General features: G+C 44.1%; 3 protein-coding genes across 9 annotated transcripts; 1 reads left to right on the plus strand and 2 right to left on the minus strand.

The window, feature by feature from the left end:
• Positions 1 to 423: 423 nt before the first annotated feature.
• Positions 424 to 1,881, minus strand: LOC134522182 (cytochrome b-c1 complex subunit 8). Its single transcript, XM_063349553.1, has 2 exons — positions 1,662 to 1,881; positions 424 to 646 (listed from the first exon to the last, which is right to left on the minus strand). The coding sequence occupies exons 1-2, from the start codon at positions 1,813 to 1,815 to the stop codon at positions 552 to 554; spliced, it is 249 nt and encodes an 82-aa protein (XP_063205623.1). The 5' UTR covers positions 1,816 to 1,881; the 3' UTR covers positions 424 to 551.
• A 2,825-nt stretch (positions 1,882 to 4,706) lies between these two features.
• GDF9 (growth differentiation factor 9) lies at positions 4,707 to 8,029 on the minus strand. Its single transcript, XM_063349562.1, has 2 exons — positions 7,600 to 8,029; positions 4,707 to 5,659 (listed from the first exon to the last, which is right to left on the minus strand). The coding sequence occupies exons 1-2, from the start codon at positions 8,027 to 8,029 to the stop codon at positions 4,707 to 4,709; spliced, it is 1,383 nt and encodes a 460-aa protein (XP_063205632.1).
• Positions 8,030 to 15,690: 7,661 nt separating this feature from the next.
• On the plus strand, positions 15,691 to 56,074 carry SHROOM1 (shroom family member 1). 7 transcript variants are annotated; one of them, XM_063349311.1, is made up of 8 exons: positions 15,691 to 15,976; positions 26,406 to 26,578; positions 43,663 to 46,572; positions 47,659 to 47,729; positions 51,188 to 51,766; positions 52,154 to 52,307; positions 53,534 to 53,806; positions 55,303 to 56,074. In XM_063349311.1, the coding sequence occupies exons 3-8, from the start codon at positions 43,768 to 43,770 to the stop codon at positions 55,555 to 55,557; spliced, it is 4,137 nt and encodes a 1,378-aa protein (XP_063205381.1). In that variant the 5' UTR covers positions 15,691 to 15,976; positions 26,406 to 26,578; positions 43,663 to 43,767; the 3' UTR covers positions 55,558 to 56,074. The 7 variants fall into 7 exon arrangements, with proteins under 7 accessions (XP_063205381.1, XP_063205380.1, XP_063205384.1 ...); XM_063349316.1 differs by lacking the exon at positions 26,406 to 26,578 and having other exon boundaries at positions 15,692 to 15,976; positions 43,663 to 43,861; positions 44,666 to 46,572; XM_063349310.1 differs by lacking the exon at positions 26,406 to 26,578.
• The last annotated feature ends 1,531 nt before the right edge of the window (positions 56,075 to 57,605 follow it).

Below are 57,605 nucleotides of genomic sequence, written 5' to 3' on the forward strand. Positions count from 1 at the left end.
ATTTTACCCATTGCCCCGTGTCTTCTGGATGTGAAGGGATGAGCCTCTGTACAGAGGTCAAAGTCCACATTCAATCCCGAGCCATCAGCCAGCTCATGCCGTTTTGGTCAATACCAAACGAGGTGCCTGTTTGTTTTTCACAGGTATCAAGGTTAAAGAAAAAAGCAGTGGCCACTGCTGGAAAGGTAAAAGGAGCAATGAACCGTTATTTCCAATCACCTCCAGCTGAAGGCACCCCTCGCTACACTAGTTATACTGAGAAACGTTTCAAAGAAACAGGAGCCAAAAAAGGCTGGAAATGCTCTAACAGAAGAGTCTGAGCATACAGAACTTTACCCCGATTATCTCCCTGTACAGAGTGAACCAGACAGAGATTTGCTGCTACTCACCTTAAACATCTCAAGACACAGATTTCACACAAAGTCATGGGACAAAGTTAAAGTTTATTAGACAAGACTTATCTCCCTCTTAATACCCTTGTAGTCATGCGAACAAGCTTAGCAACACCAAGTTGATAATACAGGGTGGTCACAGTCTCCTTATTAAGTCGATTACTGGTCGTTTTCATAGTCAGCAGGGTTCTTCCTCTTCAGCCTCTCAAACTCTTGTGTTCCCCAGGAGTAGAGGAGATAGCCTGCCAGAAAAGCTGGAAAGGAAAGGGGACACTCACAAGTCACACTGCAATCAACACAGAGTGGCTCATACCACCAGGCTTCTGTGCTAGAGACCGCATTACAGAAGGCCACCATTACACAGACAGAATCATCTCAGTTGGAAGGGACCTTTCAGACCATCAAGTCCAACCATCAGCCTAACTCTGACAAAACCCACACTAACCCATGTCCCTCAGCACCACGTCTGCCCATCTTCTAAATACCTCTGGGGATGGTGCCTCAACCACTTCCCTGGGCAGCCTCTTCCAATGCTTGATAACCCTTTCCATGAAGAAACTTTTCCTAATATCCATCCTAAACCTCCCCTGGTGCACCTTGAGGCTGTTTCCTCTTGTCCTGTTGCCTGTTCCTTGGGAGAAGAGACCAACCCCCCCTGGCTGCACCCTCCTTTCAGGGAGATGTAGAGAGCGAGAAGGTCTCCCCTCGACCTCCTTTTCTCCAGGCTGAACACCCCCAGCTCCCTCAGTCGCTCCTCACAAGACTTGAGGGTGCTCCAGATCCCTCGCCAGCTCCGTTGCCCTTCTCTGGACACGCTCCAGCACCTCAAGGTCTTTCTTGTGGTGAGGGGCCCAAACCTGGACGCAGCACTCGAGGTGGGGCCTCCCCAGTGCCCAGTACAGGGGGACGGTCACTGCCCCGGTCCTGCTGGCCACACTCTTGCTGACACAGGCCGGGATACTGGTGGCCGCCTTGGCCACCTGGGCACACTGCTGGCTCATGTTTAGCCGGCTGTCGACCAACACCCCCAGCTCCTACTCCTCCTTTCGGGGAGTTGTAGAGAGCGAGAAGGTCTCCCCTCAGCCTCCTTTTCTCCAGGCTGAACACCCCCAGCTCCCTCAGCCGCTCCTCATCAGACTTGTGCCCCAGACCCCTCACCAGCTCCCTTGCCTTTCTCTGGACAATCCCCCATCCCCAAAATGGAGACGCTGAAGAGGAAAACGGGGGGGTGGGGGGTGTTCGATCCCTGAGGTATCTCCCCATACTCACGGGGCACCACCTTGAAGACCTGGGAGCTGAACCGGCGCCAGACGTTGGGCACCCCGTGCGAGAAGACGTTGGGGAAGGCGCGTTGCTCGAAAGGCGAGAGGCTGTAGGTGATGACATGGCGGACCCGCGCCAGGTTACCGAAGTGAAGGCCCATGGCGGCTCCGTGTCACCTTCCCCACCGGACGCCTCTGCCGCCGTCCGCACCGGAAGCGGAAGCGGCATCACCGCTTCCGGTGCGGACGGCGGCCCGTTGCCTCAGCTGCGCTCCTCAGCGCTGCCGCCGGCTGGTGACGGTGTAAAATCACCGTTTCTGTACTCCAGTTGTAATAATTTAATCGCGGTGACACTTCCCCTGAGTAAGGAGGGGTTCAAAAGGCGAGTGGGTGCCGCTTCGTTACCAAAGCTTGTCCTCGACATCATTAACAGCGAACTAATGTTGAGAGGCCGTATGCACATAACGGACAACGAGGATTCTATCCTTGAATGCGTCAAGGGTGAATTAATGCGAGAACGCCGAATCGAGGAAAGTATGTATTGTTATAATTCTTGAGGAGGCACATCCTGGAACATATGAGCAGATAGACCTTGAAACTGCAACTAAACTACGTGTGGCAAAAAGTTAAGCCAACTTGGCAGAAGAGTGAACATTTTAAGTGTCCTAAGCTGATGTACCTTCATTATAATACTGAAAATCACACCCATAGGTCAAAGATGACTCTCGCCCAGGTGAAGACCATTCCCCTGAGCACACACTAACTCGATTGGGTAACCATATGTAAATTACTAAGCAATCAAATACAGGTACTAATATGATAATGATGTTGTAAGATGTGTATAAAAATTGCGCAGAGTCCCGTTTGGTGTGCTTGATTTGTGGGAAACCAGCGAGCACCCAGCCTTGTACAACTCTGAAATAAATAATCAATGTCTCATCCTGGCATGTGAGATTGGGTATTGCACACCAGGTAACAAATCTGATTTTTCAGACAACAGCTTTGTGAGTGGACGCCTCAAAATCCTCTCATTCATAGCAAAACCAAGCTTATCATCATAGAAGAGGCCAGCATTTTATAGCAATGACAGTTTCCTACCTCAGCAAGAGGTCTTGACTACTGGGATTATTCTTCAAATAAGTATTGCTGCAGACTAAAAATGGTGTAGCAGCATAAATCCGCCCTGGAGAACGTCTCAACCTTTAATCCATTGCTGAGGCTACGTATTTCCAAAACTGCTTGTAGCTGTCCCAAAAATGTATTTCCTTAGCTTGATTTCAGCCCTTTGTCTTTTCCATTTGTGCTAAAGAAAGAATTAATTTTATTATCCTCCTCGGAGGCCCAGTAAAGCTGAATTCCCACTGTTGTAAAGGGATTAGTGGGAGTGACCCTGTATTAAGCAATTTGTTTCAAACCAAGCAAACGTAGCATGGACCAGGGGCTGGGATTTTTTTTTTTGTTTGACATCAAGATATTTACCTTGAGCTTTTAGTACTTACTTCAAACGTACATTCAATTAGAGCCAAAGCGAGCGCTATTTTTAGTTCAACAGCTCCAGGCTAATGCAATCTTCAATTAGGAACTTCATTTTGACAGAAGTTAAATGACTGTTAGCCAGATCCTATTGCTCTTCCCCCGAGTACTTACAGCTTGGAGAGATGTCACACCAGCAGTGCCGAGCTGAGCCATTGTCACAGTCACAGAGTCCCCTCGGGTTCAGCCCTTCCCCTGCCAGGCAGAACTCCCAACACCAGGCTGAGCCCAGGGGCGTTGCACAGGTCAGATCTCAGGGTAGGTGGCTTACTGGAGAAAGTTCAGGCATTTATGTATTGATGCATTAGTGAGTCACGATTTTAAGGGCTACTCCTAATAAGTTTGGCAAATACAGTGCTACTCCACATCCTTTTATTAATAATAATAAAAAAAAAAATTTTAAAATCCCTACCAAAGCTGGGGTTTTTTGTGTCTGAGCCCCATCTAAAGCCCTCTTAGCTTGGGTCTCCAGCCTGAAACTAGCATTTTTGACCAAAAAAACCACTAGAAAAGTCCAGGAGAAAATAAATAAATTGTAGTAAAAATTTGGTTTGAAAGCACATAGAATTAAGGCAGTGTTACCCTACAATCTCACTGAGAGAGGAAATGAGGCTGTGGCCCCACATTTTCAGACTACAAAACCAATTTAACAGCATTTAAATAAACTGATTTTAAAGGCTCCTAAAAGCCTTTTTTTTTTTTTTTCAGCTGACAGCATTGAACGTTTTACAATTCCCAAGCAAGTGGCAGTGTAGTTCCATGTGCCTGATCCTGTGCCCTCACCCTGTGAACAGCTTGTGATTTGTTCTTGGACTAGATCAGACCTTTCTGTTTTTAACAGCTCACCAGTAAGCCGGTGCCAGTTCTTACTCAAATAGTTCAGTTATTTAAATTTTTACAAGTTACCACACAGCTGTCCTTAAATTCTCACCACCCATGGTTGAGAAAGCCCAAAGAGCGCAACAGAAGAAAAGCAAGAAACAACCTTGAAACTTTTTACAGAACCATAAGGAAGAGTTGTCTTCTTGCTTGGGTGAACTGGAAATGTGGTAGGGAAAAAGAATTAAGAACTGAGACAGCAATTTTAACATTAAAGACTCTCCTCTCTTCCTAGAGAGTTGCTGGAGTTGTCACACAAAAGATTTCTTCATAAAGAGGAAAACTAGCAGGCACCGAATGTAAGTGGTATGCATGATAGGCATTTATTTCTTGTTTTAAATCTGTAACAAAACAGCTTAAAATAGACAACTGGTAGTTGAAACCTTTTCCATATTTTAAATGCAAAATTATTCCAATAAAAAGATATTATTTACATTTAATTTCATATTCTAGAAAGGCTGAGTGGCTACAAAAATAAGTGCTATGATGTAAACACCTTCTACTAACTCCATGCTCAATCCCAACTGATTTTATAGCGCTCTTAGAACTACACAAATGCTGTTCAGTTGATTACAGCTACAGATACTTTGAGAATGCAGAAATACCCAAACCCGGAGTAAAACCAATGAGGAGTCACCCACTACCGACAAGTGCACTTGGTAGCTATCATATCTTCGTACTCTTTGTAGACGATGGAGCCATCAGGCTCTATGGTCAGGACGCTCAGTGGGCTGTATTCGGCAGGAACACAGGAGGGCTTTGGAACAGAGGAGTCCAGTGTCTCGTATATTATGTTCTGTACCATTGTGTGGACAGGAGAGCCGTAACGATGCCCGACAACCCGCGGGCAGTCGCCTTTGCAGTACTGAGGGCTGTACCTGTGTGGTGCTATGATCCATCTGTCCCATTTTAGTTGGCTAAAACTTAGACGGAAGTTGTGGAGCTCACACTCGTTTTGAGGGAAAAGAAATTGTTTGAAATATTCGCTCAAATTGTGAGGTGGAGTTGCTGGTGCTTCTTTCAGATTCTCATCTCTTCGGCGTCGAGAGGCCCTTTTACCCTGTGAATTCTCTTTTCCTTTGTCGCCCGTAGGATCAACATGCAGACTGTTCCTTTGCCTGGGCCGCACTAGGTTTTTCCTTCTGTGTCTAAGTGAGTTCCACCTGTGATGAGCTTGCTCACTGGTATCATTCAGATAAAGAAGAAGAGAAGGGGGAACCAGTGCCACATTAATGGGATTTTCCAGTTTAGTGTTCTGTTGTGGATCACCCACCAGACAAGTGAAGTTCACAGCCATATGAATATTCCTCCTGTTAGTAGCAATTAGAGGCTGGAGAAAAGAAGTCACATCAATCTCAACCCACTTGCGTTTTCTAACTTCAAAGTGCAGGCTAAAAGCTACAGAGTGCGAAATGCTGGGACATACTTGGCTAGAAAAATCATGCTCCTTGACAAATAAATGGCACATGCATGTAATGGAAGAAGAAATGGGAACCGATGTGTCAAAGGAATATAGCAAGACAGACTTGAGTAAGTGCTCTAGAGCAGTAACACGATCCAGGTTGAAGAGTAAATCCACCGAGTGAACATCTCCTGAAAAGGGAAACAAAATTCTGTAGAGTTAGTGCATCTTAATTTTCCCCTAGACATAAATACTATCATGTAGTGGATAAGTAGAAAATACTCAGCAGCAGAAGAAACCAATGTAGACGCCCTCCCTTACTTTTATTATATGGAGTTTCTACTTTGGTAAGGGATATAAGATTTAAAAGTTAAGAAATGACAACAAAACCAAGAAACCCCATGATTTTCAGAGGTATTAGGATTCATTTAATTTAAAAAAAAAAAACCAAAAACCAAAACAGTATAGGAGGAAGCTAACAGTAATCTTTTCAGTGTTGATATGGGGAAACAGGAACTAGACACTCCAGATTATACAAGCCATGAAAGGAAATAACTAAAGTTTTAAAGTGAATGCTTTCAGAGCTTTTTAGCATTAGCTCTACTTATTCTTCCTACTTATATATTTTTTTCCTATTTAAATCACTTGACCAGCAGCTGCCAGCAAGTCTGAGTAATGGCAAGGCAGAAATTTATTTATTAGCACTACTTAACAAAAAATTATCATTGTTTCATGAGTGTCATTTTGCTTTTCTTTTATGAAACAGAACCAGAGCTTCCAAGTTATTCTGAATGCACATTTCTGCCACATTCACCTCTACTGTAAGATACACTACTCTTATCTTTGCCCCAATATTAAACATTTTTATGCATTCTTTGAATTTGCTCCAATTTCCATCTTATTTTGAGATTGATGAACCTGTTTCCTGGCCTGTTTTCTAGATGTGGACATAACATATGTTTAATATATTGCTTTTTTTTACTACGCACCACTGTATTTTTTTCTGTGAATTAGAAACTCAAATGCATTAAGTGATGTCTTCAAACTTACATACGCCAAATAACCAGAAATCAGATGGGGGCTCTGTGGATCTTGATGAACTTATCTTTTCTATATTAATGAATTTTTCTACAATCATGAATTTGAATAGCCTCAATAATTGTAGGAAGTTGATTCAGGCTGCTACTTTAATTATTACTACATTTAGGATACATAATCATGAGATTAACTATTAATTGTGAGTATATTTCTGAATCAGAAGATTATATTATGCCAGGAAATTTTAGTCACGAACATTGATTTTAATTTTATTTTTTCCATAGTGAATACTTCTTAACTGATCCTCGATCTCAAAGTTCACTGTGCACGAGTATGATATTTGTGTTTAAGGTTATCTGTCTTTCCAAGTGAAAAAATCCAAGCCAGGAGAACTCAGATCACTTGCCAGCAGTCCCATAAGTAGAATTAAAGGCCAAGGATTTCTAGCTGCTGTTGCTGTGACCAGCCCACATTGAAGAAAACCATGAAAGCACAGTAAGTTACAAGGGCCCCAGCCATCCTAGTTTTTCAGTCCTCTGCCTGATTTACAAGTAGTTCTACTCTTCCCTTTAGGATATTCACACATTTGGGTTGTGTTTTGTCACTAGCAAGCGTACAAAGCAGGGAGAAAAGTGATCTTGCAATGGGATTCTGGCAGTTTGTTACAAGTCTCATTACAGTGCTACGTTTTTATGGCCTTAAAAAAAGCAGAACTGAGATGGGCAGTAGAAGGAAATGTGATGCCATTACATCTAACCATTTTTCTACTTTTCCTACTTAGAAGTGATTGTAGAGTTTTCTCTGACTCACTATAATAAGATGAGTCATCCTGAAACTTCAGTATCGTCTTGAACATAGTACCATTTGCATGGCAGTTCCCAAACTGTGGGGAAGTCTATGTCTAATACCATTCAAGGAGAAGTAGGTTATGAAAAACTCCTACTGTTTAAGAGAAGAACCATCAGGATTAAAATAGCAACAACTCTAAAGAAATAAGATATTTTTATACTATGCTGCAAGCACAGAACACGCAGAAAACCCCTGTTTGACCTTTGCAACAGAGGCCACCCCACACCTACCTTTCCACACCTACCTTTCAGGAGGTCCTTGTGACGGTGCTTGCATTCAGAACATGGAGTGAAGAGTCGAACAGTGTTATAGAGGTGGCTTTTGTTAGCCTTAGGGATTCCCTCCTTGGTAGCAGACATCTTATACAGCCTCTTCATGTACCGAAGGGCTCTGGAGTGTGGCTGTAGCCTGGGGGCCTCACTCTCCCAGTTCTGGTGTCCCCGGTCAGACAGCACCTTGAGAAGGGGAGGCAGGAGGGCATATCCACGTCTCACGCCTTTCGGCAGCCGCAACAATGGATTTAGCTCAATGGCGGTGTCCTCAGGAGCCACCAATAACCCAGGGCTCTTGTCAAAGACCACACGACCCCTGGAGTGGGGGGAACACTGGATACTCAAAGAAAGCCAGTGAAGACAGCAATAGAAACAAACACAAATTCTCCAAGTACTCTCCATGCTCTTTAGGGTTACAGCCAAAAAAAACCAACCTCTCCTAAAATAGTCAAGAAAAAAGAGCACCTAAGCCCCATCCCTTATATATGTCACAGCTGTGGAATGGGAGGGAGGAATCTTTCTGATTAGAAACCAAAGAGAAAGACCTGCAGCTGTCTGCTGAAACCACATGCTTGTCTGCATTTAGGCTAGAGCCTTTGCCCATGAAAAATGCTTATTCTGAGAGTTAACATTTTTCACGTGTCAATTACAAAACAAGAGCGTGTGCCATCCTCCAGAGGGAGCTGGGGAGACAAGTTGGTATTGGCTAGTCTAACTAAATCTGTTTATTTGCAGAAATACATAATGCTAAATATTATTGCTATTAGCAATAATAAGCTAATAAAAAAAAGAAATAAACTGGTTTTCATTTTCTCATATACTTCTCACATTTCGTTTCTGTGTTGACTGTAATACCCGCTTGAGGGAGGTAACTGTGACTCTGGTACCATCAGCTTCGTTTTCATTCCAGCACACAGCACGTATTTTCCTCCAGTCTGAGGTAAGGTATCCAAAAAGCAGAATGCTTTTTCACTTAATATCAGATGTGCGTGGAGTGTGCTCCAAAAGACTCCAAATGGAGTAATATTGATTGCATCAGGAATATTCAGAAACTCTTGTAGCTGAGCGTAACTCAAGGGATGGAGTTTAGTTTTATTTCATTAGGAAAATACAGGGGGGAAAAAATGTGTTTTCATAACAGGTGTTTTTAATTAGAGCTATGCTATCAATAATCTAGTGAAATGTCACCCATAATTTAACTTTCATATCTTAAGGCTTCTGAGTAAGGATTGCTTGTTGGGAGAGTGTTTAATTAACTTACAAAAATGTCAGTCTGGCATTCTTTGATTTGGAGTAGGTTAACTCAGATAACAATCTATAGTATGAAACTATATAACCTTTGCTGCTAAATGTCTTAAAGCTGATTTGATTATGATAAGAGGGGGATACTGTCACTTCTAAGGTCACCTATGCTTAAACTGTTTTGTACAAGGTGATCTGCACTTTGATTTATTTTAAAAATATATCCTTCAGTCAGGTATGCTTGCACCAAACAAGCTCATCTGCTCCCTCCCTTGTGGGTCTGAGTTAGTCCCACTTTACATTCATTTCAAACAAATGTAACTACAGTTTCAGCTGTTTGGTGACAATTTAAGATGCCCTTTAACCCTACCCTCTTCCACAAACCGAATGTGCATTTCTGCTCTCTCCTTTGCACTGATTTTCCTGTTATCAGATCTTATGGTGGGTCCAGTCAGAGAGCTGAAATGGTAGGGAAATAATCCAACAAAAAGTGAATATTTGCTTTACGTTATTGAAACCACTGGGGAAGTTGAGAACAATTAAGCCTATCTTGAATAATTCAGGGCTCGACTGGACGTGAGTGCTACTTCTGGATGCTAAAGGCGTAGGAAATCCTTAAGTGTTATTCTGTACGGTGACTGCCAAAATAATCTTACATATTTTTATACATACACTGCATTGAAGAGTTCATAAAGATGTAGCTTTTGAAAATTTTACTTGAGTGGACTGAAAAGTTGAGGAAACAGGTGAAAGGATATGGAGATTTTTAACTGTAGATTTAAACCTAGCCCTGACCAGATATATCCCCCTCTTTTGCATAGTCTAGTGGCCTGATCGTAAAGCTCATCCACATGTATTTGCTGTCTTGTTAGAAATGTAAGCAGAGAAGTCAAAGTCCAAATACATCCAACTTGAGCCAATATATCTCTGAAGAGGCACCTTCACTGATTGTAACGAGAAGGAGAAATCTAACGCAAACTGCTTGGTGGTGCACTGGCCAAAGCTGGGAGCTGCTGTAGTGATGGCTGGAGGCCACCAACACAACTGTTTCTCATCTCGTGGTCAAGCATAATGCTGATTACCATCCTGTGGTGCTTTGGTGTAGAAGAAGGTTAGATCCTGTTTATTTTCCTTCATCCTGGGGTCCGGCTGTGTGAGATGCTGTGGAGGCTTTCAAAGGGTCTTATGGCTAAGTTTTCCCATTTTTAGTAACTGGTTGGTCTAGACCTGTGGAAATGTTCAGTAGGTCAATTGATTTGACTGTGGTGGGTTGACTACTCAACCCTTTAGAAAATGTGATAATTTTCAGTGCATAAATAGGAGCTGAAGTGCTCAGAGGGGCTATAGGAATGCAGGAATTCTTTTCATTACTGAAGCCTTAGAGTCTTCATATGAATTTATTTATAACTTCAGGCATTTCTTGAGCAGCTTCTAATAAACTGGACTTCCTTTGCTCTGCAGTAGCCTATAATAAAGAGGGAGAAAACTGGAGTTTATGTTGCTGTTGATTACTTCCTCTGAAACACAGTTCCCCTGCACAGATCCCTGATCCAGCCCAGTCCCAGCAATCCCTACGTGCAGAACTGGTGCCCAGTGACTTGCAGGGGAGCCGTGAGCTGGGGGAGGGAATGCAAGAGGAAAGAGAGAGCCCTGTAAGCCATGCTCGCTGCCAAAGCCAGTTTATCCTCCGAACGGTGACTATTTACAGGGCTTCAGGTTTCTCAACGCTTGGACACGTTTGCTGAAGAGTTATAAATTGCAGCTGTATTTGAGGGAAGATTCTGGCATACTTACACTTGTAGGAAGTTGCAAATACATGTGCACAAGCATTTAAGATGTTAAAGACTTATTTAGTAAAACACAGTATCCAAGGAGATTAGTTTCTTAAATCTCTTTAAAATCCAGACCATTATTAGATTGTTTGATAATCTTATGTTTTGTATATCTTGAATATTTATTCTCTCTATTATTAATCATTAGATTGTTGCAGCAGAAACTGTATTTTCCTTTTTTTCCCTGGGAAACACTAAGTGAGTACGTAATCCATACTACCACGAAGTAATAACAATTTTCAAATTCCTATAAAACAGACCTGAAGAATGTGTAGCTTTGCCCTGGAACTAGATAATGACGTTTGTTTGTTTCCACATGGGAGCAAAAGCATTAATCACAGGCATAGCTGTTATGCCCCGATAAACAAAGTGTTTTCATTTTGGCTCACTGAGCTGACTCAGTGGACTTTGAAATATAAGAAGTATCAGGTGCTCTCTGCAAGGCCCATTAATAATGTTGCAGAAACTTAGCTAACTGCTCGCGCACAGGAACAGCTGAGATACGTGTCTGCTATACAGATGTGAGCTCTAGAGATTTCTAACAATTTCAAAAGAAGAAATGTTTCCTGTTACTTCTAATAGCTTTTTCCTGCCATAAACCAAAAAGATCAAACAAATCATTTTAAAGAACCAATGCATATATACATATGTCATCGTTCGACAAGACAGAATCAGAGCTAAAAAACTATGTAACACTGATCTTATGACTAGAGTGTAAAACAGCTGGTTTTTTAATCACTGATGATAGCAGCCTATGCTCAAGTCAGCCCATTTTTATCTCCTGGATGTTAACATCAGCAGTCCCTTAAATTGGTGAGAGCCAGAAGACTGGGCTGCATTTGCCTCTGTTCCTAACCACCTCCTGGTACCTGATCGTTAGAGCAGTCCCCGGAGTCTCTGTAGTCATACCTGCCATTTGAGCTGTTTTTCACACACACAGTGGATGAGATTTTCCCCATTTATCATATCTTTAATTGTCCCATGGAAGACTTATTTCCCTAGCTGAAAGGTCAACCTCCCTGAAAAGCTTGGAAAAGAACTGAAAAGTCCTAGGCATAGACATAAGCTGTGGCAGTGATGGATAGTTTATGAATTCATTTTTTCGTGCAGACTACTTCTCCTATGACCTATGCAGCTTTGCATGTATCTTTTGTTTTCTAAATGTTTTAATTTACCATCACTTTATTATCATTACTTATAGAACCTGGAAATTTCCCTAATGGACCATGAGCCTATTTTCCTGTGTGCTGCATAAATACAGACTGAACTGCCCAGAGAGTTTGTAATCTAAATATAGGACAAGAGAAAGGACTTAGCATACGAACAGTTATCTTCTATTTGTTGGCATCATAGAGAAGCAGAGTTTTAGGGATTTAAGGAAGATTATAAGAGAGCATTGCTGCTGTTTGCATCAGGGGCCGCGTGAAGATCTTGTTTGAAAATTTAACTGGTGAAGAATGGAAGCTGGCCCCATGAGAGGGGGTCGTCAAAGTACACCTACCTTGTCGGGGTGCTCTGAGGATGAATATATTAAACATTATGAAGCATTCAAGCCCTAGGATAATACTAGTTTTGTAAGGACCTGAAATAGATACACACAGCTCGGCACACAGCCACGATCATGACTGTGTCTCAAGTATTGTTTGGTGTCTGCAGGATGCTGCTGTAATAGCCAGCAGCAGTGATGATGGACTTTAGAGAAATGGTGAAACATGGTGGGTTTTCCACAGTAATCAGGTTTTACAATGTCAAATAATTCAAAACTTTCAAGTTACAATTGTCTCAGTTCCTTGGACAAGGGAAAACCCTGCATGAGGAGGATATGCCCAAGAGGGCCTCTTTCTTTGTTTACACGCCCGCCGAGGTCCCCAAAGCACCAGGATGAGGAAAGATCGTTCCCTGGTGGTTGACTCCAGTGAGGAAGGTGAGAAGGGGGAGGAGATGAGCGTTGTGTTGTACCGGGCAGCGAGGAGCGCTCAGAAGAGAAATACTCCTCCTCCACAGGTGTCTCCCGCTTTCTCTGTACCTGAAGACACTGGTCTCTGAACCGCTCCCCATGGAGTGGAGTTGGCTGCTGCAAAGGCAGGGGCTGGCATATTGTTATGTTTTACTCTCCTGCCAAGGGCACAGCAGTGAGTCAGTCAAAAAGAGAAAAAAAACATTGCCTCTGCCTCTGCCTGCTTCACTAAGGCATCCGCGTCTAAAGTACTGGATTCCCACTTTACAAAAACATACATTATAATGGTGCCTAAAGTTAATGTACACTTCCATTATTCACAACGGGTATCGGCGCTTTGTGCTAAAAGATCTAGCTATAGCTGATCCAGTACTCAATTTAGTTCTACATAGAATTTCTAGATTTATGGAAATAAATTCTAGATTTATGGAAGTATCATTTTACTAAACATTTTAATAGCTCGTGCATTCTCTATAATGAATTAGGATGTTCTGACCAAACGTGAAACCTCATCGCTGTTTTATTGTACTATTTATATGTCAATAAAAATAAGTAACTCTTTCAAGTGTTACAAAATACTAGCTGACAGATGAAACAGCTTGGTCTGAGTGTGGAGTTTGATGTACAAAGATACAGCAATAAAAATAAACGTAGTGGCTTCTCAGAGGATGCCGAGGAAGGTGGTGCCAAGCTGGAATGGTGGCACATTTCAGAGCTCCTGCTGCCATCCCTTTGGGCACGTCACCTTGCTGTTACCTTCTGTGGCATTGCTGTACACCCACCGCTGAATAACACTGAGGAGAAGTGACCTTGTGAACACTTTACACAACTAGAAATAATAAATGTTCTTGACAGGGTAATCAGTTGGTTCATTTCCTACATGAGTTTAGTGGCTTTATAGGCAGCAGCGTGAGAAAAGTTTTATTTCGTCCTGTTGTGAAAACAAATGATTAGCAACCAGCAGCCTGTGGCTTCCCTCTGCCACTGAAAATGAGCCTCTTTTTCCCTTTGCTGGGAGACTGCTGGTGGCCATTGGGATATTGGTGTGGTATCTTTGTCAAACCTCTTCAGCTTTACTGACCTGAGGGTACACGCTTCTGGAGTGCTCTCTTAGAGTGCTCTTCTGTATCAAGAGTTTGGTTTATAACTCATTCACACGTTACTGTTCATCATCCATGTGATGACTGGGGAAAAATGTAGATACTCAGTGCTGAAGTATGGCACTCACAATTTTACCTGCTAAGCAAATATCCCATGGAAAACTAGTAGGTTTCTCCTTGGTGTAATCAGATATTCTTTTAAAAAATAATGAGATCTCATTCTCTGAAAAGAAACAACAGCTGCAGAAAAGAGCTACCAAAGGTAGCAGAGAAAGTTCCCGGAGGGGCCCTTCAAGAGAGGGACACCTCTATTTATGTTATTTCTACGCTGTGTAGCATCTAATGGGCGTATAGCAAAAATATCAGAGTTAAAGTTTTGGTATGCACTATCTGCAAAGAGTAAAATCTGTGACATTGACTTTATGTAGATCTTTGAAAAGCCATTCTAGGGAAAGTTTTGTGCATGCTTACAAACACGGCTGCCCATGTGGAACCTGGATGAGGTAGTCTTTTAATGTAGTTAAGTATTTATGGAAATGAAGCTTCTGAATTGTGTAAATAGAACTGCTGTTTGTTTGCACGTGCTGTTTCTGTTACAGGGAGGTGCTATACACGCATCCATAAAATGTGGCTTTCAGGCCAAGTTTCAGAATCCGTTTAACCCAGTCTGAGGCTCCCACTATCAGGGGTGAGTTTTGCCTTTTCCTCCTTGGCTTTTAGCCTTTTTCCGTGTGTTGGTGGAACAGTTTTCACCTGGGCTGTGAGCTGAACGACCAGTTCTATGATTCCCCAGCTGCACGCTCAATATAAAGCTGTGGGGCAGACTGGTATGTGCTCTGTACTAAGAAAGAAGGTTGGAGGTACTGGCCTGCTGCTTTTGAGAGCATCTTGTAGTTAGCTTAATTTGGGTATAATGTGAAATTACACAAATGAGAAAATGTAAATGAGCAGGTAGAAATTAGTTGGGGTTTTTTATTTGTTTGGGTGGTTTTTTCCCCTCCTCTTCATGATTCCTTAATCCTGCCTGTGTGTTTATCTCCTTTCCCTTTTTTCAGAAGGGAGAAGAAAAATATTTGGAACAAATATTTAAAAAAACCTAGGAGATTGGGGTCTTATATTGGATGCTCTTCCTCTTGTATTGGTGTGGAAAACTGAATTTGCTAAGCTTGTTATTATCACTTTCAGCCTTCCTGGTGTATTTTCCTGCCTGGCAAACTCTTGTTTACAAACTGGAGAGCAAAGAAAACCCTGAGGGATAAAAATTGTGAAAAATGGAGAGCCTGCTGCTGTTACCTCAAACCTCACCTCAGACAGCGTACAGGGCAGGTAAGTTGCTGTATAATCAGTGCGATTTCAGGGTGGCTTGTTTGTTTGTTTGTTTTTCAGAAATGTTTTCATTGTTCCTAAATAAAATAACAGTTCTGGCTATTCTTGCAGCATCTCTGCCGTAGGGTTCAGTTGTGGCTGTAAGGTAGGAGTTGGGGAACTGTGTCTTTCTCATTTTATTGAGGTCTTGTTTATTTTCCACTACTATCTGATATGGTGAAGATGCAAGCCTTTATGTGACCCTTAGTGAGAAAAAAGGCTAATTTAGCTTCTTAAAACTGCAGGGAAATAAATTACAGAATTAGATGCTTTTCCAGTCTCTCCATTCTTATGCTTCATACATGGATACGCTCCTGGTGTACGGCTATGTGTTTGGTTTATGGTTGGACTCGGTGACCTTAAGGGTCTTTTCCAGCCTAAATGACTCCGATTCTCTCCTGGAGCTGGTCCTGTGCCTCAGAGCCCTGCGCTGGCGGCGAGCGCTCGCCCGCCGTGGCTCAGAGAAAAGCCTCTCCCCCGCCGGCAGCTTCAGGTTCATTACCCTGACCCCACCTCCGTGCCTCCCCCTGGGCAGGGCAGGGCCCTCCCCGCTACCTTCCCGGGATACAAGTAGCCCCGGCAGCGGCGGGGGCCGGGAGTTTTGCCCGCGGTCTCCCCGCGGGAGGCGGAGCTGGCGCCGCCGGCCCGGGGAGCGCCGCGGGGTCCAGGTAAGCCCGTCCCGGGGGATGGGGGATGCTCGGAGACGGCGTTGTCCCCGCGGACCTGGCAGAGGAAGCTACAGCCCGATGTGACGGACGCTGGCGGTGACGATCCACGTTACAGAAATTACACTGATTGCTTCTAATTACTGTAACTGTGCGCGCCCAGCTGGAGGCGAGGGGCCTTTGAGAAGGTGAATGGGGGTTGCGGAGGTGGAGGGCTTCGGGAATGCTGGGGGGGAGGGAGCCAGCGAAAGTTCGGGGAGCCCTTTGGAAGCCGCACAAAGCGGCGCTTCCACCAGCCTGGGATTGGAACGACGGGGGGAAACGCGTGTGGCCGGCGCAGCCCCCGCCTGCCGTCAGCGGTGCCGGGTGAGCGGGGGGGCGGCGCGTCCCCTCGGTGGGTTGCCGCGGATCGCGGGTGCGGTGGGACAGGCGCGCTGCCGGACGGCATGCTGTTGTCTGCTAAGAACAGAAGAGTTCTTAAAAATTATTTTATCTCAGCTGGTATTATTTCAGTGGTAAAAAGCATTCTGTCAAAGTTTAGAATATGTGGAATTACAGTGCCAAAACAGTTTTGTCATGTAACAGTGTGGCTTATTTGTGCTGTCTTCAGCAGGAGGGTTTTTAATCTTTCTAGAATTTACAGAATCTGAGCTACATAATTATTTCCTGCAAAAATCACAGGGGCAGTAATTGCCTGGACCCTTCTTTTCCTGTTGTGCAAAGACCTGTTAATAGGATTCTTCTCTCAGAAAGAAAAGTCTCCGTAGCAGCATTTAATGTCAAGAATGAAGCAGTGTCAGGTAGAAACTGAACGTATTTCAATGCAGAAGCATATTCTAAAAAATTCCAGACTTAACTCTAGAGTGTTTGGTGTATTGCAAAGTATTCTTGACGTGATGTATTTAAAAAGTAGAAACATCTCCAACTGGTATGCACTGATGTGTGAAAATTAATGAGAAAACAGCAAAATTAAAACTTGAAAAAGAATTCGAGTGCGCATTTAGAAAATAGAAATCCAGGTTGAAAAAATTAGGGGAGAGAAGAAAAGTATTTTCATGTGGTGGGGGGAGGGAATCATATAAGATTTTCCAGCCACTTACAAATGGTGAGAGACTATGCAAATGTATTTATTTATTAATTTGCCTGAGAGGGTTCTGGTATGCTCTGATACTGTCTCTTGTTCGGCCTTATTTAGTGCTAAGGTGCAAGTCCAAACATCCCAAGGGGCACATTCATACTCCCAGAGCTACTCGGGCCTGTCAGGGTCCCACTGGCTGCACGCACACCCCAGGGCAAACTGTGGAAACCACATCCAAGCATCCAGTGACAGAAACTTCAGGATGTGGCTGGAGAGGGGCTGGGGAATGGGCCACCGAGGTCCCCTGCCTGGCCAGCCCCGACACAGCCTCTCCAGCCCTGTCTCTGGCTCAGGGTGAAGGGTGAAGGAGCGTAGCTGGTCCTTCTGCCTGCTACCAGGTGTTTGGTACTTTCAGTTTTAACCCCCTCATTTCCTCATTCTGCCTTTGCCAGAGTTTTTCATCTGGGAATTTGCATTCTGGTTGGTTCCTTTGCCTAGAATTTTGGGCAGCTGGGGACAAAATGAATCCTGTATTTCTAAGAACAAGCTGAGGGAAGAAAAAGATGTCTTCCCTATTTTCAATGCTTCTGACCTGTCACTGAAGAACTCTTGTTTCCCACGCTTTGGAGAAGGGAACTAAACTTTGTTTTGCATGAATTTGCATCAGGGATGTGCTTTTTGTTGTTCCCTCTGAAAATCTTCCCAAGTCTGGCCAATTAACAAGTCTCTGAAAAATGTACATGCTTTGATTTTATATTTTTTTTTTTAGTAACTTAAAATGTCTGAGGATTCTGTCCTCAACATGCTGGAATCTCCAAGAGCTTCCAGCCGTGGCTGGGCTGACTCTGTGCCAGTCCCAAAGCATAAATGAAGATACTGCCTTTGACCTGTGGCTTCAGATGATAAACCAGATTGTCACCACTGTGGCTGGTTCCAGTTGGCCTTGGCCAGTTTGGAGCTAAGAGCTGGCACTGGCTGAGCCCTCTGGGGTGGCTTGACAGGAGACCTGCTGGCACGAAACAGGGAAAATGGATTTGTAAAATAATTGAAGGGTGGGGCAGGCACAGAAGTGGAATAGGAGTGCTGCGAGTGTGTGTTTAACATAATTTTATATGTATAGAATTTTAATACCGAGTAAACAAAAAGCAAAGGAGAGGTGTGGAAAAGGAACTAATTGTAGTTAGTTCTTTGTTTATAATGTTTTCCTAATCTTAGTTATTAAAATGAAGTTTTAATTTCTTTAGAAGTTTTTTGCAAAGGAAAACTTGTGTTAGAAATATCATTGATATCAAATTTGACTATATCTCAAACTTTATGCTTTGAGAAGTTCCCTCTAATTTCTGCTACCTGGGTTTTCATCTTTTTGGTGTTGTGGTATCAGCTCGCTGGGCAGCACAGCAGGTATCATCCAGAATACTGTGGACATCCACACCTCCACTGCTTGCGCTGGAAGCGTTGGCCAAGTGCAAGGCCGTGTGATTTCAGTGTCTTCAGGTGATTCCAGTAGCGGAGCGCTCCCCAGCTCAGGTGCTCGGTGTTCCCTGCCTGTCACCCTGCTGTGTTTCAGCGCAGGTTTTTGCTCTTTTTTTTTTTTCAGTGTACCATTTGCACACTCCAAGGAGCGAGGGCAAATGTAAACTTCCTTTAAACAAGGGATTTATTTATCTCAAGTGTATGCAAAAGATTAATTGCTGTGCATATCTCCTGCGCATTCCTTTGGGTCTGACTTAGGTCTGATTCAAAACAGCAGAATCAATGTAAAGGTGCATTTACTTCAGTTGGCCTTGAAAAAGCTTTTTAAAGGATAACAACAGAACCTAATGTTGTGTCAAATTATGTCTGTCTTTAAAAATGAATAAATTTATTATAATCTGACAAGGGCACTTTCTGGTGACCTGGGAGATCCTTCACTATCAGGAGGAGGATGATTTTTATGGCTTAAGTGTTTTTAGTTTTTGGCATTGAGCAATGCTGAGTGCTAAGGTGTGAGAAGGAGCACCTGACAGTGGGACCTGGAGGTGAAATCGGTCATACCAATACTGAGGATGATGCGCCTGCTGATTCGGGGATTCCCTGTTCCTGTGGTTGTACAATGCATGTCAAGCCAGAATGGGAACCAGACGTTTAGAAAATTATGCCCAAATACAGTCTGTGCATCATCACAGATGACACAGAACTTATATTGACACAGAACTTATATTATCATTGGCATGACTAGATGGATAGATGAGGGGAGGGCGGTAGATGTGGTCTACCTTGACTTAAGCAAGGCGTTTGACACGGTCTCCCACAGCATCCTCATAGGGAAGCTTAGGAAGTGTGGGTTAGATGAATGGACAGTGGGGTGGATAGAAAACTGGTTGAAAGATAGAGCTCAGAGGGTTGTGATTAGGGGCACAGAGTCTAGTTGGAGACCAGTGACGAGTGGTGTTCCCCAGGGGTCAGTACTGGGTCCAGTCCTGTTCAATATATTCATCAATGACCTGGATGAGGGGATAGAGTGCACCCTCAGCAAGTTTGCTGATGACACCAAGCTGGGTGGGGTGGCTGACACACCGGAAGGCTGTGCCGCCATACAGAGAGACCTGGACAGGTTGGAGATCTGGGCAGAGAGAAACCTTATGAAGTTCAACAAGGGCAAGTGTAGGGTGCTGCACCTGGGGAGGAACAACCCCATGCACCAGTACAGGTTGGGTGCTGACCTGCTGGAGAGCAGCTCTGTGGAAAGAGACCTGGGAGTCCTGGTGGACAACAGGATGACCATGAGTCAGCAATGTGCCCTTGTGGCCAAGAAGGCCAATGGCATCCTGGGGTGCATCAAGAGGAGCGTGGCCAGCAGGTCAAGGGAGGTCATCCTCCCCCTCTGCTCTGCCTTGGTGAGACCGCACCTGGAGTACTGTGTCCAGTTCTGGGCTCCCCGGTTCAAGAGGGACAGGGAACTGCTGGAAAGGGTGCAGCGGAGGGCTACGAGGATGATTAGGGGACTGGAACACCTCTCTTATGAGGAAAGGCTGAGGGATTTGGGTCTCTTCAGTCTGGAAAAAAGACGTCTGAGGGGTGACCTTATCAACGCTTATAAATACTTAAAGGGTGGGTGTCAGGACGATGGGGCGAGGCTCTTTTCAGTGGTGCCCGGGGACAGGACAAGAGGCAATGGGCACAAACTGGAACATAGGAAGTTCCACCTAAACATGAGGAGGAACTTCTTTACCCTGAGGGTGGCAGAGCACTGGAACAGGCTGCCCAGAGAGGTGGTGGAGTCTCCATCTCTGGAGACATTCAAAACCCACCTGGACGTGTTCCTGTGTAACCTGCTCTAGGTGACCCTGCTCTGGCAGGGGGGTTGGACTAGATGATCTCCAGAGGTCCCTTCCAACCCTATGATTCTATGATATTTTTTGCTCTGTGGGCATGCAGGGATGTAGACTATGTGTCTCAAAATGAGATTTATAATTTTTTTCTTATGCGGTTTAACAGAGTGCTTGTACTTGCTCTCAGAGATATGCATCACTCTATAAATACAAGCATGGCCTGTGTTCCTGCCAGAGCAGCAGTTGGCTCAGGGAGGCTTTGGGTACGGGGTAAAACACGTGCTGCTTCTGCCTCCTGCCTGTATGTGAGGTGACCCGTGTGCTGGCGGAGTTAGCCTGGGGATCTTCCATCAGCCTCTTGCTGTCCCCAAAGACTTCTCGTGTCTGACACTGGGAGGACTCGCAGAATAAATGAGGAATGACAGAAGGTAGTCCAAGAATGAATACTTTTGGGCTACTGTGTAGGCATATGTAAAGTGTTTGAGCTTGGAAAATCTTCATAAAGTGAATGAATGTAAATAATCAAATGAACTGATCATAAGCAAGTGTAAGTTAACAGACTGTTTAAAAACATGGACTTGTCAACAATGACATGGTCAAATCAAAGGTAGGCCAATGAGATGCTTTCTCTCTTCTTCCTCTTTATTTTTTTCAGCTCACCCTCTTTTGACAGGCATTTTATTTGCCTTTTTCCCTGTCTTCTGTGATGTGATGAGCTTCCATCAGCCCTCGGAGATAAACAGTAACAGTCCTGAGGCTGCTTTAACCAGGCCTTAAGTATCCTGGAGTAAAGTCTGTCAGACTGAGACAATGTGTGGACCTGTAATTTATTCTGCTTAGGAATCTGTACTTTCCCTGTTCAAGGGTGAGCTCTTCCGCTGGGGTGGTAGTTTTCAGTAACGACCAGCTTGTTTTTGGCTTTTTGAGCAAAGCCTCTAGCTTGCTTAGCAAGAATGTTCTTCCTTCTCACTAAGTTAAGAATACTTAATATTCCCTTGGGTTTATTAGTTTGATTTTATTTTGTGTCTTGAGCTTTGAGATTTTGTTCATTTCTCTTTTTGCCTGAGGAGCCCTTGTTCTGCTGGCTCTCGCCGTGTCTGTGTGCCTGGGCTGCAGCTCTTCCTTGTCGCTCTCTTACTTCCAAGCCCCAATCTCTTTGCCGGGCAAATCCAAACTCCCCTTGTTTCCCATCTGATCTTTGTCTTCATCCTCCTCCAAATGTGCGTTTTTGGTTTTTTGGTGCCCCCCCGCAATTACTTTCCTTTGTTGGCTCCTATTTCAAGCCTCCTTCCCAGGACAGTTGTACCCATCGCTTTCCCTCTGGCCCACCAGTCCAGCCTCAACACGCTTTCACTCTGCTATATTCCACCTGATTGTAACTCTTCTCTGAATTTGGCAATTCCTTTGCTCCACCTGACTGACCGAAGCAGCACAGAGGCGCGAGCACAGCCGAAAGGAGCTCTGGTTTCACTAGCTGTGGGCCATGCTGGGCTTCCAAAAGAAATTCCAAGAATAGCCTTGTAAGCTGAGGGAGTGTGGATGGACTGCATGGAAACTTAAATTCAGTAGAGACTTGATGTATTAATGCAAAGGGATTGTTCTGGGGTTTAAATTCAGTCCCAAATTTAGATTACTTAGATTTCACAGATAAATCAAACCCAAGTACTTGGTGCAATGGCTGTTCCTTGCCAGATTTTTAGTCTGAACTCTAAAGGACAAGAGCTACTGTTTCATAAAGGATTGACAGATATTATTTTTTTTTAACCTTGATAAGACAATGTATTATCTTGAGACTTGTTCTGAAACAGCTGGAACACTTCATCTGACAATTTAAAAAAAGAACACCCAAACCCTATGACCATATCTCCACCTGGAATATTCCCATCAAATGGATAAACATTTGTCATAATAAGTACCCACAGCAGGAAGCAGCGCTGGTACACATAGGACCTTTCTAGAATACACAAACCTCTCTTTTTTTTTTTTTTTTTATCCCAAATATGAAATGACATCTCTCCTCTTTGGGATTTTATTCTTGGTGCGGCATTCCATGTGTGGAGCTATATAAGATTATGTCTTGGATCTCTTCTGCACCTGTCCCTGTTACTAGACAGCCTTCTAGCTTTGAGAACAGGGAAGGAGGATGATCAGAATTTGAAAATAATATCTTTTTGCTATTCATCTGTCAAGGAGTAATTATGCATCTTATAAACTTGCAGTCCTGGTTTGAAGTGAGTGTTTCTTGTTAATTATTTTTTTATGATAATATAAATCAGCAAGGGTTTTTCATTGTTTTTCTGAAAAAAGTTAGTCATATAAAATTACAAATGAGTATTTATTTTAAATTTGTCAACAAACTTTCCATCAGTTGTAAAACAAATGATTGAGATAGTAAACATACTCTTTGAGCTGAGTTTTGTGATAATCTTAGAGCCTGTAAAATTTAAAGGCTTGACCCAAGGGTTGTTTGTACTTTTGTGACTAATCTGTAGACTGTAAAGCTGATCTCTGGGTTTTTACCGTTCAATCTTTGAAATGGTCACGTCATGTTGCATATTTATTGCTTAAGTTGAATTTTGTGGTACCTACAATATCACAAGCCGTTTTTACAGGACCGTTTGTAGAAGGCTCAAGAGTGACTTTGTTGCATACCTCATACAGTAGAAATCCAAGCACTAGCAATGTAATGCTGCTTGTACGTTACTGACACTACCAGCATTGTCCCGAGACATGACCAGTGTCTCAGTTCCCCAAACTGCCCCGTTCAGCTCTTCACCCAATCGAGCCTTTTAGGGGAACAGTATTCCCAGCACCACTAGGTCTGATTTAGGAGATTTATGCAAGCCCTAGGATGTGGTGCCCACCCCACTTCGGCACGCTCAGAACAGCAGCGATGTGATGATGGGATCTGGCAGAGCTGGAATTCTCTGCTCCCTCGACCACTGACTGCGCATCCCGAGCGGTAACAGCTTGGCTTGTGTTGGGAATGTGTGTTTGGTGGAGGCTGAAAGGAGGTCATCTGTGCTGATTCCCCATGACGTCTGTACGTGCATATTCCACATTGCTGAGGGATTTAGACATTCTAGGGTCCTTCCAGCCTCAGATCGGATGAGCTCATACCATTTGTGGTTTTGTTGAATCCAGACATCGCGTGGTCTTTCTGTGTATGGCAAGTGTGGAGTTTGCACCTGTCCCAGCCTCCCTCTGCTCATTCCCTCACCTGTCCCTGCTGCTGAAGACCATTTGTAGAAGAAGCTCTAAGGCAATTTAATTGTAAGATTGTAGGGGTAGGAGTGCTGTCCTCGCGGTCCCTGCTTTAGCTACCTCCAGTGCTCTAGGAGACCTCAGGAGGAGTTAACTGCCCAAGGAAGCGTCCTGCTTTCAGGTGCGTTTTGCAGCCCTTGTGCAGTTATGCTGATGACCATCTCCGCAGTTTGGTGGTTCTATGATGGTTTTGCCTGTCCTGAATACCTTGAAATAAAATGTTTGATTTTGTGTGGAATTGGAATGTTTTATTTGGCACAAAACAAAAGCTTGTGCTTTTAAGGTTTGTTTTTTTTTTATAGACAAGCTGAAAAAGTGATTTTGATATGAACTGAAGCAATTCTTAACTGATTCAAACTGAAAATATCTACGATGGGACAAAGCCAGAAAGCTGTTCCTGGCAGATCTCGGCTGGCAAGGTTCATGTCTTTGACGTTCTACTGGTGTGAAACTTTGAGTTTCTAGTCCCAGTCTCATGAGAATTCCCTGTGAACCCTTGACTAAAATAAGTGGTTTAACTGGAGGATATGACTCTCTCCATAAGCAGCATCTGTTCCTCGGGAAGCTCCAAGTGGCATTTCCCAGCGAGGGCTGAGGAGCCCCATGTATCGGGCAGATGCAGAACCATAACCAAGCTTAGAATTACCCGGGTGAGAGCGACACCAGGATGTACCGGTCCCTCCCTGCCATTCCTTTTGCACCAGCTGCTCTCCTTTTCCCTGTGGCACATCTCGCACACTAATGTAGAAGAGACACTTAAAATCCATATTGAGGCCCATGGTAAGTGGCACGGTTTTTAGAATTGCTTCTGTAGTATTTCAGAGGTGTCTTGGGGGGTGTTTCAGGAGGGTCAGTAGAACTTCTTGTAGCACTCTAAGGGAATATGAGCTTGCATGCCTACCCTTGGGTCTCTCGGGCTTAAGAATCTGAGCCTATAACCTGAGCTGACCCCTGAAGTGCACCCACAAAGCTTGCCTGTTGCGTGATGATTTAACGCAGGAAATCTGGTCTGTCCGTAGCGCAGGGGGTTGCACAGTAGACTTGTTCTCTTTCCACTTTTGCCATTAACTGATTGCATGAATGCGGCTAAATCGTTGTGTAGCCCCAAGCCTGTCCATTGAATAACTTCTGTCAGCTCTTCATCTGAGAAATGTTGAGTTCAAAGGACCTTTATATATATTGCAAGTAACTTTGCCTATATTATATAAAACTGACTGGTAAAACAAGAAGGATTTGCTCATATTAAGCAAAAAAGAAATGCTTTCCAGGTTAGTGAGTTTTGTTAGTGAATTGTCAGTCGTTAGATGAGACTAACAGAATTTCCCATTGTGTACCTAGGAAAATTGCTTCTTTTAATATATAAAACCAGATATAAAAAGCAGAGATCATGTGTAGCATCTTGTTTATCCACTTATAGGAGTTTCCAGAGCAGACGCCTTCTGTGCTTCCTGTTTTCTGTTAATAACTTCTTACAACTCTAGCACACGAAAAACATCTTGAAGCTTGTTCCTGGGTTTTTTCCATAGTGAAGACTCTCACAAAAGCTGTTGTGAAATTTCCATTGTGGATAGCTTGTAGAATAAGGTCCTTATTAGCAGAAAAGGTTCATAGAAAAGAAAATGTATGCTTCCTAAAATACTAATCTTAAATGTAAAATGGCTCTCTGTTATTTTGTCATCCCAATGCCACCTGAAGTTCAGGGAGACTCCAGAATTTAAATGATTAACTGGTATTTCCAGACTGCTGGCCAAACGAGTGCTTACCAAATGTGAAGTTATGTGATTAATGAGCCAGGTTTGCTTGGAGACCTCCAAAACTCTTTTTAGTGTTTGATTATAAGAATAATATTGCTTTTACTTGTGAAAATACATGTGCTCAAGTTGCCTTGTTGGACAGACTGATTTTTTTTTTTTCAAAAGCTGCGTTCAAGAGACGTTAGTTCAGACCCTGCTGGTTTTATACATCTATAAGCTCCACTGCAGTAAACGCACGCATGTGAGAAAGAAATACCTGTTATCAGTCATTCTTCTGAACTGAACTTGCTTAATGCCCAGACCTTCATGTTCCGTATCTCTGTTGACCGTGTGTAATTTTGGCCTTTAAAAACCACAAGCTGCTGGCCTAAGCGCTGGCAGAGTCTGTGGCTTCCTTCGCTGTACGTCGGTTTATCTGGGAGCGTGGCAGAGCCGCCCCGCGCTCTATCTGGAATTTAATCGCCTAGTGCTCCTTTTCTTTATGACATCTAATGGCTACATTATTTATTTAGCCTCGCCATAACAAAGCCACCATTGTACTTGTGTGTTGTGAGAGAAAGCAGAGAGCCTGCCGCTGCCTTTGCCGTGTAACTGGATCGACATACCACCAGAAGCCCTTGATATTTATTTATTTTTCTTAGTGCAGAAAGAGAGGAGCACATACCTGATGACAAAAGCAGGCAGCAGCTGGCATTTCTGCTCTTCAGCTGGACCCTTGTCCCCAGGGAGCCATAATGTCCCTCTCTTTTTACTTTCTCACATTTTACAACGCTTAAAAGGTAAACAAATAGATCACAGTCTCCTTGGGAGTTGTTTATTAGCATCCTGCACTGCTCTTTAATACTTAGATATGTGTGTGACTCCTGAACAAATTTTTTAAATGTAGTGACAAATCTCCTTTAAATATGAGTTTTATAATAGTCTGTGGAAAAAAAAAAAGAGAACTTACAACTTCTGATGAGTGACACATTCCTGAAACAATGCCCTGTTTCTTTTTTTTTTAATGCCCTTTCATTGAGCCGGTTTAAAGGAAGAGTTTTGCCATTGATTTGGGTGGAATCAGTGTCAGACTCAAAGCAGATCTCTGCTAAGCCTGTTTGCTGGGTACAGGTTTGTGCCGTGGGTACCGCACCTCCGAGGGTGCACCCTCTGCCAGTGGCTCAGGGGAGCACAGGTCAGAGGGACAAGCCCTAATTAACGCTTTTTGCAGTTCTTACCCAGACTGTTGGATGTGGAAGGAAGCTCGGCAGAGCACTGACACCGCGAGCATGAAGTGACTGGGGATGAATTTCTGCGTTAGAGCACGAGCTGCTGGGACGTGGCTGCCCTGCCCCGCTCCCCTCCTCTGCCACGGCGTCAGCTCGACGTTCACCCAGTTCCTCGGTGAGCTCTTTCAGCTCAATAAACCAGCAGAAAACCAAACACAAACCCTGAACAGCTCCTGCGGGGTTAGCAAACCGAATCGACTCGGCAGAGCCCGCAAGCACTGGGGCTGCAGTAAGGCCAGCGTGGGGATGGGGGAAGAAGTGGGCAGAGGAGGACAAAGGCAAATCTCGCCCCTTTCGGCAGCAGTTGGGATTCTGCTGCATTTCCATTTTAATGGCTTGAGTGGATTCCGCACTGAGGCCCAGGGATGGCTGGGAATCTGCGAGCCACACAAAATGAAGCTCAGCTGGTTTGAGAAACTATGTTAAACAGTAAAATTAAACCCACTCACCTGGGCTGGTGCAGCCCCTTGGTTCAGACACTCAAATGTCCCCGTGTTGTGTGGTACAGCATATGCTGTTCTCTGAAGATTTTTCTGTGGGTTCAAAGAGCTCAGGCACTGGTGGTGCAGCATTTAAATGTGCTTACAGCGTGGTTTCAGCTGGGAACCGTGTTCAGCTAAATAATGTTTTCTTTTTCTAATGAGGCTTTCAAATATGATATGATTTGACCTCACGTCTGTAGGTGAGAACATTAAGTATTTTACCAGGGACAAATCCTGTAACCCTACTCAGTCAAAACTCCCAGCGAAGATGTACATGAGTGAGAGCATGGCTATGCTGTTGGGGGGCAGTGCCAATTTTAGGTAATTCTCGGCAGCCATGTGTTCCCCAGCACGTGGCTGGCTTCTTCTGCTCCACGCTGCAGCAGAAACCGGGGCTCCTCGCAGCTGCTTCCATTGCTGTGAACTGGGAAACCAGCATTAAATGGAGCGCGAGCAAAGGAAAGTTCTGTAGGTTGCTTTGGCTGCGGAACATTTCGTATCCCATCAGGGACTGAAGGAACACGGGGACCTGTCTCTGATCCAGGGTACATCTGCATGACTTAGAACAATAGCACTGGCTTTGTGTTACCTTTCTTCTATACACTATTACTAAACAATTTACTAAATCATAGGAAATGCTAAAAAAATACTGGTTGTGTTTGCTGTAATGTTATGCAGAAGGATTAACTCCTGTAGGAGTTACTGGATTCTAGTGAAAAAGTAATGAATATAATCTATAATAGCCCTGTTGGAGTCCTGCCCTGCGAGCTGGTTTGGTTACTAGGTAGGGCAGCCACATCCGTGAAGTCTGGGATTGATGAGTTCTCTCAGGGATATTATTCTATTAGGCTGCTGTTACTTGGATGATTTTGGTGGGTAAACCCCAGGATTTTTATTTTTACTTTGCATCTGTGCCGCCGTTGACCTAGTTTTTGAAGCCAATAACCCCGAGCAGCCATCTGTATCCCAGCTGATGCCAAGTAATGAAAATAACATTGAAAGGTAATAGCCCAGTGGGCGATTGGAGGTTTTTATGGGTAGCATTTGCTGTTTGTGTTGCTTTCCCTGTCGGATTTCACTTCCCGACACCTCGTACCAAAGGCTAGGAAGGCAGATGTGCAGGGAGTAGCACTGCGGGGCCGGGAGGCTCCCATCAGCCCACGGCTCTCTACCTGCGTGAGGCGGGCGAGGAATCCCAGGGTCGCTGTGGTTTTACTTCATCCTGCTGCATTAAGGGGCTCACCAGAGACTAATTGGATGTATGTGGGGCTGTATGAAAAAAGACTGTCACAGCCACGAGAAATTATTTTAATATTGCGTGCTTATCTGATACCTCTACAGTTTGTCAGCACTTTTTGTGATGTCGGTACTGTGCAATTAGGATGAAATGAGCAGTGACGGAATGTGAGGTGCTGATGAATGGTGAGCAGGCATCTCCCCTGGTTGTTGTTGATCGCTGATGTTTTCTGTGTTTTATGCAGACTTATTGGTCCTTGCCCTCAGGAGCTGCACACAAGTGCAGAACACATCCTGGTGGTGTGCAGATTAAGCAGAAGATCTGGAAAATAACATTAAGAGGCAAGTTTTGGCCTGTAAACCTAATTTTCTACTTCCAAGCAGTTTTGTGCAGTGGCTGTGGCAGTGTTCAGAAATGACAGGCAACCACTGCCATCTTTATCATGAGCATTGTGAGATTTTACGCATCTCTGAAAGCATTAGTTGTAAAAATTCAAGGGATTCCCTGAAAGTCTTAACTCTCCATTAAGAAATCCACTGTATATATCAGTATTTCTGGCTGTGAAGAAGAGTTTGAAAACATAATGTAAATGCACTCTAAACGTTTAGGAACCCAAGGACAGATAAAACAAACCTCAGCTCTGTTGTTTTTACAAAATCCTTTGATTGTTTTTACTCTTGGTTCTGTTTATTATTGTTACCATGGAAGTTTACAGGTAACAAACCTAAGCATGCATTTTCATGACTTGTAGATCTCCTGAGAATACTTTGGTTATGTCCTAGTGGTGATGAATGATGGCTGGTGTGCTTGTGCTGACCTGAGAGGAAGTTTTCTGCCTTGGGTCTATCGTATTCTCTGATTTTGATGCATTGTAGTGCTTTTTAATTGCCAAGAGCAGCTGTAAATTCTCTCATCCGGGGTCTCTCCATCCCATCCCATTCAGTCGTTATTAGTCATTAAACATAATACCGCATTTAAGTCGGGGCAGGGCTGTGGTTACCCTGTCTCTCAGGAGCGCGTTGTTCTGGCCGTCCCTCCTGCGCGGCTGTGCCGACGGGTGACTCCAATCCCAGCACGGAGCAAAGGGCAGTTACTCAGCCCAAAGCTACAGCGCTTCATGCAAAGGCAGTGGGAAGGTTTAATTGTTAATTCTTGTAAAACAGGGATTTGCTGTGACAGCCGGGGCCCTGCAGGAGCTCTAGCCCTGCTCCCCGTTAGCTCTGCCCAGGGTTTGGGGTTTCAGCAGCCGAGGGGGGCTGCGCTGCCCTCCCCCATCGTAACCAGCCTCAGAACAACTTGCCATTGTGAGATACAAATCATTAGAGCTGTGGACCATATATAATATTTAATAACTTCTTTACAAGGCAACTGGTTTATAATTTAGGAGGAACATTTGGAGGCATGTGATTTATATCTGAAATAATTTTATAACTAGTGAATGCTATTATTGTATGTATAGTACTGTGCATTATTGCGAGTTTCTAGTAAAACTTATTATTGCAAGTTACTAGTAAAACTTCGGCTGGCTTAGAGCTCTGGATTACGTGATACTGTGCTGACAGGGCCCTTTTCCCGAGGCTTTGCGCTGTTTTGCGGAGTTCCAGGTGATTGCTCCGAGCTGTTGCTGACACTCTCTGTCCTGCAGAGCTTTCGGCACCTTCACCTTAGGGGGGAACTTGTGTTTGATTCTGAGAGTCTCACGGTTTTTAATGGATTTATCCTGACAGCAGCGTGGCAAGTTGTTTATCCCCCATTTACGTAAAAGAGACACTTCGTTTAGGAACACTTCAACTTCCATGTCTGTTCAGTTCTTGTTCAGAGTGGGCAGGAGTCACAGGTGGGGTGCTGTGCTGTGTCCGGAAAAGTCTGGACACTGTCATACCTCGATGTGCTCAAATATCTTAAAAAAAATCTCATTGTAATCTAAGGGCCAAAGCTTACAAAGATCTGTGGCAAATCTCGGTGCTAACCTGAACTCTCCAACGTTCGCAGCCTCTCTGCCGAATTCAGCTGTCCCCTGTGCCTGGAGAGGCAGCAGTTGGTGCATTAACCCTCCAAGACCCAAGGCCTCGGGTGGAAGAATGATGACTTCGGCTTTCTATATTTATTTTTTTGTTGTTGTGGTATGTTTGAACCTTTACTATTCATGTAGAGCTAAGATCAGATTTCTGTCTGCAGCACTTTAACAAATTGGTAATCTCTGAAATACCTGCGCAAAATTTACAGTTACAAAAGAAATGCACGAAGCCCCCTGCGCAGAGGAGGCGCGACCGGCGTCACCAGCTCTGTCCCCAAGGAGAGCTTTGCTCGTGGCCTGGCAGGAGGACTTGCTCAGGTTTGTCTTTTTCCTGCCAAGCTGGCATCACGCAGGGCAAGGTTATTTTTTAATTCTCATGTCTTGGACCATTGGAAACAGTCCCCTCGCCTCCCGTTGCAGAACACTTGACGCGATCAGATACCAAGTCACTGCTTTGTGAAAACAGTATTTAATGCAGTGACTAAACACGGAGTTAGTTACTGAGTAACTTCCCAGGAGCCCTTCTATACTCCGGGAGGTACTGATCACATGTGGATGGTGGGGGAAAAAAAATTATGCTTAGGGATGGCCTGTTTGTGTACAGGATTTTGAGGAGGAGCCCGGATGGTTGCTCTCGGCAGAGACTACTCTATTCCCCTCCTGCACGGGAGATGCAGAATTTAGATGTTCCCAACGAAATGATCCCTGTCCCCTCCTATTTCTGCTGTGCAGTAAAGCAGGGATGGATTCTGAAGCCTCTGCAGTGTCTTCAGCAGAATCTGTGTCCCACTGGAGAGCTGTCTGCTCCTTGCCACCATGTAAAGATTGAACGTAGCCACAGGCGAGCGGATTCTTTTTGTAGGAAATGTTGAAGGAGTCCCTGGTTTTCCTTTGAGAGACGACACCTAAGAACAAATCAGAGAGCTGTTGCTTGCATGGCATTATCCAGTTGGCAGCTTAGTTTGAGGAAAAAAAATAGTGGCATAAAATCGGCTTATTTTTTAAGCCCAGCTGGAAACGAGCAGGAATTCATCTCGCCAGATAAGGATGTTATAAAATGTTCAGGCTCCATCGCATATATTTGGAGGCAGGAAAGAATTTATTGCACAGGCTTGAGTTGATTCAGAGTTGCACAAAATAGATGAAAGCCTCAATCTGTGTGCCTTCTGTGCTGTTTTATGAACAAAACATTAAAAAAACAAACAAACAAGAAAAAAAACCCGAAAAAACCTGCAGCATACAAAACATAGCTTCAGTGTTTCCTTGAACTGTATTAACTTTTATTGTGCAACCCTCTTCCTCTCCCCTTTTGGAAGTAGTACCTAATTTTTTAAGAAAATAAAATCATTGGATTAAATCTACCTGCTTTCAGTTGGATTTAATTAGCTTTTGTCTGGCAGCGTGTCTCAGCTGCCCCAGAGCAGGGGCTCTTCCCCGTGCGGTGTGACCCGGGCTGGGGACAGGGGAGGACGAGGTGTGGGGGAGCTGAGGGATGCTCCTCCGGTGATACCACCCAGGGGGCTGCACGGGAGGGGGTGCGTTGGTCCCGGGGGGCGAGGGCCTCTCCTGCTCTCTCCGCTGTGGCCTCGGCATCATCTTCGTGGAATTTTTCAGTTGTGCCCACGCGGGAGTCGTGGCAGCTGCCCAACAGCTGGGCAGAAAAAGCGCCATCGTTAATGATTGACTGGTGAGATAATGAAATAGCCGAGCCTGCTGTTTGCTTTTCTTCCTTTTCCACTGCCACTGTAACACTGCGCGCGGCGGAATGGCATGAACCAAAGGGCAGCCTCCAGCGTGGGGCGGAGGAGCTGCCTGTGACAGTCACTCGTGCAGCTTTGGTGCTCGTGCCCTGCGTGGAGCCGCCCGCTGCCTCTGAGACGTCCCGGTGGCGCGGCCAGGTGGGATCAGGGAATCTCTGACACGGTACGAGTCGCATTTGAAAACACTTCAGATTCTGATGTTTGCGATTTCTTTTTCGCTGACTTTCAGATAATTTCTACAGACGTAGCTGGAATGTGGACCCAAAGCATTAGCTTTGGTTTTCTAAAGAGAAAATTGGAGGTAGAAAATCTGAGCTAGCTGTATTTACTGTGAATGTGCATCCAGATCTCTAGAGGTAACTAAACTAAATGTCGTCTCAGAGCGGTACATATATTCTAGATGTCTGTATCTGGTATATATTGGCTCTCTGTAATTCAACAGTTGCTGTGATGCCTATGTGTATATTTGCTTCATGCAAGAAAAGAATGAAAATAACATTCTGGTTACTCTGTGTTGTATCTAGTTTGCTGTAAATCTGGTAGGAACAGTGATTCTGCTGATCCGTGGTCTAAGTAACTGCGCCTTCATCTCTGGATAAGTGCCTGTGTTTGGGGAGGGAGAGCGATTTAGTGAAACCCCGAGGGCGGACCTTTGAGGGCCCCAGTGGCTGTGGCTGTGCTGTGCTCTGGGTGATCGCACTCGTCTCTCCTTACACACAGCTTTTCCCTCATTGAGACGGTGGCACTTGAGCGTGTCCCAGAGCCGCTGGAGGATGCCACACAGGTCCTCAGACCTCACAGGGTTTAATGCAGAGTTTGTGCGATGCTGCATGGTCTGAGTGCTTCCAGGTGCACCCAGGTGTGCCCGTGGGCATCCTGGCAGCAGTTTCCAAGTGCTTTGCAAGGTCTGCACGGAACAGGAGGCGCAGAGTGTGTGCTCTGCTGCTGGTCACACGCGGTGAGGATGATTAGAGACGTATCGCAAGCGCACGCCCAGACCCAGGCATGAGCTGGTGGAGGTGCAGGAGAAGATGGTGTTACGTTGGAAAACAGTGTGGAAGTGTCCTGTTTTCTATGGATCCTGTCTCCCCACCAAGGGCTGACTCAGCTGTCAAGTTTCTTCCAGAGCATCTGCTGCCAAAGTCCATCTGCTCCATCCGGAGGCACCCTTCTGTGACAGTCTGCAGGAAAACAGGGGAAGGAGCAGGATATATCTTGGAAAATATTAAAACCACGCTTTGAAATGTTTAACCTGGGGTTGAAAGCAGCCTTAGGCATATGTAATTGCACAAGGCAGCCTGAACTTCTGGGCTTATCCCCTCTGTCTCTGCGTGTGCAAGATGACATTTTTCATAGGGAAATGCGTGAATGTAACCAAGGAAGTGGAACAAGGGCAGAACTTAATTTACAGCAGAGAATTTATCTTTAAAATGATAACATTATTAGTGTGTTATAATGTGTAAGGGACCGATCTCACACCTGTTGTGCGCACGGACAGTCCGGTGTGCCACGTCTGGCGTGACCGTCATTCTAATACAAGCGCAGGAGCTCTGCTCTACCTTTGGGTGTGCAGATTATGTATTTTCTTCTTTTTTTTCAGAATAAATAAAATGTAGATCCATATTAAATAGATGAGGTAAGAGGTCTGGCAGTTAGACGTTTTTACAGAAAAAATAGTTACCTTCATAGAAATGCACGTCATGATCCTTCGGCACAGGCAGTGTTTAAGTGGCGAGGCAGATGGTGAAACGCAGGTTATAGGTGACCAATTTGGGGACTCAAAGAGGAAGTTCCTGGAGAACAGAGTAAATGTAGAAAGCCGTGTCTGAAAAATCTCACACTTTTCTGTTTGGGTAGGTACTAACTGCTATGAAGTGTTACAGACGGGGAATCGCGTGGTCTCTTGTTTATATGCCAGGCAGGCGATCCTCTAAATGAAACTCCGCTTCTCAGTGGAATTACTCGCCTGTCGTCAGAGGTGCGGTAACTGCCCTGGTGCCAGCTGCCTTGTTAAAGTCTCGCTTTATTATATATATATATATTTATATATATATATTATAATATTATATATTATATATATTATATATAAATATATATATATATAAAAAATATATAAATATATATATTTATATATTATATAAACCTGGTTATTGCTCCAGGTACTGCCTTTTCCCAGAATTATATAAATTTGTGCTTTCCCCAGTCTTTTTCCTCCAGCATCCCCTGTCAGTGTTGCAGCATGTCTGAATACTGTTTGCAGACCAGGTGCTTCGTTTCTGCCCGTGATTCTGAGCAACTTGCGCCCTGCCATTAAACCTCTACTAACATAACTAATAGATATTTCCGGATTATTTTTAATTTACACGCTTTCTCATTGTTTGTTACGGAAACCAGTAAGATTAAGAATAAATGCTTATGAATTTTGCCTAAATGAAAGATATGGGAAAATACTCAAATGCAATACTTGCCAAAGGAATGGACCAGTGTAATATAATGTGTCTTTTCTATATTTGGTGTTTTTCTCTTATTCCAGTGGAATGTTCTGTAGTAACTGGATATTACATTACTGTCTCCCTCAGCCTGAAGGCAGGCACGATTATGTTTAACATCTGGATGAGTCAGACTGAAAACAGACATCCTCTGGAAGGGAATAGTTTCTGCTTTGTATGTCAAAATAAAAAAGTTAAAGGGCTAATGGCTCTTTTAATACCAAATAAATTAATATTAATTCATAATCCTTAATCTGTATATAAGAAAATGGAAGTGCTAATATTGTTTGCTAATTACATTTTAGACTGGCAATGTGCTACGAAAGGGTAGAAAAGTTATATGCTTTATTGAGGGGAGTAAGTTATTAAAAAAGTTAATTCGTAGTTAGGAGAAGCGCTGGGGAGGCCAGAGTGCTGGGTGCTGTTCCAGTGTAGGACTCTCAAACGGTTTTATGGTAAAGCAAATAATCCTGCTGGTATTGGCGGTGTGTGGTTAAAGTTTAAGATATACTCTGAGGTACAAGGAGATCATTTTGTTAGATGACGTTCTGTTGCCACATCTCTGCCTTCGTTCTCTCTTTGTCTGTTTTTCTCACGTGCTCAGTCTCCTCCTCCCCTGCGCTCAGTGTTACGAGGTTTTCCAATTAGCACAAGCTGATTGCTGTGCTCCCCGGCTCTCTGGGTGAGCCAGCCTGGCTGTGCCATCCCTCTGCTCTGGGAAGATCTGGTAGGATTCTCCGTCCAACATTGTACGTGTGGGTAATCCCTAGGTGGGAATGACTGTGGGGATATGGTGAAGGGAGCACGAGTGTTTCCGTTTCCTTCACGAAGTTCATAGCACACAGTCTAAAGCTTGCCAAGTTCAGCAGAAGGCTTCTCATTACATTTAAGGGGCAGAGAATGAATTGTTTAATCCATCTTTATTATGTCTAAAAGCAATAATCTAAATATAAATACACACATATATATATTTATATAGATCAATAATATATATAATCCCACTTGATGACGTGTGAGCTGAACACTTGCCCCTTGCCCGGCCCGGTGCCTCTGGTTCCACCTGGTCTAAAGCTGGAGCAGCAGCAGCGATGTTTCTCATGGCAGTTTTGTCTGTGGAAAACATAATTACAGCACAGGGAAACTGGAGTCTGCAGGGTTTTTTTTCTGTGTGGGCCTCTTGGGCTGTGATGACTGAGCCATCCATTAAGCTTCTGAGAACAGTTTTATATTATAACAGAAGAAAGCGTATCTAGCTGCCAGAAAACCACTATTCTTCAGAAGATAAGATGACTTTATGGCATTTCCCAGCCAGCCAGCTCTCACTCATGACTTTGGGTGAGAGCTAGCTCTCTCAGAGCTCTAAGAAAGCCCAGGAAAGGCAAATTCTGATCCATATAGTGCTGTGACTACATTTGGTTTGGGATGCGCTGCAGTTGCTGGAGCTGTCTGATTTTTCTAATTACAAGCTGCTAATAACAGACATATTTTTAAAACTCTGTCTTGCATAGAGTGACGACAGACTCTTACTGTTAGTTATTCTGGACCCAAACCGTACATCAGTTGGAGATGTTGAACTGGATTTCACCTATTTAGAGGCCGGTTTCTTCTCTTGTGGGCTTGGCTTGGCGCCTGTGCTGTGGGAAGCTCGGTGCAGTCAGTAGTAGGTCAGGGGGACTAGGAGAATTTTATTTTTCTCTGGTGTTTCTTGGACGGCTTTGCTGGCGAGCTGTCAGTAAGGTGGAAATGAGAAAACATCTTCTGAGACGGCTCTGCCCACTGATGGGTGCGCTTATGTTGCGGCTTACCCTGTTCCTGGAAATCAAATCTCTTTTTTCTTGCGATGTTAAAATACGGTGGTTTATCCATCAGGGAGAAAGCAGTTCTCTGGCTGTGTCCTCCTCTGTCTGAGATTCCTCATCTATTTGAGATTCCTTGCCTCGCTATGTGTACTGAATCGAGTGTGTGTGGGGGGGAAGTGGAAAGTAGTTTTCTGCCCTTAAAGAGTCGCTTTTTTTCCTAAACTTGTTGGAAGAGGAAGGAGACTAATGAAGGCTTTTTACTTTGAATTTTCGTATGTGTTTTCTAGCACATTGGATGATGTAAGCTAATTCTAAAGGCATATGTATAAAAAAATCAACAGTGTCATTAGGTTTTTTCTCTTTCTGAAATTTTGAGTTCTTCAGAGTCTGTAATTCTTTAATTCTCTTGAATACTTTTGAGTCTGTTCTTGTAGCCTGTAAAAGCAGCATGGATAGTGAATTTATAGCATCGAATGAACTTGATTAGATTTAAAAAAGAAAGAAGGGAAATTGTGATGAAATAAGAAGGGATGAAATGGAAGTGACTGTAAAGAAACGCGTACGTTTAGGATGAAGCTGTGATTTCTGGCAAAAGCATTTTTTGAGAAGTGCTTTCAGAAGTAGAAACAAGAAATAAGTGTTTGGTGTTTAGTAGATTAGGGAGTAAGGACGATGGGGAAGCCAAGAGAAATTTTTGAGGCTGAATGAGGAAAGTCAGGGAATTCAAGGACAATGGAGAAGTATGTGGCGGGTGAGTGCCCTAATTAAAAGGTCAGACTCTGTTGGGTGCTCAGAAAAGGTCTCTCACAGGGCTGTGAAGAATTGCCAAACCTGATCTTCCTCATTAAATCCTTGGCCAGAGATCGGACCATGGTTCTCGGGTCCCAAAGCATTTTATTTGGGCCGCAGCTTTTCACCAGCCAAGTATGTGTGTTATTGAAATGCCAAACGTTCATGTCCAGCAGTGAGATGTCATCGCTGCATGGGAGGTGACTCCAGGGAAGGTGGAGGATGGACCAGTTCTGCCATTGCGGCTCAAGCAAAGCTCCCACGCTAGCCAGGAGGCATCTCTTCCTTCTGTAGAGAGCTGGGCAGAGCTGGGTAAGGAAGTTCAGGAAGATTTATCTCCCCCTCTCTTGTGTCCATCCATCCTGCCCCACGTCATGTCCTCTCCCCCCCCCCCCCCCCCCAAAAAGGGGGATAGTGGGATGCAGTAGTATTATTTTCATCCTCCTCTAAATTATTCAAGACACTTTCATAGCTCCAGAAAGCCTTAAGTCTGTCTATGGTGTTTACATTCCTCAAACTATGGTGAAATTTATTCCTGTGCACACAAGGCATAAACCTCATCTAAATCCCGTTTAGGCTCTGTTTTGAGAACGTCTGACACTTTGACTTTCCCTGGCTCTCAGTAGCCGGGTAAGGTTCCCACTGGGCCTGTGTAAACCAAACTTGAAAGTGTGTCCTTGGGTTTTGATGTATGATGTCCTTGGCAACTGCTAGCTACCTGCATGGTAGTTCTGGAAATTGCAGGAAATGAGAAATCTGCTTTTTAAGAGTCTCAGAAATCTTTGCAAGAAAAATACAGATTAGTGGAATGTGTGTTTTCCAGTCATCTAAAGGGGACGTCATCTGATAGGCTTGCCTTCCTGTTTGAAACCTAAAGCTGAAAGTCCTAGGGGACAAAATTCTTGATTATAGGCTAGAAAAAATAATAAAGGGAATGTATCTCTTTAAAAGAGAGAAATGGTGACTTTCAGAGGTGCTGGATACAAAGATGATGAGACAGTGACACTTTCCTGGATGTGGTATCCTTCCATTTCTTTCACCCTTTCAACAGTCCTGTGAAAGTGATGGAATTTGAAGACTTCAGACATTTGTCTGGAATTTCTGGATATTTCACAGTCTGGTCAAAGGAGCAGCTCTTATTTCCAGACATCTCATGTCTCAGACACAGTCACCAAGAATGCATCCGTGTTGTGCATGCGTGTAGATTTCTGTCCAGGAAGACCTGGATGGAGATCTGGGAACCTGTGCTAGATCATCAACCGATGACCTACTGAAGGTGTCTGTGATACCAGAGACTTGGTACTTGCCTTCACCAGATTTTTCAGACTCTCCAGGCTTCCCTAGGGCAGCCAGGAAGATTGTCTGCTAAAGCAAGAGTCTCGCAGATGGTACTTTGGTAGCCATTAGATCTCATGGTCTGTGAAGCAGATGGGTCAGGTGCTGCAGACTGTGCAACTGATCGGAATCTGAAGAATTTCGGCTAATATTTACATCGGGTGTTTAACCTTTGATAAGAAACAGGTCATTCACAAACACGTACATGACATAATATTGGTAGGTTGGTCACGGTGTTTGCTTTGCATCAGACACCGTTCCTGTTGCTTGGAGAACAGTTGCATATTGTAGTTTGCTATGGATTAATAGCTGTGGTTTCCCCCTTTATTTCCATGGAGCCATATTTTTTTTTTTTTAAAAGGACGGTTTTAATAGAAATAGATCTCTGAAGTTTTCCACATGCCAGCATGTTAGCAGGGTGTTGCCTTTTTCTCCAGAGCGTTTTGGAGGAGAAATCCTGTTTGGTTTTCCAAAGTTACAATTCCTCACCCATAAGCACCAACAGCCCGGTCTCAAAAGAAGGTTTGAACTCTGCTTGTATTTATTATGGAAAATGCTCATTCTTGCTTCTCTGATGGAAAGATTGTGTTGGTAAACTTTAATGGAACTGCACAAGTATGCAAACATACTGCGTGGCGTGTTCAGCGCCAGGGGCTGTTCTTCCTGGGTTGTTGAGGGTAAATGAGAGGCTTAATGAAGAAAATACCTGTGTTTCGGATGGGTGACACTTTGGGCAAGCATTGTGTATAACTGCAGGTGAGTTATGGATTAATTAGCAGCACCTAATATAATCTAAATGACGTCAAACAAGAACAAACTGTAAGTAGAAGAAAGCTTACCCTTAAAAGACAGGTAACTTGTTAATTGGCCGCAGTCTGGAGTCGCTGATTTCTCTCTGTGCAGAGTTAATCTGCCAGAGACATGAGGCTTTGACCTACTGAGTTGGTTGCAAGGAATTCAAGATTGTGCAATACAAACCACCTTTCCCTAGAATGAAGAGGTTGAGGTGGCGACTGGTATTTTAACAGCAGTCAGCGTGGGGCTGGAGACATCAGCAGGGCTTGAACCTGCACTGGTCGCTCGGGGACTGTATTTGATAATGTTTGGGTAAACACAGAATTCTAATGCACAGCACTGGGACCTGAGCTGAGAAAACATACAGCGTGGGCAGCGACAACGTGGATTTCCTGGCGCTGCCTTGCCACTACTAATTTTTTTTTTTTGCATTATTATGGTGAAAACTTGTAACAAATCTTGTTTTTTTTGAGACATAAGACATCTTTATCCCAGCCCAGAGACAGCACAGCCCCTTGTACACAGTGTGTCATCTGGGTCTTGTTCTCCCTCAGCTGTCAGCCTGCTGGGAAGCATTAGCCACGTCCCAATCCCTACGGAGACCCTGTTTCTCTTCCACACTTTTTTTCATCTAATCTCTCTTGTTTGTCAGATCTATAAAGCAGAGAGTGTGTGCTTTATGTTTGCAATAGGCTTTGCGTAGAGGGCTGTGCTCTGTGTAGGGTTTTCTGGGTAGTATTGGAGTACATATGATAAATCAGTGAGTGGAAGTCAAGTTAGCCTTTTTTTTTAAAAAAAAAAAAAAAAAAAAACCCAAAAAAACCCCCAAAACCACCACCAACCAACCAACCAAAAACCTTTGGATCTTAATAGGTTGTTAGTGGATTTATTTCCTCCTTAAGCACGAAGCAACACACCGTTAATATACTTCCCTTTATCTTCTGGTGTTCTTGGTTCTGATATACTTCTAATTTAACGTTTTTCTTTTTTTGCTTTCAGAGGTTTACAATGAAAATATTGCGAGCTTGTCTGGAATGTGCACGTTGTGTTGCAGCCTTGCCAGGGCATTTCTAAGACCCAGAGACAATGTAGTCCGTGAGGGTGCTCTACCACCTACCAGCTGAGTAGAACAGTAACACCATTGTTACTGTCAGTTGAGTTTTAAGTACATTAATGTTTTTCTTTGCCATGTGACAGAGAAAGCAGTTCTCACATAGTTCTTTAAACACATTGAGACCAACGATTCTGCTTCCAGCGTTTAGGAAACATCTTCCCCCAAAGAAACATGTTAGATTTTCCTTAACATGTGTTTCATTACTGTATCGTTTCATTACATTTTAGCAGAGGCTTCTGGAGAAGAGTGTGTTGCTGTTCTTGAGTATATTACTGCAGTTCTTATCGTTTTTCTGTCACTTCAAGGATGAGAATTTGCAAACTTGGTCTTAAGCAAAACAGATACGCAAAATGCAAGCCCATGGGATCAGAGGGCACCCAGTGAGGCAGGGGGAAAGTCCTCTTGCTTGTCTGGCACTTCTCCATGGAGCAGAAGGAAAGGCTCAGGTCTCTTCAGACGGGCTACGGGAGAGACTGTGCAAGAGGAGCAGACGGAGGAGGGAATGTCCTACAAGCTGCAATGTCCTCCTGCAAATGGGGATTCAGTGCTTGCTGCTGTTGTTCTCAAGTCAGGTGTTTTTACCTCGGTATTCTAAGATATTGAAATTATATTTCCTATTATTTCTTTTTTTATTTTATCATAAAAACCTGAGACAAAAGACCTTGATTATGTTGCTGACCTCACTGTAAATCATGAATAGGTAGCTTGAAATAATAGGGGAAAAGACATCTTGGGAGCCGCTGGTAAAGGAAACCAAGAGGGTACTCTCATTGATATACATAAACCAAAGTACAACTGTTATTTAAATTCTACACATAGCTGGGAGAAATTAGAGCCAAATTCTCGTCGTAAATCAGGGCGGCTCCATTAACTTCAGTGGAACGGTGCCAGCACATCCCAGACAAAGACTTGGCTCGGTCTATTAATAGCAACAGTCGAGTAGTTGAGCTGCTTGGAGAAGTTCCACTGGAACAAAATTTTGATTAAAAAAAATGGAGATAAGAATGACAGAGGAATCTGCCTTCTGGTTCTCTCATGGAATGTGGCTCCCACGGGGTTCGGTCCTGTGCGCCTCCCAGCACCTCCAGATACCACCGGCTCGGCAAGACCCTGTGCTCACTGCGGTGCTCCCGGTTCTCCGGTGCAGTCCGTTCGTTTAGGTACCGCCATGGTGGTGTGACAGCAGCTGTGGTGCGATCTGATCCTGCGTTTAGTGTCAGTGCGGTCATCCCCTCCACTGCTTCTCTTTCTGTGCAGCTTCAGAAAATCCAAGGTTTTCCTTTCAGCGGGTATCTAAGGTTTTTATTTCTTTAAATTCTTCAATACACTGTGGTGAAAAGGATGGGGAATGTCGTCATCAGCTGTTGATGCTTCATGTTTCCTGTGTGACCCTGTTATTCAGGGATTAGACAATTAAATTCACAGCTGCATTTTAGATCATCTGTAAAGAGAGAGAGAACTTCTCCAGGCGTCCTTGAGTCAGTTTCTTACTGAAACATCCAAAAAAGCCCAGCAGAAGTTCCCACTGTGCAGTGTTATGCTGTTTTAATTTCCCAGAACTTAGTTAATTTATTTACTGTGTCCCACCAGTCCAAGTTCCCTTTATAGATTAACTTGTGTATTTTGGCTCCTGTCCACCTCTTCCTTTGGCTCAAAGTGAATGATACCAGGACTGTCTTTCAAACAAGGCAGGAATGTGAAGTTTTTTGATTAAACAGCAACATCACCCCTGAAACCTCTCTCTCTGCCAGACCTATGAGGCCCCGCCGCAGAAGTGGGGTACTGGGAGTGACAGATGAAAGGTCTGGCGAGTTCAGCCTCTTTGAAGAAAACAGACATGTAATATTCTGGTAGGACTTGGAACAGTTTACATCTCCTCGGAAGGTGTGTCATGTGGAGCAGTTCGCCACCAAAGGTTTTCAAGACTATTGGCTTTATTTTAATAACTAATCAGCCTTTAGAACTCATTTAAATGCAAATTACTAAATCAGGTCTGTGGCTAGTACCTGCCTGCCTTGCCAGGTCCAGGCTGTTGTTAGGGGCTCGTACTGGCTGTGAGCGTGGCAGAGGGGTTTGCAGTGGCAGAGGCGGTTGAGGGGGTCGCGCTGGTAGAGTTGTGACCATCTCCTGCATGTCTTCTGTTGGCCTATTGAGCGGGCTGCCGGTAGGGATCTCACTTGTTAAACTAAACCTGCATGCGCCATGTATAACAGTCAGAGTAAATGTCAAATGCTGCTAATAAACACAGGCTGTTTTCTAGACTTTACAGAAGTTGTGTCTTTGTTGTACGTGAACACTAAGATGGTATTTTTCTAGTACATTTGGTGTGTTTGCAGGGGAGTTCCTAGCATCAGCCATAAAAATATTTGGCTGTCTCTTAAAATCTGTGATTTGCTACTGGCTGCAGAATCTCTCATCGAGATACTCTGTCGATCTCTCATCAGGGCACTTTCTGTAAGCCTCTGGGAAAGGTTTTTGAAAATATGTATTTTTGAGCATGGATGGAAATGGCACGGAAACTCACTTAAACAACAAACCATTTTCATCACGTTCATCAAATAAAGTGTGATTTGGTTCTTGCTTCTCTGAGAAACAATGGAAGCCTTTAAGGAGAGGGGAGAAGCCTGATAAGATGGATTATAATAATGATTTCTTCATATTTGATAATTCTTTGGGGTTAATCTGTGCATTGCTTGTTCGGTACAGTTATCCACAGGGCACTGACGTGTCTGACTCACTGTCCATGTGTTCATATTTCTGCGTGAGATTTTCTGGAAGGAAGTGTGGGGTTTGGGCACACTTTGTGTACTGTCACTGCAGTCGTGCAGTTGCAAACCCCCATGCTGGTTAGGTCAGGGCCGCATCCATCCGAATGAGAGCTAGATGAGAGCCAGGCACTGGCCCATGGTTATGCGCATTTTTGGAAGCACAACTCTTAAGTCACTTTGAAACTTCAACCACCAGGTGCGTGTTGTATTTAAGCGCCTCCAGGAGGAGGCAGCATCTGAGCTGGGAGTTTCAACCTCTCGGGTTTATTTCTAGGCAGATTCAGAAACTAGTTTTGATTCTGGCCCTTGATATTTTGCAGTTGTAATGAGAGGGCATCTTCTAATTGTATGTATAGTCTTTTAGATTTAATGAAGATCTAGAGAACTCTTGTTATTAAAGACTCAGTTGCTCTGTGATAGAGGAAATGATCATTCCAAGGTTCTGATAATTGGCTGAAGCCAGAAATTTACTTCTAGCTGCTCTAAATACTATTTTCAAGTTCCTATCTCGAGCATGTGTGTGGTGCTCGTTGTCTGATCTTCTCAGGTGCCATCAGAATCCTCCCACTGAGTTTTTTTTTCATGTTTCTCTTTTTTTTTTTTTTTTTTTTTAGGATCCTCTAGATGTTATTGGAATGTGACTACAGAATAAAATGCACTTTTCTAACAACTTGTTTGTGGACATTTAATCAGACTTTGATTTCTGGAAATGCTACAACATGGCTTCTTCAGGGAATGAGATAGCACAATGGACTCACAGGCAAGGTGGCAGGATTGGAGAGCTGGTGGAGCCCATCGTCTCGCCTGAAAACGGTAATCGTCTTTCGCCGGTGAAGTCGATGGGCGGTGTAGACCATCTCCTGCACCTGCCTGGGAGAGCAGACTCTGCTTATAGCTCTTTCTCAGGGGGATCAAATGTTCCAGAGTATCCCACCCCTTTGTGCTATGGTGAAAACTACTGTTTGCCTCCAGAGCAGGTGTCGTACATGGACTCAGAATACGTAAGAGGTATTTATAATCCCAGTGCAGCAAACTCTGACCTCAGGTGCCTGCACCTGTACAAGGCACCAGACCTGAGCATCCATAGTAACTCTCACAGCTCCAGCCTCGCTGAACGCTGTGGAAGCACTCCTACCCGAGGGACTTCGAATCAGGGACCGCTGCCTCTGGCTGCACCCCCACCTTCTCCTCCCACCAGACTCGATAGCTATAAAGTCACTAGACACCTTGAAAACTCAAGAGGGAGACACAACTCTGGCAGTCACAGTGAGCGTAGTGTGCAGCCAGGTCCTGGCATGCAGGACAGTCAGCCAGCGGACAGGGATGTACCATGGAGGCAACATAGGGATGAGATGACTGAGCAAGATATAGTGGCTGCTCGGAGAAAGACTCTGGAAAACAAGGGTCTGTCTTCTTCTGATTCTACAAATGAGGTATTTATATCAAAAATTCAGGGGTTAAAGACGGAGGAAAATGGAGAGTGGAGCCCTTCCCAACAACTTATAAAGAGAAACAATCCACACGTTTTTAGCAGGCCTTCTTCATTCATTTTTCAAGAATATTTAAAGACTGACTCTTTGGCAAATGTCCCTAAAATACTTTCTGCTTATAATTCAGTTCCTGCTTACAAAATTCCTGAAGAGATGAGCTCCAAGTCCTGTCGCCCAGTGCGTACCAGCCCCAGCACAGTTAATGATACACAAGAAGACGAACAGCATCCCTGCAGCATACGTAAGCCAGCTTTCAGAGACGCAGATCTGGAAAGCGTGGTGCCGGAGCCCAGCCACCGAAAAGGATCCTTGCCCTGCGCTCAGTGCCCAATCCCTGCTGAGGTGTGTTCAGACTTGGATCAAGATGTGTTTGAGGACAGTTGTGATATAAAATATATGGACAATGTTCTTCTAATTAAAAACGCTTCCAGGAAGCTGACCAGTTGTACAGATGAAAATCAGTGCTGTGACTCTGAAGGAAAAATTGGGAGCGATGTTAAGGAACCGCTCCATAATCAGCAAGCCAAAATGCAGCGATCGTCACTGTCCTGCAGCCGCGGCACCACAGAAGCAGAGCACCCTCACTGTGAGGGGTCAGATCAGGGAAACAAGCAATGCTATGACAATACTAACCAAATGTCTTATTTCAGACCAAAGGAAGATTCCACGTCGTGGTTTTTACATGAAGTCAAGAAAGAAAAACAGGCTACCAACAGCAGCGCTGACCTTAGTGTGCGTCTAGAACAAGAGGAACCTCCTGTTCCTTATCAGAAACGCCAACCTGAATTTCAAAAACAGCTCTTAAGACAGCTTCAGGATGATCCTGCTGGTGAACAAATAACCAGGCAGACGACTCCCATGCTTTACTATCTTTCTGGGGGGAAAACAACCAACATCCTCCACCACAACAAGCTCACCCGGTGTCAGGAGGACTCGAGGAGTTCACCAAAGGCATTTCCAGCAAGCAGCTACTCTGCTTCAGCGCGGTGTCTAGAGATCCAAAGGGAAAGCAGTCAGCTTCAAAGGACCAGCCACCACCTTCCATACAGTGCTGACGATCTCCTGCTTGAGACTGAAGACCTCATTCTTGGGAGTCCTGCTTCATCCGTGGAGGAGAGTTTCAAGAATGACTATAGAGAGAAACTTAAAGTGGCTCAGAAAAAGGTTCTGAGAGAAACTTCCTTTAAAAGAAAAGACTTACAGATGAGTTTGCCCGTTAGACTGAGACAGAAACCCTCTAAAAGGCCTTCAATTGAACACCTTAGGTCTTTCTCTTTATCCAGTGCAAGTGAGGATGCCAATCCTGTTCCTTGTTCCCCTTCTCACCTAGAATCCCTGGAAAGTTTCAATAGAGATGAAGAAATCAAGAGGCCACAAACAGGTCGAATAGGGGGAAGGAAAAGGGTAACCAAAGAGCAAAAGAAACTGTGTTACTCTGAACCTGAGAAACTCGATCAGCTGGCAGATAAGGAAGTATCATGGAATCAAGTCGGGGATGAAATCACTGAGCAAGATACAGTGGCAGCTAGGAAAAAGACTCTGGAGAACAGAGGGAGGGCACTTTCCAGTTCAAGTATCTCCAGGACAGAGCTGAAACAAATCCAGCATACTGCACTTATGGAATACATGGAGCGAAAGATTAATCAAAGGCCAGGTAGTTCCCAGCACCTCCCACTGCATAAGCCACCCCTGCAGAAGAGGCTGTCGCATCCCAAATGGCCTCCCGGCAAGGTTTCCAATCCAAACGGGAGCAGGAAGGTGCAAAACACTGAGGTTTTCTGCCAAGTTATCTCTAAAGAAAAATCATCAGATGTTTCTCCTCCTTTGGCTTTTGCTCCCCCCCCGAGCGTGAGCAGTGGGGGCGATCCCAGCCCTGCTGGTGGAGCAGCCGCCTCTGAGCACGACCTGTCTCCTAGCGCAGCAGACGGGAGCTGCAGCAGCAAGTGTGCCTCAGCCGAAAGCCTCCCGCCGGCGGGCGATCCCGCATCGGGGAGAGCTCGCGAGGGGTCAAAATCGACTCCTCCTTCCACACAGGTAAGGAAGATGCTAAGTTAGTGATTAGTGTTTGAGTCCAAGTTACGACTATCTACCTGTTTTAGAGAACTGTGGGACTATACCCATGGAAAACTGCTGAACATCACAAATTAGGGATTAAGACTTGATTTATTATTAATTATTTTTTTTAGCGTGCATTAGAGAGATGATGGATGTGGAGGAGAAGCCACGTTTGCTCAATCCAGAGGAAATGCTGTGTAGCTGTTGGAAAGCAAAACGCATGCTCTGCTTTCCAGTGTGCAGGAGAAATAATACAGGGGGATTTGGGGAGAAGTGCTACCAATTTTAACACATTAAATACTTATGGTTAATAGCGACCATTCATTATTCTTGAAAGTATTTTGTAAGAAAGTGTTGCAGCCAAACGAGGCGTTCTTTAATGTGAAAAGTGATAGGAGAACTGCATACGGATGGGAACTTCACGGCAGCCGCCTGAGAAGGGTGCGTGGGCTGGGCGAGTTCCCTGTTACCGCTCAGCAGGGCACGGGGACGGGCAGGAAGGAAGAGGAGCGTCTGCTTCAAGGGACACGCTGTGCGAGTGCCGGGGGCTCCGCTCGAGGGTGGGCCAACACCGGGCGCCAGAGGGTCCCCTGCGGAGCCGCTGAGGGGTGTGCGCGGGGTCTGGCACGCGGGAGATGCATTTGCAGAGAACACGTGCTGTACGCAGGATGCTCGCATTTCGCATTTCTTGTTGTTAAGAAGAATAAAGAAGATGAAAGGGTCAGAAAACAAATAATCTAATATGCTATTAAAATTACCCAACTGAAGAGGCTGACAGACTTCCAGCCATGCTGCCTACTTTCTGAATTGTAAGAGTCAGTGAGAGTATATATTGTGTTGCCAGCTGTTCTTTGGTTTTCTGGGACAAAGAGACGGACGTTACCTAGGAAGAGTGTAATAGCAACTTCATTAATAAAAAGAGATAGATAAACTCAAAAATAAAAACCTTGGTGTAGCTACTCGGAGATCTACTGTTGGCTTCCATTTTGGGGGATAACAAACGGGAGTAGAATGAAACCTAGCCTGAAAATGCTGGTTGTCCCAGTGTGCTGTTTTCATTTCCAGGAGCCTTACGGAAGCAGCGGTGGTGAGGCGGCACCGGCTCGGCGTTGTGAGAGCTGTCTCGGCTCCCCCAGGTAAGGCTGCGCCCAGGGTAGAGCCTGTGTCTGAGATGTGTGATCTCCAGCGGCAGCCACGTCCGTCTGCGTCTGTCCTTGTGTCTCGGGATCCTTTGCCCAGACGGGAATACTCATCCACTACGCTATTTTTTAATTTTTTTTTTTCATTTTGGGACAGTCTTTAAAATAATTTCTAGGGTGTGGAGCAAAAGTGGAAATGCAGAGTGAACCTGAGCCGCTCTCCCCGCGGCAGCCGTGCTCCTTCACATCTCTGAGATTGCAGCTCCCTCATCTGAGCTCCGGCAAAAATGGCATCTGCAACAGCTCGGGTGTCCCCAGTCTCAAAAAATACACCTGCTCGCAGAGTGGTGTGATAGGGGCTTTTGGTGTGTTTTCCTTTTAAAGGAAAAAACATACTGTGCCATTTACGCATAGCTAACAAGGAAGTTTGTACGTTAACTCTCCATATTTGTTTTTCTTCTTTGAGGAGCATCAGGGGAGAAAAAGATCTGAACTTTGTCTCGCCAAGGTGGTGACGCTGACACTTGTATAGTAATAAAATTCCCACTGCTTCAGACATGCAAAACGCTCCCAGTGGTTTCTGGAGGCTTGATTATATTAGGAAAAAAATATGTATTTATACTAAGATTTTGAAGTTTTTTCTCAGATTTCCTGGTTTAGCTAAGAGGTTTAGCGGGTCAGCATGAGTGTCACTGGAAGTTCTGGACAGAACAGTAACATCAGAAACATAATTGATCATAGCTCTGTAATATATTCTAAGTAATGAAAAGATGAGAAATCCAGAACTGGTTTAATTAGTAATTAATTTAGATGATAATCTTTGGGAAATAGCTGTAAGTACAGGTTTCATTCTGTTACAGCTGTATCTCATTTTTCTCTGTTTTCCTCCACCAGAAAGTGCTGTTGAGCCGTGGCTCAACAACTAGACTGGGCGTGTTTGCAGTGTTAATTACTCAAATAAAAGTTCCAGCTGGGACCAGCAGGAAGAGCAAGCTGTGATCGTTACCTACCCCAATGGTGTCTGGGGGTTAGTGAAAAAAATCCTTGAGGACATTCTTATGCATATTTTGCATCCATCTGATTGCACAATACAATTTAGAGGTAGTTTCCCCTGATATTACCCATTTTCTGTGGTAACTGCTGCAGATGGCTGGTTTAGCCCACAAGCTGGTCCTACCCGCTGCCGTTGCAATGGGGCCTGAGAATGAGTAAGAATAAGGCCCAGCCATGTTTGTGGTGATTTTCTTAGGTGTCTTTGTGGCTCTTCTTTTCATCGTCAATCACTCCACAAACACTTATCAATCCATGATCGCAATATTGTATCATCATCACATTGATTTATATGTCACAGTACAGCATCGCATTGCGATGTGGTGGTGTTTGCAGGGGGTATTTCTAGCACGTTTTTGATGGAAAGGCTTTTCCAGTGTTAATGGCATCACTAAATCATCAGAACTAGGCGGTTCAAGTTAAGCTCAAATGAGTTTTTTATTTTTAACTGCAGTGAAAATGTGCACATAATAGATATCTCTAAGTGACATTGTTAGTCATTATCTAGTACGAACTATGATTAAATTTCCCTTTGCCAAGCTGACTTCATTTTTTGATGAGAAGCTAAAATGACTGCGTTAAAGCTGCAGAGTAGAGCTGGAAGAAGGGAAACTGTGAGAGACGATGAAATAGCAAGACTTTCCTTGCTGAGCCACAGCGCCCCTCGGTTTGGCCACGTGAGAAGCTTGTGCCGGGTGAGCCCCGCTGGGCTGCGGACCATCCGCACTCTGCATCCACGTCTGCCTCGGGAAACCTGCCCAGACAAGCAACGGCTGGAGATAGTGTGTGGCTCGTGGCGTTAAATATAATAGTCCAAGCATGTGGAAGCTCTCCTAGCACAACAGTCTGCTGGTATTTTCTTGAATCTAGAAACTATTCTCTGTGTGCGTGTGTGTCTATCTCCACTGGGGGAGCAGCAGTCTTCGCTGTTAGGCACTAACTCTCTTCATGGCTCTCCACTGCCCCGGTCTCTGTCAGGGAAAGAAAATTCCTACCTTCATGTATGGCTTAGGAAAGACACCATCCATAGAGATGGGCTTAACGAGTACCTTTAGGGGCAGGAAGGAGCGATTGCTGCCATCGCCTTTATATGCGACCTTAGAGAAAAAGCCAGGCAACGGTGGACAGAACCTGTCTGCCTGTTTTGAGGGAGAAAATTTTTGCTTTGCGCCTACAACTTTGAAGCTTGTATGTAGAGTTAACGTAGTTAAATCGGGCCTTATAGATGTTCCTTCCATCTAATCCCTCTAGCTTTCCTCTCTACTGTCCCCTCATAATCCTTTTAGGTTATGAAAAATTCTGCTAGAGGAAGAAATAGGTTTAATACAATAGTATTTAAATACACAGATGCACTGGCTGTTTTCACAAGCAGTTCCATGGATGTATATGTGCACGTCAGTGATTGCAGAAGATGGTCTACGTGTGCTCCAGTCATCTTGTGTTCAACAGTGCCCCTATATCCTTGCAAGTTCCGGTCCAAAGTGTATTTTTAAATTACATACATCTACTTATTCTGTCATCATGAATATAATTATTTAATGCCTTGCAGACAGTAGCTTTTTATATCGGAAGTGTCATGTCAGAAAACTCGAAGCACTGAGTCAGACGTGCATTGGCTAACTCAAGAGTAGTAGTTTGATCTCAAAATGGTTAACTGAAAGGATTTAGTAAAACTTTTACTTAAGTCTAAGGGCCTTTTCAAAATGGAAGCCTCAGATGAAGTGTTTCCTCTGTGGTGGCATTCAGTTCTTAAGAGGAGGAAGCACTAGCTGTGGTCTCTAAGAAGGACTGAGAATTGATGCACAGGAGACAGTGATGGCGTAAACCAGTTCTCACTCTTGGGCTGAAATGTTCTTGCTATAGAAATAAGAAGGTGTAAGGAACAAGTCAGTAAAGATTTGCCCTCTTGCAATACAGTCAGTGTGTTACGAGAGGGCTGGTGGAGGGAATCGCAAAGTGCCTGTGGCGGCCCGGTGGTGCCAGGTGTGGCCTCAGAAAGGTCTCGGCAAGCCCTGGTCCCTGCAAGTGCCTCGTCCTGCCAGCAGCTGCTCGCCATAGCCGGTGGGATGCTGCGTGCTTTTCATCCAGTTGCCAAACGGCATCGGTGTGACATTTAGGGCACTTTTTACCATGGGTTTATTTCAGAAAACATGTATGTTGGTCATAATTAGACAAAGAAGTTTAATAGGGGTTCAAACAATCCGGTGCAGCGAGACATTTTACATACTCCCTTTTTTCCCCAAGCACAATTAATAGCTATTATGGAATATTAATTTAGAAACCTTTAATAAAAAGAGAAAGCTGGAAAGATAGTGACAATTACCTGCAGCTGCTTAAACAGTCTGCAAAAATATTTATTGTAGAGGAAGTGTCTGAAATCAAAGGAAGTGTGTTCTTTCTTATAGTTTCTGTGATCCTGAGAAAGATGGATGTGAGGATCATGAATGTAAAGACAGTGCCATAACTGGATGTGCGTGTTGTCAGGATATGAAGGGGCTGACTCCTGAAACTTCTATTCCTGTCCTGAGAAGCGGAGGCGAGGAAGATGCTCAGGTGGAGGAGGAATGCAGCACTACATCTCTGAATGGCAACGCGTTAATAAATCCAGAGCAGCAGCCTGCAGCTCCTCCGGAGCAAGTACTGCCCTGCCACATAGCGTTACCTCAGCCTCACCCGGCAGACAAAGATACAGCCAAGGGTTTAGTTGCAAAGGAGACATCCGTGCACGATAGCCAAGATGACATTCTCCCCAAGACAGAGACAGATCTGCCCCAAAGGAGACTGCAGTCTCCTGAGGACCAGCGCTACGAAGAACTTGCTATGGAGATCGTTGCCAAAGACCGTTCTCTGGTTGATATTCTCATGCCTCATCCTGTTAGAAAAACTGCTTTGGACCTGATGGAGGGTCTGTTCCCTGTTAACGTTTCTATGCTGGATAAATCACACCGAAAAAAGGGAGACGTACGGTATGTGCAGCAGAATAAGTAAGTAGACAGAAACAATTATCTAGTATTTTAAACTATTTTAGCGTAGAAATACCATGTATGTACTACTAGTAAGATGATGAGCATATTTTTTTTTTAATATTTATTTAACTAGCAAAATATTTTAGCTTTCTGATTTACATAGCAAGAAATATCTGAGGCTATGGGCATATGATAGAAGAAATGTGGTTTGAAGATACCTTATTAAAAGGGACTGTGACAAACCTGGGCTGCAAATCTTTTGCTCTCTATCTTTAAAAAAAAATAGAAAAAAATGCTGCTGTGAGAAATGAGGAGAGTAATTCTGAAGTCAGGAGGGATAAAACCATGAACACAATGTTTGAGAACAAAACTCAGCTTGCTACAGGTATTTATTTTCTGTTCCAGTAGCAGGAAAAGCAGTAAAGATGCAACAGAAGAATGTCCTGAATCTGAACGCTATGCCAAGCGAAGGAGCGAAGATCCTACCTCTAAGGGAAATCAAGTCCTGAACAGGAGCAGAGACGGCACAAATGACCTAGATGACATCACGTCTAAGAAAGTGGGTAGATGAACATCAGAGGAACTAGAGTTTCTTCACCACAGCAAAGAAGTTATTACTGTGGATATTTTTATTCATTACTTGTATCCCAATAATAATGTTTCACAGATAACTTTGAGTCCATTTTTGCTTATAGGTGAAGTCCTGGCAAATTGGCATACTGATCATAAATGGTGGTATTTAAATCCTGCCTGCTTTGATTCAGATCTCTCCTCCCACATACTTTTCTCTTCAGCAGGTCCTCAGGGATAGGTTGGATCTGGAATGAGCATGCAGAGTTGGCTATACGTTCCCGTGCCAGGCCAGCTCCTGTGCAGTAGCTGACTCACAGTTTAGCACTCAAATCTGGTCTCAAAATCTGTAAAATTCATTATAACTGGCAGCCTAAATAAGAAATATTTTTTACTCTTGAGAGAATTGGCAGCAGTTTCTGCGCACTACAGTGCCCTGTTAATTTCCATACACGCAGGGAATAGAGGTAGCCTGGACATAGCTGGACCGCGATAGAAACACGGCAGCTTGGAAGGGCGAGATGTAGAAGAATTAGATACCTTTTTTTTTTTTTTTTCCTGTAGGAACCTGGCCATGTCCCAGCCCAGGTAATGACAATCTGCCTTCCTGAAGCTCCTCCTGCTGGGCACACGGTGATGGTTTTGGTACCCGCTGTCTGGCTGCCGCTCCTGATTTACAAAAAAGCTGATAGGGATCTTCTCCCACCTTCTCTTGGGGCCTTTTTCCATGTCAGCATTTCCATAACAAACAGCCGCCTCTGCTTCGCTGCACAGGCACCATGGCTTGCTTGAATCAGCCATGGAATGGACTTCTTCTGTGAATATCATAAACGAAATTGCAGTCAGTTCTCGTAAAGCTTGGTAATAGAGCTGTGACTTCATGCTCATGTCTTAGAGCGTAACCATGTGTAATCATGTTGTAATCTTTATTGCAGTTCACTTCTGACTGATTGGAAGCTCTCTCTGAGCTAGGGATTATATCACTAGTTAAGGCGATTACCAGTAATTTGCTTTTCAGAGTTTGAGAATTAAGTACAGCTTAGAAAATTTTTCCTTTTTTTTCTTTCCTAGAGCTTAAAATTATTTTAAAACGGCAAAATTTGGCAAAGACAATGTGAGGAAAATCCATTCTCTAGAAATGATATGGATTCTCTTTGGCCATAACAGCTTCTATGATTTTTTTTTTTTTTTTTTTTTTTTTTTTACCCTTTGCAGCTGGAACTCATCTCCAGCCTCCGGTCAAAGCTGCGGACGCTGTGGGAGGAAAGGGAGCTCGTCCTCTCTGAAGCCAGGGAGTGTGCGGAGCAGGGCGAGGAGCTGGAGGCGACGGTGCGGGAGCTCTGCAAGCCCAACGAGTTCGAGCGCTACATGATGTTCATCGGGGACCTGGAGAAGGTTGTGAGCCTCTTACTCTGCCTGTCCAGCCGCCTTGCCCGAGTCCAAAACGCCATGAGGAGGATTGATGGCAATACAGATGCTGAAGAGAAGGTGAGGGACAAACGAGCAGGGTATTTAATTTGGTTTGTTCACTTCTCTTCAGGTGGGGCTGTGCTCACCTCGTTTGTCTGACAGCTCTAAAATGAAAGTTGTAAATTATACAGGAATCCCAGCCAGATTCCGAGGGCTTTTTGTTGGTTTGTTTTTTTTTTTTTCCCCACAGTAATTACTGCCTGTGATATTGTATTTCACTTAATGGGCTTGTCTTAACTACAGCAAGCAGGAAGAAGATGTGGTCGCAACTTGAGACAAAATTCCCTGTAGTTTAACTCAACTAGCCAGTTTTGCTGGAAAGTGAGGAATTGTCTCACGTCACCAGGAAATCTTTTCAAGTCTGATATACGCTTTTTTGCTAGAGAAGACAAGCCAAATTTATCCCAGGAATGATGCTTTCCCGCTGTCCTTATTGCTTTTAGGCATGTTTTTATCAATACAATACCTGCTGTTATCTCTCATTTGGAAGTTAGAAAAGCAGAGAGTTAGAAAAGCTGGGGTTTCCTGGAGCTGTGCTGCTTCTGACCTGTAGCTCTAGAGGTTTATCGTTGTTTACGTGCAGAAAGGCACTAAAAGAGTCCTGCCATGCAGTGTGATATGGAGGATCAGGATCTACCCGCTCCAAAATGTCAGTCGTGTTAACATGAATAATTTGGGGCAGTATCTCATGCTGACTTTGGCCAACAGACTTGGTGGTTGGCGGGGGGTAGAGAGGGCTGCTGTTTCTTTAGTGATACATTTATAGTCTTCATAGTAAATACATTAAAATCTTCTATTCAAGATTTGGAAAACATGCTCAATAAAGACTTGGTTACATGCCAGCATTTTTACAACTATCTTCCAGTGGCTGCAATTGCCCCTGTGTTAGCAAAACCAGTGGTCTTGATCGTTGACTCCGTTTTTAGGGTGTCGATGGTGACCATCGCTCTGAGGTACACTTACAGAAAATCTGTGAAGAACAGTAGAGCTGAAAGAGAATTAGCTAAAATATCAAAGGTATTAAAATCCTGTAGAACAGGCAAGGCTTGATTCTTGTGGATTTGATAAAAAGAAACCTTCAATGAACAGCTACTGTCTCCATCAAAGTTATTTTATTGCATGTACCTTTTAATAGAAGTTACACTATCTTTTTAATATGACATTGTCACTCTGGCCACACGCAACTCACAAAATACAAAGATATGTGCATTAAAGAGCTTCTAATTGAAAGAAGATTGATACAGGAGAGTCTAAAATTAACAGAATGTTAAGTAGATTGAATTTTTTCCTGAGGGCAGCATGGAAGAAGAGAGCCTTGATGGGTTTTACTGGGTGCCTTTACCTTACAAGCCACAAGAATGAGTAATTCAATCAAGAAAAAACTCATGTGGAACACAAAGCCCACAAGAGGAAGTAATTAAACTAAATCGACTGTGGCTTCCAAATGAAGATCTAGAGTCTGCCAGGAATTATGAGTTTTCATAGTGTGCTGCTTTGTTTTTTCATCCTATTAGCAATCACTGAACGAACGGCACAAGCTCTTGTCTAGACAGCGGGAAGACGCAAAAGACCTGAAAGAGAATCTAGACCGCAGGGAGAGAGTGGTCTCTGGCATCCTTGCCAAATACCTGACTGACCAGCAGCTCCAGGACTACCGGCGCTTTGTTCAACTCAAGACCTCCTTGCTGATTGAACAGAAGGACCTTGAAGAGCAGATTAAATTTTTGGAAGAACAATTAGGAAGTCTTGAGAAAAGCATCCCCCTCTAATACCCACCAACCGCCCATTCGTTTTGACACATCGTAATTTGTGATGTTTCCCTGGAAATCCCCAGGTGCTCGGATTGGTGAATTCTTGCAATCCTGTTAGTGCCACGCTATCGACAAGTGCTTAGATGCTCTGGGCACACGCTGGACTTTCCTTCCCCTTTGGACAGCCCAACTGACAACATCTCTCATATGTAGCAAACTGCATTTTGGAAATGACTGATAGGATGTGTTGCTCCTATTAACTTGGCGCATATTTCCCTTTCTTGTTGTCTGTCCATCTGTTTCCAGATTGACATAATCTCAATAAAAGAACCATACAAATATTTTCCTCTTGTGGGTGGGTTGAGTGTTTGAAATGAAAAATGATGTGGGTGTTCAAATTTGAATTGGAGATTGCACAAAGCCATAGGAAATGTTATGGACCATTTCAGCGAAACTCCTCGTTTGTACTGTTTATATGTATGACACAGTAAAAATACACTGTAATGGAAGAAAATAATTATTTCCTTTCTTGGCAGTTGCCATCCATGAGTCTTTCCTGGCTCTGCATAATCCCGGCAGGCTGTTCAGTAGCAAGTTTTAGGAGGTCAGAAAAAAGAATGGTCCTTGTTGACATGAAAAAGAGCCGATCGTTGACGGAGGCAGCTTGAATGAGCACTTTTGGGAATGATAAACTCTGAAACCTGTTCCTGCACAGTCATTTGCAAAGTCCTTGCTATGCTTTCAAAGTGCTTATTTTTCAAGCAGCACCTTCAGGGGTTTGTTTTTTAGGTAGTTTTCAATTGTTGGCGTGCACAAGGAGGTGCTCAGCGTGAGGGGAAGCTCTGCGGCAGCACGAGGCAGGTAGGACGAGTGGAGGAAATTATTCAGTTTCAATGAGGCTTTATATAAATCCCTTGGCAAAAAATCTTTTAAACTAATGTTGTGTGTTGAGTCAAGCCAGTAACGTTGCTGTATTTAAAATTTGAGTGTGTTTTGTTTGTTTAATTATTCAGTGAGAGGAATATTCCATCTGGGCTACTTACCTAGACCATGAGTAAGGCGGCTCCTGATTGAACTCAGGTTTCTTCCATAGGCAAAAGAGATGTTCGTTGTTTATGATGTTGGGCTTCACCAAGAAATGTTTCACTAGTGGTGTGTGTCCTGACTACAGTGAGTACCGTCACCACTGAGAGACCATCACTGTCCTGTTTCTGAGGCATCTTCTCCTTTGGGATTGCGTGAGCTTTCAATAAACACAGAGCCACGCAACATGGTGACTCCGTATGGGTTTAGATTGATGAGTTGGGTTCGTTTTACCTCGCATCACATTCTTCATCTGAGTTTACCCACTGGGCAACATGGATGAACTGATCAATAAATGGCAGCGTAGGAAAAGGAGACCACTGTAGGCGTTCTGCGTGAGTGATGTTTGTTACGGATAACGTGCCAACAGTCCTGCCTGCTGAAAGAGGCACCAAAGAGGGTACAACGCGCTGCACTTGCCCCTGAGCAAATTGAGAAGCGGCCTGGGAGTTACCAGACAGCGCAGTAAAGCACAAAGGGCTTGCCAGGCTCCAAGGGTGTCGTCAGAATAAACAAGTGTATCATCAGGTGCTGTCCAGACTCCAACAAAGCAGCATTGTTCTGTTCTAAGTTTGCATATTTATGCAGAAGTGCCCGTATCTATAGCCCTGCCCACATTTCAAGAGAAACATGCTGAGTAAGGCTGCCAAGACTTGGCACCAGAAGTCAGTTTTAGGATGTGTACCAACTATCAGTAAAGGTATTTGCAATAAAGCGTGCAAGTGGATGGTAGATAGCAAAGAGTAGTTTTGGGAATATTAACATTTTGTTCCAGTGATCTGAACAAAATAGATTGTGCTTAATGCTGAAAACACGCTTTCACTTGGACACAAGCAACTGCAGGAGTGCAGGGACCAAGGTGCCCTGTGTTCTGTGGTTATTGCCTTAACATGTGGGGGAAAATGGCCAGACTTTGTAGTTCCTGTGAGCAGATCTGCTCAGTGGTTCTCAAAAGGCTTTTCATATGTAAATCTGAAAGCTGC

Source organism: Chroicocephalus ridibundus, chromosome 11 (genome assembly GCF_963924245.1).
Source record: "Chroicocephalus ridibundus chromosome 11, bChrRid1.1, whole genome shotgun sequence".
In the NCBI taxonomy this organism is placed as follows: domain Eukaryota; kingdom Metazoa; phylum Chordata; class Aves; order Charadriiformes; family Laridae; genus Chroicocephalus; species Chroicocephalus ridibundus.

Excerpts from the sequence above, each read along its gene's own strand:
- GDF9 (XM_063349562.1), bottom strand. The coding sequence starts at position 8,029 with ATGGAGAGTACTTGGAGAATTTGTGTTTGTTTCTATTGCTGTCTTCAC. Across the intron at positions 5,660-7,599 it reads TCACAAGGACCTCCTGAAAG|GAGATGTTCACTCGGTGGAT; the intron begins GTAGGTGTGGAA and ends TTCCCTTTTCAG.
- LOC134522182 (XM_063349553.1), bottom strand. The coding sequence starts at position 1,815 with ATGGGCCTTCACTTCGGTAACCTGGCGCGGGTCCGCCATGTCATCACC. Across the intron at positions 647-1,661 it reads GGTCTTCAAGGTGGTGCCCC|CTTTTCTGGCAGGCTATCTC; the intron begins GTGAGTATGGGG and ends TTTCCTTTCCAG.
- SHROOM1 (XM_063349311.1), top strand. The coding sequence starts at position 43,768 with ATGGCTTCTTCAGGGAATGAGATAGCACAATGGACTCACAGGCAAGGT. Across the intron at positions 47,730-51,187 it reads AGCTGTCTCGGCTCCCCCAG|TTTCTGTGATCCTGAGAAAG; the intron begins GTAAGGCTGCGC and ends TCTTTCTTATAG. Across the intron at positions 51,767-52,153 it reads CGGTATGTGCAGCAGAATAA|TAGCAGGAAAAGCAGTAAAG; the intron begins GTAAGTAGACAG and ends TTTCTGTTCCAG.